The sequence below is a fragment of the Eutrigla gurnardus genome, assembly GCF_963514095.1.
Source record: "Eutrigla gurnardus genome assembly, chromosome: 9".
NCBI lineage: Eukaryota > Metazoa > Chordata > Actinopteri > Perciformes > Triglidae > Eutrigla > Eutrigla gurnardus.
This window is the reverse complement of record NC_139923.1, coordinates 14,700,204-14,772,292: the sequence shown is the minus strand read 5'-3', so window position 1 is coordinate 14,772,292 and position 72,089 is coordinate 14,700,204. Positions and strand designations below refer to the sequence as shown.

The 72,089-nt window shown below is 41.5% G+C and overlaps 3 protein-coding genes across 4 annotated transcripts; 2 read left to right on the top strand and 1 right to left on the bottom strand.

Moving 5' to 3' along the window:
* Nucleotides 1-18,847: 18,847 nt before the first annotated feature.
* avpr1aa (arginine vasopressin receptor 1Aa) lies at nt 18,848-21,989 on the top strand. Its single transcript, XM_084016851.1, has 2 exons — nt 18,848-19,892; nt 20,673-21,989. The coding sequence occupies exons 1-2, from the start codon at nt 18,950-18,952 to the stop codon at nt 20,951-20,953; spliced, it is 1,224 nt and encodes a 407-aa protein (XP_083872977.1). The 5' UTR covers nt 18,848-18,949; the 3' UTR covers nt 20,954-21,989.
* A 10,152-nt stretch (nt 21,990-32,141) lies between these two features.
* LOC311019126 (uncharacterized protein) lies at nt 32,142-34,531 on the bottom strand. The gene is made up of 3 exons (XM_084018356.1): nt 34,461-34,531; nt 32,919-33,100; nt 32,142-32,744 (listed from the first exon to the last, which is right to left on the bottom strand). The coding sequence occupies exons 1-3, from the start codon at nt 34,524-34,526 to the stop codon at nt 32,444-32,446; spliced, it is 549 nt and encodes a 182-aa protein (XP_083874482.1). The 5' UTR covers nt 34,527-34,531; the 3' UTR covers nt 32,142-32,443.
* Nucleotides 34,532-34,588: 57 nt separating this feature from the next.
* On the top strand, nt 34,589-71,397 carry ppm1h (protein phosphatase, Mg2+/Mn2+ dependent, 1H). 2 transcript variants are annotated; one of them, XM_084018352.1, is made up of 11 exons: nt 34,589-35,059; nt 45,478-45,643; nt 46,556-46,597; nt 47,890-48,246; nt 57,190-57,302; nt 57,948-58,032; nt 58,262-58,380; nt 63,106-63,169; nt 65,988-66,095; nt 69,334-69,485; nt 69,722-71,397. In XM_084018352.1, exons 1-11 carry the CDS (start codon nt 34,827-34,829, stop codon nt 69,867-69,869), a joined length of 1,587 nt encoding a protein of 528 aa, XP_083874478.1. In that variant the 5' UTR covers nt 34,589-34,826; the 3' UTR covers nt 69,870-71,397. The 2 variants fall into 2 exon arrangements, with proteins under 2 accessions (XP_083874478.1, XP_083874479.1); XM_084018353.1 differs by lacking the exon at nt 46,556-46,597 and having other exon boundaries at nt 34,592-35,059.
* Nucleotides 71,398-72,089: the final 692 nt, after the last annotated feature.

Here is a 72,089-nt window from a genome sequence, read left to right as displayed (position 1 = left end):
TGCAGATGGCACATAAATAACCATGTCTATTGGACTATGATCCAATGAGTAAATGCATTAAACCAATCACCTGTGTTATTTACACTGTGGGAGAGGCATCATAAATATAACGAGTTATATAATATTTTAATAAAAATCAGTCCTGGAGATTTAAGGTAGCCTGAAGTACAAGATTCTCTTATCTGTTGTTCTTTGACAACATTTTGTTGACCTTTCCCACTGATGCCACCTTATCAGAAACAAATACTTGCTTGAGATGTGACTGCGGCCATGTACCACAGAAGAAGAATCAATATTTGCTGTCCTTTACGACATTCACTGACGGGATTCAGGATATGAAAGACAGACATGACACGGTTGCCTGAGGGGTCTGTAGCAAGAGCACTTCTGGGAATATCATCCAGAACAAGATTGCATGTCAGCGGGGTGATACTTGGGTCACACTGTTCACATTTAATTCTCGCTGTGCCTGATGAGGTGGAAATCTCTTACTGCGGCAGTTCAATTAAAACAGACTTAGGATGGTATAAGCTTACATGTCTCTGGTAAAAAAATATATATACGGCATGATTATGATTATGTTGGTGTATATATATATATATATATATATATATATACATATATATACACACATAATCATATAATCATGCCGTGTGCACGCATGTCGAAAGTGAAGTGTTTCAGGATAATTGCTCACAGAGGTAGCGGTCATAACGAAAACAATCTGTTTAATGACTTTCATGCTGATTTAGCCCAATCATCTCTGCTGAATTCATCTCTAATGAAGCTCTATTTCTTCTCGACATTAGGGAAGACATTAGACATGTGCATGTCCAGCTGTGCTTGTTCCCGAAACAAAGTTTTTTCCTGAGCGACAACAACTTTTACTGTATTCTATTTGCAACGTACAGGAAATGCTTCTGTTCTTAATTGCAATGAGCACTTGATGTTGAAAATTGTATAGTTTTCAAAATTAGCTGTCACAACTGCCTCATACAAGTGAGGTGTCGTACGATGCTGTCACATAGGTAGGCAGGAGTTAAAAGTAGTGAATGGTATTTTGGCTTTTGCTGCATGCACATCTTCTCTCCTCTCATGCATGTATGGAATCTGATTTTTTTGTTTTATTATTTACACTTAAAGGCACGTTATACACTTTTAGCATGTGTTTCTAGTGCACCTGAGCGAAATGATGACTGTGGCAGCAGCAGACCCAACGTTGGACAACATATTCACGAGATGGCCCATCGCTTTCAGTTCTCGCGGAGCGGGAGGAGCGCTGCCTGCACTGCTCTGCGCACATGTTCTGCTGGCCATCACTGAATAACCCGGACCAGGAGAAGCACTGTGGATCTTTGGTGCCTGCTCTCTGAAATTATGTCCGAGTTTTTCCTCCTCGCCTTTCTAGCCCTGTTCTCAGGAGTCATCAATGCAGCTATTATATTCTACTGTTTTCAATCAGTTACCACATCACCTAAGCTTATTGAGCGTAATAAGTTACATTATATGCCAAATCCATATTTCCAGTTATTTTGGTGAGAGTAACTTAAAAGTAATGCAATAGTAGTGTAATGCCTTATATTTCAATACACTAATATTATAATGTAATAAATTACTTTGAAACGACAGTAACAAGTAATTTATACTATATATATATATATATATATATATATATATATATATATATAATAACGTTTTTTAAGTAACTAACACTGGCTAGGAAGGGCTGGGGCCAGCTGTTTAGCATGCTCATTTCAGAATATATCTCTGCAGCACAATACATAGACATAGTTGACATGAGGAAACAGGAGACAAGTGCCTCCAGCAGTTGTTATTGAATTTCATGAATTTTAATTCTGCATGCATTGTATTGAATCACTGAATAAATCATCATAATAATAATGCATTGAATAACTGAGCTGTAAGGAACATTTCCGTGGTGAATCAATAACTATATTATTGCCTGGGTGTTAAGAGGCCTCTAAGGGGAGTGTAATGATAATGTATGTGCATCCATGTGTAAAGGTTCTCAGTTCGGTTGTGTGCTTTGTAGGTTTAAATGTATCCATAGCATGCCTATCTGCATTACATAAATCTTCATTATCGTATAGAATGTGCACTGTGACACTTGAGTCAATAAGCTGAGGTTAAACCAACACCATATATCAAACCTCTGATACTGAGCAGAGGTTTAAGCAGATATAAGTCGTCTGGGCAAACAAAACGAAAGAGCAAATAAATCGCTATTCTGCTGACAACCTTCTGACATCGCCTGCAAATCCCTGAAAGAAAACCATAATATAAAGAGATTTAAGGCACAAACTCTGAATCTGACCCAGACCCTTCAGTTAATACTTGGCTGCAGGTCCGTGTAGTGACTGATGTATTCCATGCCGGCAGTGGCCTAATGCAGCCACTCACTTTGTAATGTTCAGTTAGTTGTGACTGTAATCTGAAAGAACGTGAGCCTTTCAGCACTCGACAACACGTGTCAGACACGTGAACCAGAACAGGACATGAATTTTGGTCAGCTCAGCTGGCATTAAAAAAAATATTTGGCTAATATGTGGAGATATAACACGTAAAAAATGACAAAACTCATCTGGTTGTATACTAGACAGAGTGTTTAGAGGGTGGTGGGACACTAAAGGAGATTATATAGTACGTAGAGATTAAAACAGCATGCATGATAACATGAGATGATAACATCACTTCTCTGGATTCTTGCATAAATTGAAGTGCTTCAAATCTATTTAATTTACCATTATTCCACTTAAGGATAACTCAAAGGTGTGTATGGATTATCCCGCCGTCTAATCACACCTCTGGCAGATTCCCTAATGCACAGTTTAGATTTAAATTTATAGATACTGAGATGAAGAGATCAAGCATTTGCCACTCCTAACAAGCTCACAGGCACTTGAAATGTTTCAGCACCTAATGGAAAAGCAGGAAGAACAGCATCTTTGAGGACAGATATGGTCAGATAAACAGATTTCTTGGAATAATTAGCCATTATTTAAAAAGTACTATGAACACCATAATGAAAAATGAATTAGATATCATTTCTCTTTGGCAGTCTTTTTGCACTGTGAGCTCTCCCACAACATCATGACCTTGCATGGTCCCACAGAACAACCTACCACTTGGCCTGAGATGCATCTCATCACTATAGAAGATCATCTTGATCAGTGATGAGATGTAATGTCTGTCTGCTTGAGATAGCTCCAAGGACTTGTCTGTGGTCACCAATCACCAATCTTCAGCTTGACTCAGAGAGCTAAAATGTACATTGTGTGTGTATTAATATTTAATGCATCACTTCTTGGATAATTTTGAGCTCTTGCCTTAGAAAGATATGAACTTGAGTTGTTTGCAAATTAATCTTTTATGTGATGCCAACATAATTACACCCCAAAACCAAAAAAGTAGTGCTATTTATCAATCAAGATTGTAGGTGTGTGTTGACTGGTTTTAGATGTCTGCCTTTCTCAAATATAATGGGACTATATGGCACACAGCTCGAGGTGCTCAAAGCAGCAATTGGCATTTTCTCATCAAAAAAAAAAAAAAATATTTAATAATTCACAGATTAATTTATCTTCAAGGGCGTGTTTGCTTAGTTGACAGGTGTATCTTCCTATAATTCTCAGCCATGGAGATCCTTGTCTTTGTTTTTTCACCTCAACTCCATCCAGTCACCTTTCTTTAAGTCTAAATTTGGATTATATGAAAGCAAACAAAGTTTCAAAATCTCACTTTGCGAAACATATGGTGTTGACACAGACACTGTGTTTATGTTTTTCCAGAGTCTGGTCTTCCTCTTAAAGGCAAAAGACAAACAGTCCACTGAGGAGGTTGCCTGTGTATTATCTTGAGTAACCAGGGCATGATATCTGGAAAGAGATGTTGCTGTTGAGTTTTTCAAATGTATTGTGTAAAAGCCAGTAAGGGACATTCCTGTGACACTTAAAAACTCATGTTCTAATTATAAAATGTGGTGAAGATCTGAGCCAGTGAATTGAAGCAACTAAGCTGTAACAGAGACACCAAAGACGTTCGGTCACTGGGTGTTTTTCACTTAGGTTCTGCTGAAATATGACTGTCTCGCATGTTGAACAGATGTACAAAGAGCAAATGGGGCAAGTTTCCTGTGTGGATTGTTTGTCTTTTGCCTTTAAGGGAAAGTCCAGATTGTAGAAAACATAAACACAGTGTCTGTGTCAACACCATATGTTTCTAAAAGTGAGATTTTGAAACTGTGCGCCACCGACTTTGATCGATACATGTTATCCAAATGTAGACTTCAAGAGAGGCGCCGAGATGGAGGCGAGACAAGAACGATGCAGATCTACATGGCTGAGAGTTATAGAATGATTCAACTGTCAACTGAGCAAACATTCATTTTTGAAATGGTTCAACCTTTTGGGAAATAGAATGTTTAATTTTATCTGAGAAGACTGATGTCGCCTTTATCTGAAAACAAAGCTGTCAGCAGCCTATTAGCTTTTCCTTCCATTTTCTTCTTAATAAAACACCCACAAATTCAGAATATGTGGAGAGACTTCTTCAAAAGAGAAGTTGCTGACTTTCCTATTACTGATTTCCTGTTTTATTGGTCCAACTATCATTTAAGGAACTGCTCTGGTGTTGGGTTTAACATTTAGCTGCTTTGTACTTTTTTCTTTTGAGTTTGAATGCACTTCTTCTAAATCTTCACAGATGACATGAGAAGCCAGTGGTATTCCATATTCCAGGTAGTTATCAGTGTAGTTTGACAATGAAGTGGTGGATATGAAATTTGAATGCATAGTCAAGTCAAATTAACTCAACTTTTGTAAATCACATTTAAAAACAACAGGAGGGACAAACAAACAAAAAACAAAGGAACTTTTGGTCGCACATATATTAGATCTAACTACTTATAGTAGCTATGTTTTCAGTTACACATGCATAAAAGAAAGTTGCCAGTTTATCAAATGCATGTCTTTGCTAAATGGAAGGTTAACCGTTCAAGATAATACATGTTCATTTACACTGCACATTTGCTCCTCTCAGGATTTATAGAAAAGGCCTTTTGTGAAATTAGTCGCAATGCTTTGTCATTTTTAAAAAGTGGGTCCCCCAGAAAAGAAGTACAGGAAACATTCTTCTAAACTACATTTACTCACATTTGCACAGTGGACAATTTGCAACAGTGGAACCACCCATGGAAGAAGGCCTTAGCAGAAATAATCAGGTATTTTAGGGACAACTGCAAGTGATTTTTAAAAGACCCCTCCTTTAGGCTTTCATGAGGTCTCAAGTTTCAATCAGTCCCCCTGGGTCCACATTTGTCTTTCATGCAGTAGACCATCTCCTTTCACGGGCCCTCAGTCAATGTTCACCTCTAAGCACTGTTCAGCTATAAGCACACTCTTTCTCCTACCATGACCTAGTGTTTTACTTGCTTCACACTAACCAAAACCATGATTTATTTGCACTAACAGCAATATTTTCCTGACCTCAACCATACCAAAATGCAAATATTATTTGCATTGGATGTTTAAACAACAACAAAAAACATTGTTATTAATCTGAGGCTTTGCAGACTTGCCCAATATGGCTGTTTTGGTTTGTTGATAAGTTTGGGTGCCATCTATGTGATGACCTCTCTGACCAAAGGGCCACAATCCTACCAATAGAAATGCTGGGGTACAACAGTCCAGCAAACATTTCTGAAAGTCTTGAACTCCATGTAGGACTCCAGCTTTTGACAACATCCTTCACTGTATCCACACCTGGATTGTTTCCGTATGCAAAACCTCATGTTTATATAAACACTCACATATGTACTGAAGGAATAAACACTCAGACATTCTGTACATAAAATCAGTCTAATATTTACTTCAGCTAGAATGGAAAGAATGCAGTAGACAGTACATTTCATTTCAGTGTTCAGGGGGGACAAGAAATACAAAAAAATTACAAAAGTAATTACAGTGAGGGACACAAAAAAAATCCCCCAAAAGTAATGCTGTAGGCTACTTGCATTGAATCCTGTGTCCTGACCCCTCCTGTGCCCCCTGGGAATTCTGGGTAAAAGGCCATGCTGAAGTGCTCTTGTGTGCCATTATCAGCAAGGTGGCCCCAAACTCAGACACGTCTATTTCTGTTTGCCCCTTAGATCTCTCAACAGGGTAGGATAAGTCACTAACACCTTTTGATTCTGTGTAACATGCACATTTAGCAGCAGTATGTCCAGTAGGACTTTATACAAACCATAACATCTGTTTTATGATGCCCAGGTCTAAAGGTAGGGAAAGCCATGCTCAATATTGGCTAACATGTATGTAAACACAGCAGGCGATATTGAATGGTTGAGGTCATGTCCATCCAGATTTATTTTATCTCCCGGCTTGAAAGCTTTGGTTACTGAGAAACCTCAAAAAGTGACAAACAGGAAAACTATCATCTATCCATTACTCCTGATTTGTTTTGCCCTGACCTGCCCATATTTTCATGGGTCTTAAGGCAGGAAGCTACTGCATGTCTAAAAAGACAGGCACCAGCTGAAAATTTGAGTTTGCAGCAGAATAATGGCAACATCTGTTATTCCTTTGGAGACTGGTACAAAGAAAGAGAGGATAGGAACTGGTATGCTTATTTAATTTTCAAAAACCTCACTAGTGTGTGTGTGTGTGTGTGTGTGTGTGTGTGTGTGTGTGTGTGTGTGTGTGTGTGTGTGTGTGTGTGTGTGTGTGTGTGTGTGTGTAGGTGTGTGTGTGTGTGTGTGTGTGTCTGCACTACAACCATGTTGGACGCATGGAAACATCTGTTTCCCTAAAGTGATGATGAGAATGTAGACAAAGACAGGAGTGTTTAGTGGTGCTCTATCCAAAATCAATTTTTGAGTATCCATAAAAGTTGGAAATGACTGATTGATTGATTTGTTTGTTGTGATAAAACTACTCAACAGTTGCCTCCTTGCCAAATTAACAAACAGGATCAGAATGAGGTCTGGATGCTCCCCCGGAGGGTTGGTGATATTGGGTCACAGTGTGTGGATTCAAAGAAACCGCAGTGAGAACATTGCTGTCTAACTCTCATGATAGATGATAAGTCGTGTCACTGCCTCCGAGTTTCCCATCAGCTCTGATTGCAGGACACGCATGTACTCCGAGGAGCTGCCACATGCACGCGCATCTGCACAGAAAAATACTCGCCATTAGAGTTTCCACGCAGACACTCAGTCTTCATGTGACTATGTGATTCATTTTACTGTTTACATTGGAAGTAACTTTCTCATCAGAAAATGCATGCATATCCTTTTTCAACGTCTCCCATCGACTGTTTGAAGCAGGATTTCTTTAACACAGATCGTAGCCATGAGCACAAAATGACACTATCAGGAACAACCTATAAGTGATCACATGTTGAGGGAAATAATTGTCTCCCATTTTGCTTCAAAGATCAAGGTTCTAGTTATTCCTCTTTGGATGATGTAATGATGTCTTTGTTGAATGAAAACCTTGCAACCTTCAAACAACCTTGAGTTTTTGACTGCAGCAGTGGTTTCCAAGTCTTTTCCAGGGGAAACGAATGGTAGTTTTATTAATGCAGAGAAACACGTGATTGTACCTAAAAACAGATGTTTGTAAAGATAAAAATACAGTTGAATTGACTGCACAGCTAAAGGAGACTTCTTATACATCTGCTGTATGGGTCAAGAACAATATCTCTGTGCACATATATATAAAATTAGGGCTCGAGCCCCTGCCCTTTGCTCTTTGCCCTTGTAGAGACAAAGTGCCCTTTTTCTGCATGGGTTTTTTATTTTTATGTATTTTTATGTATGTATGTTTTATGTATGTTTTTATGTATTCACCTGTGTGCTGCTAGCCTAATCCCATATTGAATTTGTTTACCACATCGGCCCCCTGTCTGTTTCTGACTTTTGACCTTGAGTAATTGTTTTATTTTACCAGCCTGGTGTCAGAGTTGCACTTTTGGAATTTCAAACCTTTTATCCTGAGCCTTGACTTTAAAGTACACATTGGTGTATTGATATACAAAGTCTAAAGTCGAATAGAGGAATAAACAAAAGACAAACCATTATTTGGTTTTGATGACAGCAGTGGAAAACTGTAAAAAAAAAATGTAATTTTGACTTGATGTTGCTAGATGAAAAGATGAAAAATGTCCTAAAGTTGGACATGAATGTCTCCACCAAATATAATTATATAATATTATATAAATATAAAATATAATGTTTGATTTTTGTTGTTGAGAAACTTCGCTCAAACCACAAATGTCAACATGTCTTGGATATAGAAACATCATCAAATCCACTGGGTTACAAATGCCTGTATAGCTGTTGAGGTATTTCAGTCTGCACCCAAGTGGTGGAATGACACAACGACTGACTGCTTACACTGCTATAGCATGGCTAAAAATATATTTTCTTAATGGAGTTTTGACTACAGTGTATTACGTAGGGCACTCAATTATGGCATTTTTTTTAATAGCAATGACTTCTGCTCTTTTCTGTCAACTTTATTGATTGAATCAATCATTGTTAAATCCTCCTGGTGAAAATGTAGTTTCAAGAAAAGGCAGACAAATTAATTACACAAAAATATCCTTTAATAATATTGTCTATTACAAAATACTATCATTATATTATTTAAGCTATAAAGCAAAACACAATGAAACGTGAAGATAAATCTGTTCATTTAAAGGACCAGGGATCTTGCAAGACGGAGAGAGCAGAGCAGCTGGTCATTACACAGGACAAGTGCACCTGCCCGCTGAGGAAATGGTCCTCGAACATCTCTATGACTCATTGGAAATGTAAGAGCCATTAGTTTCAGCCTGGCTACCTTTTTTTTAAACAAATGAACCATGACACCATTTTTTTCTGGACAAAATAAAACTCTGATGTTTTAGTATTCTGTGGATAAAGTGATTTCATATCAAAATCACAATATCACCATTCACAATGTCCGTGGGTCTGGTGGACCCGCACCGCATTATTGGCTGTTAAAATCAATACTGATAGCATATATGGTCAATATTTGCCATTTACCTTTGTTAGCTCACATATATAAATAAATGTGATCTAACAGAGATAAATATATAAAATCAAGATATGAGTGGAGTAAACTATGTTTATCTTGTTTTTCATCACTGATGCTTATTTCTTCCAATTTCATTTGAAATTGAACACATTTTTGTCTGAAGTCTACACAACACGAGCCCCATTAAACAGATTCAGTGTTCAGATGAACTGATTGCACAGACTTTCGTCTGAAATTGATCCTCACATTCTGAAATATCTTCCCAAGCTTCTCTCTCTTCTAAAATTATTTCAAAGGCCTTTTGTGCAGTTGGCACTCACTGAAAATATGTTCTGTTATGTTCTTCACAGAAAATGAGCCAAGGTCAGTGAGTCCCAAGTTGAAAAATATGAATTCTATCACTTTCCTTTTAGCCAACATTGAAAATGTGTTGCACAGACCTGAACACCACATAAGGGTTAAAGCTGCTCCCATTACAGAGTTAATTCCTGCTATGCTTAGATCAGAATCGCAGCATTAAGTAGGTTTTAATTCTATCTTTGTAAGTTTGGGTGTGGAAAAAATCATCTAACAATATTTATCTAACACCTATGAGGAAATTTGAGGTCCAGATTTTTTGCTGACGTACATTTTTTCCCTACACTGACTTCAGATACAAGCAGTAACTGGATGAAGTCCTGTCATAAGTACCAGCTTTGTAAGATTAATAATCCTTGAAATTGTGTAACAGAAGAGTTGATTAAAAATGTGTCTATGTTTGAGGGTTTAGTTTCTGTGTGATTCATAATTCTGCTCGTCTATTTATCTTTGTTGGTGATTGATGGTGGGTGTACGGAGCGTCTCCCCTTTAGACAGCTTAATGCTCTTTGGTTGTGGTTAGGGAAGGATTTTGATTTCAGTTAAATGATGTTCTATTATCCTCAAATTTAGTCTTTTATCCTTGGGAACTATTTAACACCACCAATTTAAACAAAACTAAGGATTATTTAACTGTATGCGCGAGGCACTTCACATCTCATTGTTTGCGACCGAAATCCCCATTTAAATGTCATGAGGGGTCACTAGGGCAGCCTAGAATGGGGCCGTAAATCTCAAAAGTTCAAAAGAAGTAGCAGTTTTATTATTCAGTCAACATGTAACTTCTTGGATCAAAATTGTTTAAGTCGAAGAACAAACTTAAAACGTCCCAGCTGAGTAAAATGTTTTTTAAAACACAACATTCTGACACATCCAAAAAGTGCTCTACCTCAATTATCACCTTTCCCTGTTAAATGTGTCTTTTCCACTCTTTGCCAGCCCCTTCTCCACAGCAGAAGGGTCTGACTACAGTATATCGCAGCTCCGGGATCGGGGGAAAAACGCTCTTGCTCGTTTTGTTTCTTTCAACCAATCACAATAGTCTTGGGCAGTGCTAAGCTTCGGAAGCCTGTCTATACGTTAGCTATGGAGGAGCTCACTGGACTAATTAAAAACACCATTACCAACATTACTTAACCAACATCAGCGAAGCTCGTGTGAAGTGGAACAGATCGGTACGTCGGTCAAGTCAATGTCACTGGCGCACGATGTAGCAAAACGACTCAGATGACGGCCGTGTCAGAAAACGGATCAACATCGGGCAAAAGTATAAGTTGCTAGCTCTGAGGTTTCTGCTCTTGTTTCCCGATGTGAAGGGAGTTTGAGAACGGAGACACAGAAAGAGGAAGGGGAGGAGTAAAGTCTGACTTCCTTCCTTTGGGTGTTGATCCCGAGCCTTCACTTCCTGTCATCTAGACTATTTCCACTAGAACATTCTTAGCTCTCAGGTACTTTCCTTAAAATTGATGTTTTTTCCCCGACTCCTACTCCTTCCAGCCACTCTGCGTCCTTCTGTGCAGCTCCTCAGTCCTACTTCAGTTAGGCTTAAGCCCCGACATCTGTGTGAGTGGTGAGGCATTCTGGGAGATGTAGTGTGGGCCACAGCGGCCATTTATTCATTCTCTTTCTTTCTTTTTTGAGGAATTTTGCACACTTCCATTACATGTCCCCTTGTGATGCCAGAACCGCTACCTGTTCCGTGATTATGAACCAAGACACAAAGAAATCCTTTCACCCAAAAAAATGTTTTTGGTATTTTATGGGTTCATAATGAAGCTGTGGCTTGTTTTTCTTACTGTCCCCAGCATGGTGAACTTACTTTTCAACAGTTCCTCACCAAGGGCACAGAATGAGAAAAAATGGACATGTAGTAAATGTGAACCTTTCATTGCTTTGACCATGTCTGGTACCTACATTATGCCCTGATTGTGCATCACATGCTGCCCATATTTTAATAATGGAATATATTTTCTGAAGGAACGGTGCCCATGATATCAAACCAGACATTCATCACAGTCATGCGAGGACCTGGATTGTAAAGACGCTCGACTCCCGCAATGCTGCATGCCACAAAGCATAGGCGCCGGGTGAAAGCACAGAATGTCCTCAGATGCATTGTGGCGGGATATATGGCCCTTCTAGTGTCAGCATTCCAAATGCTCGCCGTTGTCGAAATGAGCAACCCAATATGGCTTGCAAGTGTGTTACATCCAAGTCTGTGCAAGTGTCCCCATATAGTTCAAATAGGGAGTGGTGATCACTTCCATTTTTGGAAGTTAACTCTTGAAGGCTGAGAGAGATCAGAATCTGATGGCGGTTGGTACTTAAGGTATCCTTGCTGAACAGCTACTACTTCACTCAGATGGACCTAACACGTGTTTCTATTTTGTGGCTCTTACTTTATCTGCAATGATGTGTTGTGGTTTCTTTCTTTCGACAAATGCACTTATTGTAAGTCACTTTGGACAAAGGGTTAGGGTTAGGGTTATCTGTCATCTGTCATAGCATTAAGATTCTAACTAAGATGCCAAAACTTGACCAAAATGATGTAGATCGAGTTTTAAAAGAGCGCACACTGAATTAAAGCCAACAGCACATTTACAAAATACCCCAGTCTCAACCACAAATAAGAGATAAGCCACCTGAGATGAAGTACAGCATTGGCAGTGCTGCTGCTAACTTCACACTGCTCCTACATGTCTCACCTGCATGGAGGTCCTCACACACGACCTCCACTTGCCCTCGTTGTCCACTGGAATCAGCCTGATGATGCTCATCTGGCCAAACTCTTCAGCTAGTGCCAGCAGACTGTTCGCAGGTAGTCGAGCGGCACTGAATGTGTTATCATAAAACATTTGCATCTCTCTTTTCTGCTCCTCCTTTTTGCTTTTTCTGTCCTTTTTTTATTAATTTTATTTGTCTTTTCATTCTTTCTGTCTTGATTTAAGTTGATATTTCCTGCTTGAACTCTGACACTACATGGACGCACCCTTTTCTGGTAGGACAATTTATTTTTTCCCCCATTGCTGGTGTCGACGTTGCAGCTCACTAGGTCGAGCCGGCCCATCTGGAATTTCCCAGAATTGCCAGATTGCCAGTCCAATCCTGGCAGATAATTGGCTTCCCTCTTTGCATGATCTACCTCCTTTGTTTTTAAATGCTTCACTGTCCTTTGAAGTATTCCATTATTTAATTCAACCAAGAAAGATTTTGTGTGAATTCATTTTTTACAAAAGAAACCAAAAAACTGTTTCAAATTCAAACAGAGGCAACGAAAGTGTCTTCTCACTAAAGCAGCTGCATTAAAGTTTTACACAGATCGGTGTTGCATAACCACTATGTGCAGATTTTCTCAATTATAAACCTGTACATCATGTTTACTGAAGCACTGATTTATCTGCGGCCCCGTGGCCAAAGGAGAACATTCAACAACTTACATAACGAATGTCAGGTGACCTCTGTGGAGCTCCTGGTAAATGTCATAACTTCATCCATGATATAAGCAGACTGCAGTCACCCAGGGAGCAAACATGCTTTTATGAATACAATATAACACACATATAACACAGTATAGGTCATATACAGAGCAGGTTGACTGACAGGGAATTACCATGCATGTGGTGTTGATGATAGAAGCCAGACAGAACAAGGATGGCATGCATACAATGCAGTTTGTTAACAGCAGACATTCTTCTCCTGCATGAGATTACATGTCATAAACAATATATATGAGCCTGTGGGAAGTAATATTCCACTTTTGCTTAACAGAGTGCATATTGATCCTTGCTGACTGAGACTGGGAGATGTGTGACTAGTAAATTAAAAATTGAGATCTGAGGAGGTGTTGACAAGGCAGAAATTATAATACTGTTGTGGTGTCCTCTCTGAATGAACTTTAAAGGAGTCATAACCTGGTTTTATACGTATCCAGCCCCCCTTGGATCGCTTTGGATCAATTCGTAAAACTTATTAGAAAAAAAAAAAAAATTTTAATCAAACATTGAGCTTGTTCTGACCCTTTTTCGTACCGCGATTTTATCACGCGAGATTACGCGCGAGGTTTTGACTGGTCCGGATGTGCATTGTATAATATGTAATGAGGCGCGCGTTGATTCGCCGCAGGAAGGACAGAGCCGGGGGGGCTTGCCTGCATGCAGACTCCAAAACATAATGGCGGCGCTTCGGCGATTTCAGGTAGCGGACGGGGCGGGGTTGGGTGGTGAAAGAGGGGTGGGCTTATGCAAGTAGCCGCCACGGTGACGTCACCGAAGGCGCAGAATCAAAATCTCGTGCTTTAGGAATGCACACCCTTGTGTGCTATTCCTGTTCGGAAAAAGAGCAGAAGCGAAAAAACGGCGCCACTTTCAAACTCCAGCCTTTCAGGCAAGTTTCAACTGAGGTCAAACACAGATATGCATGTTTTAACAAGAGAAATTGCGATTTCCTGGTGATGACTCCTTTAATGAAGCAACATATTTCAATTAAAATCTGCAACAAAGATATTCACAAAGCTTTCTGATAACAAGTCATGCAAGAAAGACATAATGAAAGAAGGAACTTCTTAACAAGATTCTTTATCCCCAAGGAAAAAAACAAAACACTTACAGAGCTCTCACAGAAACCGAAGCCCGTGACTTGAAGGGAAACATCACGGAAAATGATTCAGACTGACCGTTCTTGCTACTGGAGACACAACATGCATTCCCATGATTCCAAGCCCCAGACAGACCGTCCACAGTTGAGGCAGATGAACGTAGCTGTCATGTTCTGAAACTGTTGAGACAATCTAAGCCTGGAGCTGTTATAACAGCACAGGACGTCTCCAGTGAACATCTTCAAAAACAGGAGATGAGGATTAATGTAGTTCAGCCCAGCGGGAAGGGAGACATCCGTTCTGTCCTTCATCCTCCAAGACAAGACTGTACCAGAGTGCAGACACATGACAGGACTCCCATGGAAGGAGGCTTGCTGGTCAACAGAAGCCCAAGGCATCAGAAAAGTTCCCTGGCTGTGGTTGATGGGAAAATTAACAAAGACTGACAGAAGGATTATTGAGGAAAACGTCATTATACCGCTAAGCCAGGTCAACAGGCCAGCCGGAAATTTTAGGAAGGCTGGCCCAAGTTTGCACCATTCAACACAAAGGCCATCGGAAATGAAAGAGAAGAGAATCGAAGAGTGACTGCAATGTGAACGCAATAAAGATAACTATCCTCACTATCAGCACATGGATCAGATGAACTTAATAGCTAACCCCCAAGCCAGCTGGCAATGGAAGCTGTAATAAGCAATTCACATTGTTATAGGTCACTTGGAAACTGAGGCGGCACTAAACGTGCAGAAGCAAAGAAGTGGTTGATTGCAAGCAGTGCAACAGGCTGGTTGGTAATGTCAAATTAAAATGATGGAAGTCCTTCCTGCTCAAATGTGTTTTAATATTGTAAATTCCCTTCATAGACATTCACTGTGCAGAATGATGTATGTGCAGAGTTTGACACTTTGACAGCTGAGGGTGGAAAGTTTTCTCACTTTTAATATGAGTGTAAAATTCACTTTTTAAGTGCTTTTGCATATACATTTTGGTATCTGAAGTGAGCATCAACTGGGAAATAAGATAACCCAGTCAGTATTTTGTGGACAGCCTAGATCAGAAAGCATAATTCCACATGCCATTCGGCTGTTGCTCCCCTTCTATGTCACATGAAGGCTCATTAGAATATACCACCCTCCATTGGTAACTGAAGTGGCTTGTGAACTATTTTTGTAAAGACACACCTGCATGTTTCTCATAAACCAATCCCAGCAGACTATATGATATTTGTTTGTTGTAAACAATAAAATTGGACCAATAATGTTATGTAAAAGCAAGAAAAGAAATGAAGTAAAAAATTAGAGGAGCATTTTCCTCTGAAGTGTAAGGCAGTAGAAATAGGAAGTAACTTAACAAGAAAAAATATTATATATAATTATATATATAATATGTAGGGTGTTTAAGTATAAGAGTAAATGCACATAGTTACATGTAACTAAGTAAATTTAGTCTTGAAAAGGCACAAGTTCCCAGGACTTGGTTTTTCTAAATGAATACAACTTGAGCATACTGAGTTTGGAAGGTTTTTCAACCCCAAAGTACAAGTAACTTATTCAAAATGAGTGTTAGCAACATGTTAATAAAAACTGAGTTAATACCTTTTATCAAAGCCAATGTTTAGATTTACAGTGTGGGCTTTTTCAGAGGGTGGGCTTAAAGAGACAGGCATCAAATGGAAAGTTTCAGGAAGAGTCAATACAGTTACATTCAGACTGAAAATATGAAAATAATTGTGTGTTTTTTAACATTAAAGCAACATAGTAAAACCCTGAAAATGGGCATGATTTGTCCCCTTTAAGACATTTTGGGACATCACACCTAGTTTAAAGCCAATCATAGTCCAACACAATAAATCCAATGCAATTTACACAAGTATGTGTGGAATTCTACAGTGCACATCGACTGATAATGGATTTTTTTTAAGTGAACCGAACTGAAATTTAAAATGATTTGGGGAAAGGAGCTTCAAACATGCATGGATCTTTAATGGGTAGATAAAAAAAGGGCCAGTGAATCCAAATGACAAGAAAAATAATTTCATCACATTCTTTCAGTGAGCCAGCGATGAAGTCTTGTATGTATTCTATTTTATGTATTTATGTATTGCAATGTATTTTGGATTTGGAAATCCACCTCTGAGATGTCTGCTATCAATGAGCTTGGCAGACAAAATCAACTAAAGTGAAACAACTTTTTAAAGAGCCGTACCACATGTTTCAAATCAAATCAAATCAAATCAGACTTTATTTATATGGCACTTTTCATACATATAGTAGCACAAAGTGCCTCACAAAAAATAAAAGCGAACAAAACAAAAACAAAACAAGATGTGAGCAACAAAGAACGCCACGAAACCAAAACCTCCCACCCCCACAAATATATAGACAGAGATACACAGAGACATACACACCCACACACATAAACATACACACACAAATACACACCCACACACATAAACATACACACACAAATACACACCCACACACAAACACTAACTGTTGCTGAGGAGACATGGCTGGGCATCGAGATCTGAGGTGAGGAAGAAGCTACCTTTGGGGGCCGTACACACCGAGAGGAATCATGGTCCATGCCTGCAGGGGGCGCCGCCACAGGGACCACCCCAGCCCAGGCAGACAGGAGGCTCCACACCACGGTGTAGAGCTCTCCAACCACCCGGGCCATGGCCGTCCACAGGACAGCACCCCCAACGTTGGACCAGAAACAACTCCCGGTGTGGTAGGCCCCCAGGAGGAAACACTGGAAAATCGAGGGGCTAAAACAGTAAAATAAGGTAAAAGGTAGAAGCTAAAATCTGAGGGAATAAAACAATAAAACAACAAAAACAGTAAAATTCATAAAGATGTATAAAATAAAGTAAAATAGACCCAATAAATAAAACAATAAAAATAAATAAAATATATAAAACAGTAAAGCAGGATAAGCTAAAATAGATAATATAAAATAGAATAATAATAAAAAATGTAAGAAGCATAAAAGGAATTAAACAAGTCAGTTAAAAGCTTGATTAAAAAGGTGGGTCTTGAGCCTCTTTTTAAAAACATCAACATTCTCTGCGGCCCTGAGGTTCTCCGGCAGGCTGTTCCACAATCGGGGGCCATGGTAACTGAATGCCGCCTCCCCGTGTGTTTTGGTTCTGACTAGTGGTATGGTTAAAAGGCCAGCACCGGAGGACCTCAGGGTCCGCGAGGGTTGATAGGGTAAAATTTGTGCAGACAAATAAGAAGGCCCGAGACCATTAAGACATTTAAAAACTAGTAAAAGAACCTTAAAATCGATCCTGAAGCGCACAGGGAGCCAATGCAGCGATTTTAAAACTGGTGTAATGTGCTCCCGCCCTCTGGTCCTCGTCAGCACGCGTGCGGCTGAGTTCTGTAGTAGTTGTAAATTGTACATGTTCTTTTTGGGAAGACCAGAGAGCAGGGCATTACAATAATCTAAACGACATGAGATAAAAGCATGCATCAGCACCTCCGTACTGGCCTGAGAGAGAAACGGGCGGACTCTGGCTATATTCTTAAGATGGTAAAAACCTATCTTTGTTATGTTTTTGATGTGTGGAATAAAAGTGAGCTCAGAGTCAAAAATCACACCCAGATTCTTTATAGATTTTGAGGGTTTAAAATCCTGTAACTTTGGTAAAAGTTTCTCTCTCTGGCCTTCAGGACCAATGACTAAAACCTCTGTTTTTTCCTGGTTGAGCTGTAGGAAGTTTGCTGCCATCCATGACTTGATGTCTACAATGCAGTTAAAAAGGGCATCAATTGGCCCTGTGTCATCAGGAGACACAGCCATGTACAGTTGCGTATCGTCAGCATTTATGTTTAAATATACATACAGCAGAAATACTAAACGGCTCATTTGAACATTACTAATGATCGTAATCAGTGTTCTTGCCATTTGGGATCTGACTTTAAATGGGAAAAAAACTGACCTATCACACCCGGTGAGTCTTTGAGCAAGGCACATGGGATAAACAACTATAAACAGTTCATCATTGCACAAGGCCTTGCTCAACACGCAAACAACATTCCAGTGTGTTGAGATTATGCTAACTTCATTAAAAGGGATGCTTCAACTAGAAGGTAACCAGGCTACGGAATATGTCCTTTTAGTGAATAATGGACTGGAATAATGACAGGAAACTCGAATCTGTGTGCAGCTGTGTTGTGGGTTACTTTAATTGCTAACTTTAATGCATAAATACTTTTAAAACACGTGGTCCACGTTATGAGTGGGAGGACCTGAAGTAATGAGGTTGTGCACACCATGGGGAAGGCTATACACTACAAAAAATTGTTAACATCATAATGGACTTTAAAACATTCCCAAAAACAGGAAAAGGGGAAGATAAACAGTACATGTGTAGCCTATATTATTTGTTATGAGAATGTTCTTTTAACCCATTTTGATTTGATTTGAGCTTTCAAAGAGATTGTTTTATTCATTATTATAATATACACTGAGTGCCGAGAACAGGTGTGGTTCACAGGGACATTTTTTCAAAACGCACTACGATATAGGGGTAAAATACCTATGCCAGTGCAATTTCAAGAAAAAGTGTCTTCAAACGTATTTGCACTGGAAAAATGAAAATCAAATTATATTCCTCCATTTCAAATGTTCCTAATCCATGCCACGTCCCACAGGACGCACGTATCGTATTTGAGGGGGACCGTTCTGGGAGGTTATCACCACATCTGGCTAACCCTTTTCGGCGTTTTATTTTTTTGCAGTGCATCCGCTTCCACGCGCACGCGGTCTGAAATTTGACTCGGGTTTAAATAGCTCCGGCAGCAGCCACGAGTCAGAAAGCAAGAGGGCTCGTCTCTGTGACCAGCAGGTAGCTCCATATACGGCTCGGAGAGGCACCTCGCAGCCCCTCTGGCACTGCATCTGCTCGGGCGCGCAGAGGGGCAGTGCCATGCACACACCCGAATACGCGTCGCTCCTGAGCGGAGGGAACCAGTCTCTGACTTTCGGTCCCTCCAGTGACCTGAAGATGGAAGCGCCTGGAAACAACACCGTCCACAAGAACGGAACGGATCCGCGTAACGAGGAGGTGGCTCAGATCGAGATCATGGTGCTGAGCATCACCTTCGTGGTCGCTGTGGTCGGGAACGTGAGCGTCCTGCTGGCGATGTACAACACGAAGAAGAAGATGTCGCGGATGCACCTTTTCATCAAACACCTCAGCCTGGCCGACCTGGTGGTCGCCTTCTTCCAGGTGCTGCCGCAGCTCTGCTGGAAGATCACCTTCCGCTTCTACGGACCCGACTTTCTCTGCAGGTTAGTCAAGCACCTCCAGGTGATGGGGATGTTCGCTTCCACCTACATGATGGTGATGATGACCCTGGACCGCTACATCGCCATCTGCCACCCGCTGAAAACCCTCCAGCAGCCCACGCAGCGCTCCCGCATCATGATCGTCTCCACGTGGATGTGCAGCTTGGTGTTCAGCGTTCCGCAGTACTTCATCTTCTCCCTGAGCGAGATCAAGAACGGCACGAACGTCAGCGACTGCTGGGCGCACTTCGTGGAGCCGTGGGGCGCCAAGGCGTACATCACCTGGATCACGGTGGGCATCTTCCTCGTGCCCGTGGTCATTCTCATGATGTGCTACGGGTTCATCTGCCACAGCATATGGACAAATATCAGATTCAAGAAAAGGAAATCGACGACTGCCGCTGCGAGCCAAAACGGGCTGATTGGAAAGAATTCGGTCAGCAGTATTACGACCATATCAAGAGCCAAACTGAGGACCGTTAAAATGACGTTTGTGATCGTTTTGGCGTATATTGTTTGCTGGGCGCCGTTTTTCATAGTGCAGATATGGTCTGTTTGGGATGAAAACTTCCAATATGCTGGTGAGTGTTGGAGAAATACAACTTCTCATTCTTACTTGAATTAAGACACTTGTAGATTTGGGAATAATGTAATATATATTGCACGAAACATAAAAGACACGAGAAAACGCGTGGCCGTTTGCCAAAATATAAAGAACTCACCGTGCGCAAAAGGCACAGCTTTTACGCACGGATTTATTTGGCACAAAAAAATAAAAAAAAAAAGGTGCGCAAATCGAGTAAAAAGTAATGAACACTACAAAAGTAAAAAAGTTCAAACTTATTTATTGTTTTCAAGCTATTTTATGTGCAGGCAATTACAGATTTCAGTTCAGAATTAGAACTTCTGCAGAAACGGTTTTGTTAAAAGTTAATTAGGGGAGCCTAAAGTTGTCATATTTATTTTTAATCTTTACTTTGTTTTCAAAAAATCAGCCTCCTCATCTCGCCACCATCCCAAAAAAACAAGTTGAGTCTTATATTCTGCTATGGTTTATTTATAAAGTTACACTTGTTTGGTTCTTTTGCTTAATTAACTTTTCACAACACGTCAACAGCCACAGACAGATTCGTCCACTCATATCAATAGAATGATCCCAGAAGTCTTTGAATACATTTGATTTGCAACAGAACCCCCCAACTTTTCTGAACATTTGCATTTGGCAGATTTCCTCCACTTAAAGAAAAGAAAAGGTTTTACATTTCAACACCAGAACTGACCTAGACAGGCATGTCAGCGCCAGATGTTTTTCAGATTAATCATCACTTTCCATCCCTCTTTTCTCTCTCTCCGTTCTCTAGATTCTGAGAACACAGCAGTGACCCTGTCTGCGCTCCTTGCCAGTCTCAACAGCTGCTGTAACCCATGGATCTACATGATCTTCAGCGGTCACCTCCTCCAGGATTTCGTGCACTGCTTCTCTTTCTGCCACAGAGTGAACACTGACTTCAAGAAGGAGGACTCAGACAGCAGTCTCCGCAGGACAACGCTGCTGACTAAGATGACCAATCGGAGCCCCACGTGCAGTTCTGGGAACTGGAGGGAGCTGGACAGTTCTCCCAAAGCCTCCATCCAGGAGTAAACAGGCAGGCGGGCAACTCCGGTTACTGTAGTGGAATCCAGGTACACATGCAGTTGGGCTGAAATGTCCCCCAAACTCCAAAACTATAAAGCAAATCAAGATTCTGGAAGAACTATGGTGTTGGATAAAATATCATCATGTTGATGGTTGTATATCACCTCAACTGTTTGTAAAAGCACTACATGCTGACAATTATGTTTTTACATGGATTGTTGTAATACTTTTTTACATCTCCAAGCACTATAGTCACGAGTCCTGTCGCGTTTTGTTTTCGATACTTTTAAAGGAAAACACTTTGCCAGGAATGCTAATGCCTTTATTGGTGGTTATATTTCCCTCCATTCTGGCTGAACGCTGTTTCCTGTTAAAATAAAATTCACAATAAAGCCAGGAGGTGTGTGGTGGTGAAAAAGGACTCCCCCAGACCGCATGTCTCTAAGTAACCGAGGCAGTCACCTCATTCTTTTTGTTCAGCTGCAAAATAACAAAACCTAGAAAAAGAACGCGCTGCAGCTATTAATCAGGCTGTTGCATGGATCCACGCCGTTTCATGTTCCAGCTGAAACCTGCACACACGCAGAGGAGGAGATGGTGTTTTGTGATCGAGAGTGAGGCCACAGTTGGAGGAGGCTACCTAACCACCCGCAGACCCCTCCCGCCACTTTCACAAAATGTTGGGAGAAGCTCACACATTCCACACGCTCCACGTCAACACATTTCCTGATTTTTTTTTTCTTTTCTTCTGACATCCTGCACCACTGGGGGGTGGGGGGTGGGGGCACACCAGACAAAAACAATCTCCTGCACATTAATGCGATGTACAGCACCGCATTGATTCTCAGACCACCACGGGAACACGCTATCGAGGCATGTATTTGTACATAAAAGGCACTTAAATATCTGTAAATAGAAATGTTGTAAATGTAATGTCACCATGATCAAAGTGAATTATATTTGTCTGTAATGACTTGCGTACAGTGAAAATAATTTAAATATCCTGTAAATATATGTTGAAATATACGTATTGAGGCATTAAACCCTACACTGGCTCTGTCTCCTATTTTCACCACCTTCGTGCAGTTGCTACACGGAACCAAATAGTGCTGTTTCTGCTGAAAATTGAGAAATTTTGAACTTGTATATCTCTAGCCAATCTAAGCAATGATAACCAGCCAAGCGCTGGGATTCTGCCATTATTATTATGACCTCTCACTTGAAAAAATGTTAAAAAAAAGTTGCAAATGGGAGGCTTTTGTGTCAACAAGCTGTCCTCCTTGCAGTGCTTATAATATATGAACAGATAACCTTATAGCTTGTAAAGCTTTGGAACATACAAACTGAGGAAGACACATCTCAGAAAGTAAATTGAATAAAATCTTTAGTAAGCTCACATTTTTTTTTTATACTCTGGGTGATCTTACATCTATTAGACTCCTTAGAGTAACATCATTTAATTTGACGTTACGACAATATTATTCTCGAATTAAGTTCTCACGTTATTTTGTTTCTTGCTAAAAAAAGTGTGTTACACCACATTAAATCATAACTGTAGTGTAATAATGCAGCGGTATTACTTCACCCAGCTATCTTTATTGCATCATTAGATCATTTGAACATTGTTTGTAACGTTTTATAGCAATACCAACATGTCACACTGCTCTGAAGAGCTGGTGATATCGACCAGTTTCCCTTATAGTAACTAAACCCTTCCAGGCCCCTTGATCCTCTATGGTTCAGTTTATCTCTGACCATCTGACCTCATAACATGAGGGTCTGGGACGGCGTATCACAGAGACGTATTGGAGGGGAGGTCTCATAGGAAATCATGTGAGCCCTTCAGATATGGTGGACAAAGTTAAGCCCTGCCATGAAGGATGGAGGTGCTCAATGAAAAGGAGAATAAAACAAACATCACGCTATCCCAGGTGGTAATAATTAGGATTATGCAGCTATGCTCTCTATGTCAGTAGCTCTGTTGGACGTATCTCAAATTCCCAGTCTTGCGCTCGCTCTGTCTCTCATTATACATATATGATCTAGGCTAAGGTCATCAGTCAGAGTCTAGACTGAGCAAACAATTAAGGAGGCAGTGATTGACTTTCTCTAGAGAGTTTGGGAAGCTAGAAAACAGACATGTTAATATAAATGGGTCATAAAACAAGTAGCCTTGCCATAAAAAAGGCTCTTTTTGCAGCAACACTGCATTTTCTGTACGTGAAAATACATACAAGCCTTTCATTCGATACTTTTCTGTGTCTTAGATGTAACAAAGTGTTCGGTCATCTTTCTTTTGCTCTTGTTTCTTGGATGGGGGAAAAAAATCAATCCCATTATCTATATAGCCTGTCTTTCATACAATATTTACGGGGCTGCTAGTGAGATGAATGCAGAAAGACAAATAAATAGGTCCAACAGGGGTTTGTGAAGCGCAAACAAAGACCTTCGTATCCGTTATGTGTTTGATTTATTAAAACCTCAGGAAAAAACACTGGTGGAGGGGAGTGAGCGGTCGAAGAAGCAGAAGAAGCTGCACGTGCATATGAAGATCATTGTTCTCTAAAGTAACCTCTCATGCATCACTTTATACTTGAGATTAGCATATCTTGGCGGAGCCCTCCACCTTCCAAGTGGTTTAAAAGGAGCTGAAGAATGGCATGGCTCAAAGGAAACACACGTGCCCACATTCTTGGATGCAAGACTGCTTAATGGTGTTCTTTCCCGTCTATTCTTTAAACCAGAACAACATTTTGATTGTGCATTGTGTGGGACTAAAGCCAAAAAGATCTGCGCTTCCTTTTTCAGCAAGTAAACAGTTTCCCTCACAGGAAATAAGTCATGTTTTTCTGTCAGTCTGGACAATTGTGTCCACAGCTTGCTTCCTCCTGCTAACACCATTGACTTTCCTCAACCCAATGCAGACACTCGTGACAGTTATTGGCCAGCCAGCAGAAACCAAACAAAAAGGAAGTGTCAGCAAAGTGGCTATTCAAATAGAGATTTCTTGGTCTGTGGTGATCCAGATCTGTTTATCGTTAGTGGATTAGACATCTTTAACACGGGAAGTTTTTTCAGCACTCTGATTGGGAGTTAGACAAGACTCTCTGCCTCCTGTACATGCAGCCACTCTCTTCCTGCTCCTTTGTTCTGCTTCCATCGCCCTTGAAGATCCTATTTAGTATTGTGTTGTTTAACCACTCCACAACGTGTACGGAGCTCTAATGGAATTCCCTCGATTGTCATTTTCCAAGACTTGTCACCTGCTGGCAGTGAGAAGTGAAATGCAGAATAGAAAGAAATCAGATGACAGATAGAAAGTTACCCACAGTTAAGTTACGTTAAGTTAGTTTTAGGATGAACTCTGCTGTAGCTTGTCCTAGTTTTCTCTTCTAGTCATCAGAGAGATGCAATATGTAATAATTGTTCAAATATGGAAATAACGGTGTTCACTTTTTAACAACCCTTCCTCAAAACTATTTAAAGTGATGACGTGATGAAAGTAGTCATGTAAAGAATGAAAAAAGTGCTAGGGAGACACACTTCCTTTCACCTTTTACATTTACATTGAGGGCATTTAGCAGACGTTTTTGTACAACAAAGCGACTTACAATTAGAAAAAAGTACATTTGTCAGGAGAAAGTGAAACAACCTTTGACAGTTGACAGCCAACACAGAGAGGTGAAGTCCCGCCCCCTCTGGTGGACCACAATGGGACCTTGTTCCAGAAATACAGTAGTCAATGTTGAGAAACAAATCATATTTTTGATCCTGTATTAATAGTGTCAATATACTGTATGCTTGCAGTATTTTTAAAATAAAAGCCAGTCTTCACAGGAAGTTAGGTTTAGGAAACTAAACCATCTAATTAAGTTTAGGACAAGAGAGTGGTTGATGTTAACTAGACCAACGTCACTCCTCGAGAGACTCACGTGACTTACTTTATTTTGCATGTGACACGGACAGCAGTCTCCTGGACTAAAGTCCTGTGTTTGTTTGACACATCCATCACCAGTCCGACCTTCCCTCAGCAGATTCTCACCCACTAAATACTATGGCACATGCCTTCACGGTCCACTAGTTGAAAGCCTGCATACAGTCGCTAAATGCATGGATCTCTGATGCCGAGGGGGACCGACCGAGTGACTGTATTTAACGAGTTGTGACAGCAGCTTCAGATGTCACAGTAATTATAACCAAACACCACAAGCTGTTTTGAAGTCTTCACACTTTCTACCCATCAGTTTTAAAGCTTCACACAGCTGTTGGCATATGCAGTCTTTTAGTCTCAGTTGTTGGAAAGGTCACATCGAGACCTTATTAATCAATCATGTGCTTTGATGTACCACTGGATCACAGCATGACATTTTTGGTCTGTGATCATCCAAATGCAGAAGTCAGAGGCGGGGAGGTGAGATGAGAGGCTGCTGGACATGTTGGTCCTTCCAGCCTCTGTGTGACATTTACCCGTGTATCGGGAACGTGCACAGCACTAAACGTCATATAAAACATACCTAACATGCCTTCCTGAAAAATGCTCAACAATGTTCCGATGCTGAAATTGTTATTGTTAATATGTATACCTGTATTGCTACGCATGTAGTGTGTGCATGTTTATATAGACATAATGATTTGAGATACAAGTGACACACACACACACCGCTAAAAGATGAATCGCATGTGATGCCTTCACAGCCGCATGGTTGCCTAGGAACCAAAAGCAGGTTCAATTGTCTCGTTGGACAATGATTAATGAAATGTCAGTGCAAGGGTTTTCGCTGCTCATGTCCACCGGTCAGGGCCCTCTCTAATTACGAAAGCCTTATTTGTAATGTCGCCAGACAAGAGAGATGAGGTGTTGCTCTTAATTTTCATGGCAGGTTCGTGCTGCATGTTGCAGCGTTTGATGGAGGCGAACCGTTGCCTTTTAAAAAATGTTATTGGGAATTCTCATCTATAGGCTTTTAGGCAGTGAACAGGGAGATGTGGCTGAATGTCAAGTCCAAAGCTATAGCATAACCGATGTTGTGTTCAAGGTGAACTCAGTCATTTCAAACAGATAGGCTTGTGATAAATCACACATATACACATTTTAAATACTTAATTAATGAGAATACATTTACTTGGAGTCAACAGGTTATCTCATTCTTTTTATACCCGCTCATCAGTAAAACAAACAGAATGTACTCTAGCCTTACATATTAGATTCAATGCTAGAAGTAGGCTACAATTATCAAAACAATACCAACATTCAGACTCCCTCATGTGGTGCACAAGTTGACTGCAGCTATAAATGTTCAATAAAAGATTTTGGATGAAATTCAGCTAATTCTAACCAACATCGCTATTCTAACCACAACTATAAACTAAATATCTTCAGGTAGTACACTTTTTGCATCTCAGATACAAAATAGGCCTTATAGGCTAGTTTATTAAATGACATTATTTTGTCGGACTGAGTTAGCAGAATGTGGTTAATGAAGCATCTATTAGTTCTATTATTAGTTGCGGAAGCTAATTGAAATTCAAGAGATTCAGACCGAATGAATATTCTGTTTCTGTTCTATGATTACAAGGTGATTTAGAGGCATTAATGCCTCTAAATCACGCTCCACCAGCGCTCCATTTACAGCGAACGATACATCGTGCAATTACAGCTCAGCAGGCATTGATCTGTGTTGGAGACTGTTGCCATAGTGACCTAATGATGGTGCCAGCCAATGAGGAATAACAAGACATGGACATGATTGAAATGGAACGGGTCGGGTACACTTACAAATAATGAATAATGCATAGTAATAATTCATTACAATTTATGTTTAATGTCAAATTTATGTATGCATTCTTCTCTACATGGGATTTTCCTTGTTTTGCATTCTACACATGAACTTAAACCCAATGAGAATCAGATGATAACCTTTGTACGATTAAAGATACATGTCCGAACCACTGCCCTGACAGATGTGTTGTATTTACCCCCTAACCGTTATGTGACTGTTATTACAACAATCCATGAAACACAGTCTGATGCTAAACTATATGTTATTATGAGCTTTCACTGAAAGCAATTCCATGAAACACTCAACTGATTTCCCATAGGTGTAATTTTCTCTCACTTGTTGCGTTCTTATGATGACTCACCGTCTTTGTTATCATAATGAAAGATACAAAAACACATTATATTTCACATTGGTATTATTGGGGTTTTGTGGCTAACAGCTGCTCATCACAGCCTTAATACGTGCACTGTTCCTCTCCCTCTGTAATAAAAATATAAGCATATATGATTGAAGAAAATGCTGTCCAAGAACAACACATACATGTGAATAACCTCGGCAACAACATATGTATCCTGTTTTTCCGTTTGCAGACACTAACTTTTCGGAAGAATGGTGCTGTTTACGACAGAGTGAGGAAGAGACAAAAGGTCAAAGAATCATTACAACCCCCAGCTCAACCTTCTGATGGGACAGATGGAAAAGGAATCTGGACCCATCAACACCCATAAATCACACAGTCACAGTTCAACAACAGCACCAGCCCACATCATGTGTTGCGTTGGATGTGCTGAAAGTATCCGAAGGCAGGAATGTGCATTCTTTTTGATACATACATTTACTTAGGGGAACACAAACACATAGGGTTTTCTTTGAAAGGTTCTCAGTACGCTGGTGACATCTGCTGGTCAGAAATTAAAACAACACGCTACCCCCTCCTCAAAATGATTTATAAAATCGCTGTTAAACTCATATATTTAGGAATCTTTGTTTTTGCAGTTTATTACACGGTATCAGCTTTCCAAACCGTCACGCAATGTCCAATATCAATACCACGTGATTTAGAATGGAAGGAGAAGCAATTAGTATCTCCTACTGCATTCAGGTGTGTCACGTTATGCATGAGATTTGTGACCAAAAGCACATTAAACTCATTATTTCCTGGTAAACAGAACAAATGTAATGACACAGTTATATCTGCAATTTCATTGCTGTTACCATTTGTATATTGGTGACTTGCTAGCCCATGTTGGTAACGGTAATGTGAAAATTAAAGGAGGGAGGGTGAAGAAAAGTGTTATATGATGATGGTGTTATATGATAGATCTATTAAAGAAAAAGAACACGACAAAATATATAAATATATAGGGCATTAACATGTCAGCATCCACCTAACACCAAACACATTATTAAACATCAAATATTATACAAGCATTATTAAGCTATAAAAATGTGATGCATACACATTCATACACACCGTTCCATTGAGAGTGATCACCATCACAGTGTTGTAGCTAGTTGTACTTGTCTTTTTGAATGAGACTCTGCAGTCACATCAGGGATCATCGTGGCAGACAGAAGGGCTGCAGAAAGGCCTCACACACCTCACTGACAGGAACGTTTGTACTACTAATTCAGGTTATGACTTGTAATGGAGTATTTTTAGACAATAAGGTATCTACTTCTTTGTAAGTCCTAGTTAAGGATATAAATACTCTCAGACCACTGGAAGCACCTTTAAAAAAAAAGATATTTAGGTACAATAATGCTAACCTTAACCAACAATGAAGTAATCCTTCATTATAAAGCATCATACCTTTTACAAACTGCTTGGCCTGCATGTGACCTCACCTCTCACACCACCTGACAGTCGGCCAGTGAACGGTCACATTGAGCAGATGTACCGTTACATTTTCCAGAGTTTCTGGAGCTCTGCTCTCCTGCAGCTGGAGACATACCAGGACCTTCTTCTCTGCTAAAGCTGTTGATTTGGCTCATTTTCTCTGGTTTTGATTTGAGAGATCAGGTCAGAGACTTGTCTTTTGTTCAAAAAAAGTTTTTGTGTTGAAGGTTTTAATTAGTGGACTTGTGTTTATTGTTTTGGAACAGCTCATCTCTGAAGCTTTAAATAAACTTGTCTCAGTGAATGAGGATTTATTCTGATATATTATGTGTACTGTCCTTTCCTGGGAGTGGGAAGGATGGGGAATCACACTACACTCATGTTATGTAGGTTTCCCTAGCATACCATAACAAGTTCTGACGTAAAGATGTTTTGAAATATCTGACTCACGCAGATAAACAGATGCCGACCTTTGTGATCCTCCACATTCGCACTTGGGTTCACCACCTACAGATTATCCTCTGTGTCCATCTGTGAGTCAGTCGTCATTTGGACTAGCAGATTGAATACACACACACGCACGCACGCACACACGCGTGCACACACACACACACACACGCACACGCACACGCACACGCACACGCACACACACACACACACACACACACACACACACACACACACACACACACACACACACACACACACACACACACAGAGGCTGATACAACAAAGACATTGTCCAAGCCATCTAGTCATCTTTGTCATAATCCTGTGAAGAAAAACAGAGTTGGAGGGAGATTATGTGCATGGAGTAGACAAAAAAATAGAATTATGTAATCCGGCAAGGGGAAAGTGCTCAAATTTCCGGATGACATACTGCAATTCACGAAAAAAAAAGGAACTATCAGGATTCAGTATCAGAGCTTCATGTATACTGACTGATCCACGTCAAAATCTAAAGCCAGAAATAGTTTTAAGTTGAAACAAGATTGCTGACAGAAATCTGCACAACACATGTGTTCTGAGGAATAATCAAACATATTGCCCTTCCATTTTCTTCCAAATTCTGGAATTCAGATTTGTGAAGTCACCGACTGAATGCGGCCTTCTACTACTCACAGAACATTGCCATGGTTACACTATTATCCTACAGGACAATTGTGACAAATATATATTTATGCTGTCATCTCTTCAGAAGCAGCCTGCAAGCTTTAGAACTGATATAAAGAACATTGTTCTCTAATCACTTCAAGGCCTTGCACACAATGTATGTTCCTGACTGATCATTTTGTCCAACTCACTCCACCAGATTAGTGGGAGTTGGGAGAGTGCCTCATCTCCTGCTCACAGACTGGCTTGTTGTGTGTAATCAGGTCAGTGGAGCTCTTGGCTGGCAAACTCATGAATTATTGATTGGATACAGTCTGCCAAAATACAAACTTCACTTTCATTGGAGTTCATTCATTTTCACTGGAGACATAAAAAATGAAACTGCGGTGGTGAATGTAGTTAGTAGCTTGTTTTGTAGTCAACCCTTAGAAAAGTGCACATGTGAATGGATCACAGGCTAAATGTATTTCAAATGTTTATCTGGGGCCCATTTCACATGTTGGAATCATTTTTTTTCATTTCATTTCACTTCTGATAGATTCACATGTAAATTTAAATTTGGTTTATAAATAGCTTGTTTGCAATTACCAAACTGCATAAGCATATATGGTGTTCAGACATTTCACATGTGAAGTATTATTCAATGATGGAGTGCTGCAGGAGTCCTAAAGCCCTGAAATCTGTTCGTAGCTTTGTGCTTCTAGTTCCCTTCTAGTCTTGAAGTCAATGGGTATTTTGGATGGGTTTTTCGTAAGATTCCTGAAATAAGGTCTGTGGTTCTATGAAATAAATATCTCAGTAAATACCGCATGCATGGGTTTTGAAGCTTTTACGTGTCTTAAAACACAGGGGTTGCTAACAAGTGGCTAAAGGAGACTACAAAAAACGCAGACTAGTCCGTCTTTGCATGCAGCCTTGAGTGTGTACTCATACAGCTGTGATGTGGTTTATTTATATTATATAACTCTAGCTATTTCAACCCATTACTTTGCCCCTTGACAAATCATAAAACCCAATAGTAAAATCCCATTAGCTTTTTGTCAAGGGAACTGGTGCAATGCTTACTTGTGGTGTTGAGCTGGAATAATACATCAGCAATGCTTTGCCCTGAGGCAATCAAATGGGTTAATCTGTCATCCTCGACACGAGACTTAAGCCAATGAGTAATTCTCATAGCTGGAGAATTATTAGAAGTCACATGGGCAGAGATTATGAATAAAAGTACATGCAACGCCTATAGAAACATGCTCATAAGGGATATGAGTGTTTCAATCAGCTATGCTTGTGATTATGATACTGTGTGAACTTCTATTTAGACCAGACTCAGTTTTTCAGTGAACCTTTGTACTAAATGGATTTGAATATATTCCTAGATAAGTGCCAATTTGTGTCTTTCTATCAGTAAAGTTGAATAAAGGCATGATTTTAAACTTCACCTTTCAATACTGCAGGTCCATGAGAAGCCTGTGAGTCTGTTCTGTGGGTTGGCTAGTAAATGGACTGCGGTATTGTATAACAGGTCATTTTGTGAGGCTTACTTCTCCCAAACGCAGCTCTAAGTGTGTTTGTAAGTCCATGATCTCCAGACGCAAATCCTGGTGGGCGGGCTGAACACCCAGCCAATCAGATTTAATGTAATTCATGAGCCAGAACAAACTGGGGGGAAAAAGGGGATTGAAACAAAGAACACCAAAGTAACGACAGAAAGTGATATTCCACAAATCTGGCAAGATGCGTTATGTGGTTAAGTCTCTGGCTTGAACTGAATTATAGTGGTCAATGCAACCTTTCTGTTTATCTAGGGGAAAAGCTGAATGAATAACAGAACAGTTTGAAACGACGGTTAACTCAGTGTGAGGAAATGAGGCCTCCATGGTCAGTATCATGTCTCAATTTTCTTCTGAATGTCTTCTTTGTGTGTTCCTGTGACTGTAGGAGTGTAGCCAATAACATGGAAACATGACTTTCTCTTAAGGTGACAGATTCACTCAAGATGATGACAGATTGTTTGGCTTGGACTGAGGAAGGTTTGTAGTGCACTACAGGGGGCAGACACAACACACTTGAAGTGATATACACTAATGGGCACTCCTTGGTCTGACTCTGGCCCTCAATGTTGATTATATGATAACCACACAGCAGCAACTTGCAATTTTGTAGATCAAATACTACATTTGTCTGTACTATATGTGAATATAGTTTTGTGGATTGAATAATGTTGAATAATTATGAATAATGTAATGTTGCTACTTGACAAATCCTTTCACCAAAGTTCTCAAGCAACAAAAAAGAGTTTATTTTAAATATTTCTTCTATAATATTATTTGCATAAAAAAAGTAATGGTTTCCCTGACTAGATCTGTGCATGTTCCAACTCCAGCATGATTTCATAACTGTCACAACATTAATGCTCAAACCTGGTGACAAACACAAGTGACAAATATTTCCACACCAAACAAGATCAGTGTTGCATCTGTGTTCTTCACTTGTTAGATTCATACAAACTCACAATGCCTTTTCCAAAAGATGGTGAGGGCCTCCAGGAGGTGATATTGTGAATTCTACAACACTGAAGGCATGATCTGCAATAGGATATCAAAACTGGAGAGTATTTCTTAATTGAAAGAATAACAAAGAACAGCGCTGAAGGCTTTTCTGGATGGAAAAGATGTTTTTGCACTTCTCCCTCACATCGGTAACGCTTTAGTTGACAGATGGTTCATCCAAACACCTGCCAAGTATTTTTTGAAAGTGCCTATACTTTCAAACAGTTTCCAACGACAGCTTCTCAGATGGTTCTGAGTAAACCATCTGGCGGTTCAGGTTACCAATCTCACTCCTCATGCCTGAACGTAAAGAAAAGACAGACAGACGCTGACTCTGGATGTGCCTTCGCAATTTATCACCCAGGAAGACGGGGTTGTGACCGAAAAACACCTCGTTCAACACTCCAAAGTCAGTGAAAGGCAGGCCAGGAGGGTGTGTGTCAGTTATGGTGTCATAAGAGTGGAACCAAATGCAGGACACGAAAGAGAGGTTAGTGAAGGGATGCTGTGTGATCAGCCTGGATGAGGGTGAGTGATGTGGACAGGCTGAGATTGCACAAGGGGAGCAGACAGGGGAGCAAAGAAGCAGGCAGGCAGGGAACGCCAGAGCATAGGAAACAGACACAAATTAGTTCAGGTTACAAGAATTCAAGGAAAGCTTAACTTTAAAAGCTTGGCCTGAGCATACATACCACACTTGTTGAAATAATGATCTGGCGCTGGATGTGTGAACAGCATGGGTTGAAACGCTGCAAGGCTGATGAACTGATGAGAGGCAGGTGAGAAGACTGGAAGAGATGATGGTATGTGTAGGACTGGGAGTCAAGAGCCAGACCCACAGGCTGACAGGGAGGTCCTGGAAACACAAGAAACACTGGAGATCATGAGGGCACAGCCACAGCTGGAATAAACAGTATATGGGCATGACTGCACTCATAGATATATTATTTTTTAAGAGTATTTGAACTTAGATTCAGATAGATTTCCTCTCATGGTGATCTTTGATTCATGCACCTACAATTTCAAAATAATTAGAAGATGACAACCTCTCTCATTCGGGGAACCTACAAGTGTTGTTCTTGGCACCCACAATCTCATGATGATTGGAAAAATAAGATACATTGAAAAGAGATACAAATACCCAGCTTATGAAACGTTAATGATATCATGCTCCTCAAAGTCAAGACATCATCATTTGTTCGGGTCAATTTTCTTACTTGTATTTTCAACTCCATGTTCTAACAGTTATTTGCTAAATTGAAGTTCATTTATATGAAGTTTTGCTTTAGCATGACATTTATTATGATGTGGAGGCATAATTTCCATACAGCCTCATTGGAAGACATCGATTGTATTCAAGTGGATAACAATACTACTACTACTACTACTAATAATAATAATAATAATAATAATAATAATAATAATAATAATAATAATAATAATAATAATTGATTAACTCCTCTGAGGTGTGCAATTCCGAATGTGGGAATGAAGTGGACAACCCAAACACTGCTCTTCTGAATAACTTATAACTCATCTATAATGTCAGAAAGTGGTAGTGTATTAACACAGTCAAATTCCTCATTTGGCTCGGCGATATCAATATAAATAAAGCTGCAAAAAACAACTTTACTGACCTTATACACATACCAACACACCTGCAGGGGTGCACTGACACAGAACTATTGTAGATGTGCTATTGTATTTTGTATTTAGTGTCAAAAAACACTAAATACAAAATGAAAACAAAATATTGGGGAATTAAATTAAAGAAGAAGATTGTATAAATGTATGTATAATATGATGTAAGAAAGAGAGCGAGAGAGAGAGAGAGAACTACAACATAGGTATAGCATCGCTGAATTTTGAGAATTGCCTACGAACCTGATTTTGATGAATTGTTTCCTCTCTAGAAAATGACTTCTGTTTGGGGGCTCAGGGGAGCCAGCCGCAAAAATATGGCTAAATATAATGATTTTTGTATCTCATGGACCTATTATAATTATTTGTGAGGGATAGAAATAATTACATTTTGTATTTATTTTCATTGGAGTAGGCTAGTATAACAGTTGAGAAGCCTAATTATTAATTCAATTAACCCCAATAAGTAACATCATTCTGGAGGGGATATATACCAATACTTACTTTTTGGCTATATACTATTACCAGATAAATAATAACAGCATTATTTATTTCCTGGATAAATAACTGTGAGAATTCGAGCATCTTCTGACCTTCACGAAACGAGCAGGGAAGCGTGCACCGTCTGCGCTGCACCTTGCCCAGGAGGTAATCGCCATTCCGGGATTACACACCTTTGACCTCCAGCACTGTCAACACTAAACTGCTCACTGAGAGGCGAGCGCGACCGAATCCACCAGCAGCAACCGGTTTGTCACATGACCAGCGTGCGGAGCCGCCTGCCTCCCGTGTGTCTTGTATTTCCGCGTTTACCGAGGGAGCGCGGGGCTGAATGACTCTCCGCGGCCGCCCTGTGTCTACCTTTCACGCCGCGAAACTGCGTCGCCGTGCGGGGGGATCTGTCGCGCGGGGGTGAACTCGCGCAATCGCGTCGCCCGGAGCCACGCCGCAGCAGGACCATGCTCACGCGGGTGAAATCGGCGGTGGCCAATTTTATGGGAGGTATGATGGCTGGCGGCTCCAACGGTGACCATCCCGGCGGCTCGGATCTGCCGCTGAAATACCCGTACAGCAGACCGGAGTTCCTGGGACTGTCGCCGGACGAGATCGAGTGTTCGGCGGATCACGTTGCGAGACCGATCCTCATTCTGAAGGAGACCAAGCGGCTGCCGTGGTCCACCGGCTACGCAGAGTGAGTAACCTGTATGCGTCCATTTTTGCTTGCACTGCACACAGCATCCTTCGGAAGCGAGTGCGTCCTTCCAGGGCCGATGAGATCACACAGCAAGGCGTAAACATGAGCACCAGCCGCTTTTCTTATCATCATCATCACTCATGTTATTCTTTGGATTCATATGTAGCCCAAATAAATATGGACCCAGGTGCAGTCTTTCCCCTATGAATAACAAATACTACTACTATAGGACATAAACATCTACAAAACAGATTACACGGTTACAATCTAGGGCATAATGTTTTTTTTTTATTGTGACGTCGTAGTAGAGTGGAAAAACACCATAAACGTAGTATTGGTGCAGACTCACAGTAAGGCAGGAGATCATAGTGGGGTTTTTTTTTAACATGATGAGAATAATAAACGGCGCCCTCAAAGCTAGGTTTTATTTTGAAAATCAAGAACGTGTTTTACAGGTATATGTTGTGTACATGTATGAGGCTGGTCAAGAAGCTCTCACAAACGGGTGACCTGTTTGTTGTTGTTGGCTCCCCAGTATAAAGTCTGCAGTATATCAGTAAAGCAAGTAAACTTGACCATGTCCTTTGTACATTATAGGGGACCCGCAGATTTACTTGTAGAAATCAGGGTTTAAGTATTTTTGCTTATGCATTCTTGTCCTTGTCAGACACTAAAACTTGACTTGACAACTGAGACAAGAATCACAAGTTGACATAGGATAATCTCTTGTAATCTCACTTTGGGTGTTGACAATTCATTTAGCTCCCTGTATCTTCCTGCCGAGGCTGAAATAAGCCAGCTGTGTTGTACTTGTATTGAAAAGAACGTATAACAAACAGCAGTTATAGTATAGCAGCTTGATTCACGACAGGCCAAGTTGTTACTTTGCTTCTACAAACTGTGTAATTGGTATGAAAGTATGGAAATGGAAATCTTTTTGAAACAGCGAGAAACAGGAGCGGGAGCATGAATGGCTTCATTTGCATGCTGGTGAGAGCGGCGTGCTGCGCACCTCATCAGGCAACAACAAGACTATAAACAGAACCTTCACTTCCTTTATGTTTGCTTTTGACAGGACACGACTCAAAAGTAGGATAGACTCTCATCATCGTCTTACGCCCGAGAGCACAGAGTCACTTGTGCTTATGAAGTATCCGGCTGGTGAGGCTGCCTCATAGAGGTCACAGTTCAGTCCTTGAGGCGGTCCTGTCAGTGCCCTGAATGAATCTATAAATTCACAAAGAGTTTGTTGTTTGTTGTTTTTCCCCTTGACATTAAGTGTTGTCTTCATGCTGCTGATAGGCCGTTATGATGGAGCTTAATTGTTTAATCGATGATGTTAGACATTCAGTAAGAGCGCCGCAGGCAGGAAACTCCCCATATCTCTTTGCATCTAATGTTTCCTCGTCAGCCGTCCTGCTGTGAACCCAACGATGTGCAAGTGCTGAAGTCAGCCAGGGCATCGACACAACGTACCATGTCAGTTTCACTCCCTCAGGAAAGTGTCTTTGTTTACCGGAAATAAACCAACGTATAACCAGCAAAGAGAAGAGATTCTATTTTCAGTATTGATTAATCTGGCGGCTATTTTTTTCTGTTCACAGATGAGTCATTTGAAATCAATGCTGTCTTCTCCCAAACCACAAAATCACACTCTCACAGACATTTCGAGGGAAACGTATACTTTCGGCTTAAATGACCATAAAAACACAGCAAAAGTATGTTTAGGAAATACAATTACACAGACAACAGTCTCCTGGGTGATCCACCTCCCTGACCTCCTCCCGACATGGATTGTTGTGGACTCATTTGACACAGAATTGTGATATGTGAAGTATGGAGTCACCATACTTAAATAAGATGTATAACTCCGGATCCGTTGAAATGCCTACTTCATGACTAGATGTCATGCTGTTGCCAGGAGTGTGTGTTGCCGTAGCGCCATCCAGGACTGAGCCACACTGAGGATTTGTCAACAGCTGGCTGACCTTAGGGCTTTGTTGTTGTGAAATCTCACTGCCAGTGGAGAAAACATGAACCCAAATGAGATGATGTGACGTGAGCATTGACAGGGTCAGATAGGGATGGGTCTGTGATAAAACGCCAGCATGGATACTTGCAGGGCATTTGAAGACTTTGTGGCTACAGTACCAGGTATTTCAACATCCTTACTGTTTTTTCCCACATTGTAGATTATGTCAAAGGATTCTGTAGCAACATTAGGAATGGGATGTAAAATTTAGTGGCCCCTTGCTTCAAACTATGATGCTCTCGCACCAGCTTTGGACGTGGGCAGGGACGCCATGTCAGTTTCTACTTCGTACATGCGTAGTGTCTTTTCAAAATAAACTTCCTTCTTCAGAGGAAGTTAGGTCTAGGCAATAAAACTACTCAGGTTCAGGAAAAGACCACGGTTGACTTTTACTTGACTGACTCATGTGAGTAGTGAGTGAAAAACGAGTCATGTGACTACTGGCTGACTTGACTAATGATGCGTATGAGTCACATGACTAACCACTCACAGGCCAATTCATATGACAAAGTCAACGTTGACTTTTGTGGGACACAGAGTGTTGTCTCCTGGATGAAAGTTTGTTTGCATGCCTCTCTGACTGTGTAACGATGACGCAGGTGGGTTTACGTTGGAGTTAGTTGAAAGCCCCGGTGTATCGGTCGGGGTGAGTTGGGAGTGTAACTGGGTTGGTTGCTCCCTGTGTGGACAGGAAGTGCAGTTCTAGCTTCTAGGACCGGGATGCACTGTGAGTGGGTACACTGTCAGATCCAGTGAGCACAATCATTTGAATGGATCAGTGATTATTGCTCACTGCCCTCTGTCCTCCAGTTTACTGCTGCCTTCCTCTCCAGTTGTGTTCCACCCATCATGTGAGCATCAGCACCGGCCACTAATGACTCTCCCCTGTGCACACTATTAGGGTGCAGTTCACAGTGCTGCTGTGGTTTTTCCATGTTTCCAAAAGTAAGGAGGGAACTGCTCCTGAGTTGAGTTAAGTCAGGCGTGCCCTCTGCAGGACAGGACAGGAAGTCTTGTCAGTTTTGAAGGGTCGACCTCGCGGTCCTTCACAAAATCAAAAATATTATATAACACACAGTTGGTTTTAATACTGGTGGTCAGCAGTTTGTAAAGTTACTATCTTACATTTTCACTTTCAGATCATTGTTCAAATTAATAACATATGCAGCACCTCATTTATAGCCATAACCACTTTCAAGCATTTACAATTTCCTCACACCTTACTTCTGAAAAAGTCATTGATTGATCACAGAAATAACAGAGAGGTAAATAGATGACAATAATCATTAGTTACATCCTTTTTACATGACTAATAACTACTTGGTATAGCTATTATCATAACTTTTGCTCTGCAGAATTTCTTCATGTCTCCATTGACAGCATTTGTTTTGGACTACTTTGTTTGAGCCACTTCATCAAAAGGAGAGTTCCAGTTTTCATGATATTGTACCAAAAACACTGTCCAAATGAGCTTCACCTGACCGAGGGCCGATCTAATCCTGCCACCTCAACAGCAGTCCGATCACTATTGAATCAATATGTGTCTGTAAACTAATCTGGAGTACCGCCGCTGCAGACTGTATGTTGTGTCTGCAGGTCAGCAAACCTGAATGGATGAGAGGGCGTGTCAGTGCTTTGGGTTGTGTGTATGAGGCTGTAGGTTGACACACTCAGCGTTAGGAAAGTGGCCCCTCCAAGGTGTTAAACAGTATAAAGCGGGTATTGTTGAACATACTGCTTTTCAAAGACGTTAAACACAATAACAATTTCCATAAATATGCATTTTTATTGCATTTTATCCATTTGGTTTTTCTCCAGTGTTTTCTCTTGTCTGATATTTTTCACTAAAGAGACAAAGTAAGTGGATTTTATCACTCAGCTGTGGAGAGGAACTTGGAAGCACATGAGCATAGCTTCTTTTCTTTTCATTTTTTTTTTCAATACAAAGCTTTCCAGTGCTCAATCACATGATACAACACATGCTCCCGTGCTGTTTCTGCTTCATCAACACACCACATCGCTCTGAGGCAGAAACTACGTAATGCTGGTTAATTTCAGTGCCAGCTCCCCTTCATGTGTGAGTCACTATTTAATGAGAAGTTCCGCACGGCCACAATCACATCCTGGGATCATCGTTATTATTAAATGTTCTCTTTGCGGATACTGAAACGCTGCAGAGGAGCGTGCAACAACACATTAGAAACATAGGGGAAAAAAAGAATACAAGGAATAACTCATGTGACTAGCGACTGACAAGAGGCTAAACGACGGGCATCTGATGATACCAATGTAAAGCAAAGAATGATTATCGAAACATGGGTACAATCTGCAATGAGAAGTTATGCAAAACAATTTAAATGACAGATGATACAGTATGTAAAAGTGAATATAAAGGTATGGGATATGAAGATAAGCAAATATACAACAAATACCCCGAATGTGAGCACATTTTCATGATGATGCATATAGATTTAACATACAATCTCATTTTAAAGAAAACTTAATTTATGGAACATTTAACAGGATTTGATTCAACACTAAAGATACATTGCTGAATGGAAATTTCTTACAGTTACATGTAAACTACAGCTCTGACAGAATAATTAAGGTCATTCCATTGGTTCACATGGGAAGAATTGAGGTAATCCAATATGACAGCCTTGCACTCGGACACAGTTCACGCCTCGGGGGTCTGGATGGCTTTTGACTCATATCAGAGATGAAAGGCACGACTGCTGGTAATCTTGTGATCTTCCAGGGTCAAATGAGCGTCGCTCCTTGCAGTGCATTGGTCTCAGACATGCATGATGGTGCGTGAAGTTAGGAAGGGTTAAAGGCACACATCACATAAAGACTAGGGGTCCACTCGCTCTATTTCTGGGCCTTTCAACCACATCTCACAGTCTTCATCGGTGGCTGGAGTGTGGCAAAGTCCTACAGGTTACATACTTTGGTCACATGTTGACGGAAGCAATTCCATGACAAGTTGTCCATCTTGTTCTTTACATGTCAATTTGCTTTTTGAGGAGAAAAAACCTTGCCAACTTGAAGCCATATTCAGTTTCACACAGATGTAATTGTGCAGTAGCTTGTTCACATGCTGATTTTTATATTTATCTGTTTGCTTTCATTTAACATGCTGGTAACCTCTATTAAATATTTGATCTATTTGATAGTAACAGGCAAAAATGGCTCAGCTTTCATCAGTTTCTGTGATTGCTGGCTAGTATTTAAGTAGCGCCAATGGTTGGCATGTAAATATGTAAACCTGTGAAAACCGTTGCTTTTTCTTACCCTAGAAAGTAATATCTGGTGTTTTTATATTGCATTGGGTGGGAGATGTGAGCAAATCTTTAATGAGATTTGGCGTGGCTGTGGCTCAGAGGTAGAGCGAGTCGTCCTTCAATCAGAAGATTGGCTGTTTGAATCCCAGCTCCTCGAGTCTGCAAGCCGTAGTGTCCTTGGGCAAGATAATGAACCCCCATTGCCATCGGTGTGTGAATGTGTATGAATGAGTTAGATCCTGATGTGCAGGCGGCTCTTCTGCCTTCAGTGTATGAATGTGTGTGAACAAGTAAAAGTGACTGAATGTAGTGTAAAGCGCCTTGTGTAGCTAGTTAGCTAGAAAAGCACTATATAAATGCAGGTCCATTTACCACAAACATTATACATGCACCATTTTCTTCTTAAAGCAACACTTAAAGGAGTCATCACCTGGTTTTATACGTATCCAGCCCCCCTTGGATCGCTTTGGATCAATTCGTAAAACTTATTAGAAAAAAAAAAATTTTTTTTAATCAAACTTTGAGCTTGTTCTGACCCTTTTTCGTACCGCGATTTTATCACGCGAGATTACGCGCGAGGTTTTGACTGGTCCGGATGTGCATTGTATAATATGTAATGAGGCGCGCGTTGATTCGCCGCATGAAGGACAGAGCCGGGGGGGCTTGCCTGCATGCAGACTCCAAAACATAATGGCGGCGCTTCGGCGATTTCAGGTAGCGGACGGGGCGGGGTTGGGTGGTGAAAGAGGGGTGGGCTTATGCAAGTAGCCGCCACGGTGACGTCACCGAAGGCGCAGAATCAAAATCTCGTGCTTTAGGAATGCACACCCTTGTGTGCTATTCCTGTTCGGAAAAAGAGCAGAAGCGAAAAAACGGCGCCACTTTCAAACTCCAGCCTTTCAGGCAAGTTTCAACTGAGGTCAAACACAGATATGCATGTTTTAACAAGAGAAATTGCGATTTCCAGGTGATGACTCCTTTAAGAACTTTTCCTCTTCGGTGCCCCTACAGGTTGGAAGGGAATTGTCCATTACTGCCGTCGTAATAATTTAGCCTACCGCAGCCTACCGTCGCACGCACATTAGTTGTTTGTATGCAGAACCGGCTCTGGAAACGATGAACGAGTTGAACGATGTCCAGTGACAAGGTAGAGTAGCTAACGCCTTAGCTAAGATTAGCTAACATGAGCCATAGCGATAGTTACATATATATTAGCACAATAGCTAACGCCTTAGCTAACATGAGCCAATAAAATAATCGACAATGTATTGTACACAGATGTACACTGTTGGAAAAAAAAGATTACCGGTATTATTAAGTCCAGCAGCAACAAAGCCAAGTCACCATCCATCTTGCATTTTGTAGCCTCCTTCAGCTCTCGCCAACGAGCCGGTCCGATATTCAATCTCGTTCGAGCTCTTTCTTTGTCATGCTCCCGTTTTCTTTTCTTCACCTCATCAGACATTATACTCCTCCTTTTCTTTGCAGGCTCTGCCATGATGCCAATTTAAAAACTACCTAGCTGCAAGGTATCTTCCACGCACCTGCTGGGTGTTCTCCCACTGATCTCTACGCAGAGCCTCCACCTACCGGCTTTTGTAACGCTTGCCGTAAAGCAGGTCAAATTCGTAGTCTCATTAGAACTACAAAATCGCTACCCGACGAGGCAAAGTTACATAGTGCGGTTACAGCCAATAGAGGGCTGCAGAGCGAATGCTGAAGTGCCATTCACTCGGTTTTTTGAGGTGATTAACCACTGAAACTATTTTGGAAACATTATTTTAAGGCACTAAATACTCTTTAGTGTTGCTTCAAGGGCCTCTTTAAAGTCCTCCTCACAGTTATTCACTTAAGAGCTCTCATGAAGGCGCTTTGTGAATACCTTTTATCTGTCTAAAGTGTAATGGGGAATTATTAGAAAACATAATTAAATAAAAAAATAAAACAGAATTTTCTTAGAACGCTTTGTTTTTCTAGGAAGCTTTATGAATAAAGCCACAGATATTTCCCATTGGCTAGGTGCCCCCATCATCACCAGTGTAAAAACATGAAAACAAGCTTTCACTGCCTGTTAAAACAGCCAAAAGACATAAATGAACCTTTTATGTGTTTGAGATCAGAGGGTGTGACTCACTGCAACTAAACGGATCCAGTCATCCTCGGGTCATATGGTGTCCACCTTCTGTGTGAGGTCTGGTTTACTGATCCATTCAATCCCATAAGGATTACAAGGAACATTATCAAAATGGTGTTGTATGAATCAAAATGTGTGCATATATGACAAATATATGACAAACATATCTGCAAATTCCTGAGCTTTTACTGCATTTGATTTGTTTTCTCTATCAGTGGTGATGCTTGTAAATGGCTGCAACTAAAGATTATTTACATTTACACCAGTCGAATAATGTATTGATTGTATTGTTTTTTTTTGGTTTTGTAAATAGCTTTATTATTTTTTTCTGCAAAAAGGTGAAAAATGTAAATATTAAAATATTATTTAACATTTTGTTTCAACAGACAAATTGATTAATTGCCTAAGGTTTTCAGGACTGTTCTGAAGTGAGCATCTTTCCTACTTAATAAGTAGGGGTGGGTTCAAAATAATAGTTGATAGTGAAAATTAAGACAAATGAAGCGTTTCCTTTAAAACAGTCTTATTGTCACACTGCAGGGAGTGTGCTATTATTAGTTTACGGGACAGGGAAGTGGTGAATGGCCCATTGTTTAAGACTCCAATTAAAATCACTCCTACTGAGTGAAGGTCTGCCCAGTCAATATCCTGTCTTTTCTACAACCGACAATGTTTTCTTAGCTGGAGACGGGGAATCTGGGCTCTGCATGTGCACCGCCTGTTCATGGCCAAGATGGCCAAGAAGAGACATGATGATATTGTAAATTTTCAAGTATATCTGCGTTATTGTGGCAGTGAAAAATGCTAGAATTCCACAAACACGCTTTCTGCAGAAATAAATATTTACATTTCACATTTTGCATGCCCCTTGCCTATCAGCTGGCTTATTATAGCATAGCTTCAGCCAGCTCTAACAAGGGTCCCACAACTACCAGGCTCTGCTCCAAAGACTCAGGCAAATATTTCAGTTTTCCTTCAAGTTCAGGGTAGTTTTGTAGATTTCAAGCTCCCGGTTAAATGTTGTGCCTGGGACACAAGTAGATACTCGTTACCCTGAGAGATATCAGATTAGTGACATCTCATCACTTATCTGATCAGGACATTATCCTTCAAATGCATATTGTCGACCCTACTGTCTGAATTCACTTTTTGTTTTTCCAAAAAGAGATTATATTTAATCAGTGAGTGCAGTTAGTGACCGTGTGGGCTCAGAGGTAGCTCTGAGAGTTTGATGGAGTAGCGGCAGGGGGCGGGGCTTAGTAAAGGGTGAATTTCCTAAGTATCCTTATGCACACAGTTTTAATAGGGAGACTGTACTTAACATCTCCTGCATTGTGGCTAAAATGATAATGCCTGAAGTATTGTGAAGCTGCATCTGTTTGTCCACGGCTATAGCAGCTCGGAGCAGCAGTGCACCGTGTGCCAGGCGTTGAATAACGCAGTTCCCTCTCATGTGTGGGTATATCCAGTTGAAATATATATTTAAAGGAGTCATCACCCGGAAATCGCAATTTCTCTTGTTAAAACATGCATATCTGTGTTTGACCTCAGTTGAAACTTGCCTGAAAGGCTGGAGTTTGAAAGTGGCGCCGTTTTTTCGCTTCTGCTCTTTTTCCGAACAGGAATAGCACACAAGGGTGTGCATTCCTAAAGCACGAGATTTTGATTCTGCGCCTTCGGTGACGTCACCGTGGCGGCTACTTGCATAAGCCCACCCCTCTTTCACCACCCAACCCCGCCCCGTCCGCTACCTGAAATCGCCGAAGCGCCGCCATTATGTTTTGGAGTCTGCATGCAGGCAAGCCCCCCCGGCTCTGTCCTTCCTGCGGCGAATCAACGCGCGCCTCATTACATATTATACAATGCACATCCGGACCAGTCAAAACCTCGCGCGTAATCTCGCGTGATAAAATCGCGGTACGAAAAAGGGTCAGAACAAGCTCAATGTTTGATTAAATTTTTTTTTTTTTTTTCTAATAAGTTTTACGAATTGATCCAAAGCGATCCAAGGGGGGCTGGATACGTATAAAACCAGGTGATGACTCCTTTAAACAGTGTACATTTGCTGACTTTATGTCAAGCAGTGTCTCGCTTTGATCATAGCAAAAAAATAATAATAATAAAAAAAAATGTGGTCCTGAAGGGAAACATGCACACAGAAATTGAGTTTGGAAGAGTTTTATTGTCCAAAGATTGTCACAGCTTGGAGGAGCTTGATAAGGAGGACATTGAAGTCCTTGAATTCTGTTGTCCTAGTGTAAGTAGTGATAAAGCACTTTTTGAAAAGTTGCATTCAAGACACAGCTGTTACCGCCCTTTTGGTTTCTGACAGAAGGGAGTGCTTGGAATGATGTGAGTGGAGTTGACAACTGATTGATTGAACTATTAAAGGAATACCTCACCGGTGGAAACATGAATCTGGATTGAAAGTGGGTCATATATGTAGTCGAAATGTAAAATACATTTCAAATTTGGTGCCTTCTTGACCGAGAAAAAACAAATTGTGACTTTTTGACGCATGTAGATGGAAGACAACTCCCACAATGCACAGCTCCGCAGGCCACGCCCACTGATCTGTCCCCCCAGTCCCAGACGGCGGCCACCGCAATGTTTTTCTTCTTTCCTTCAATAATGACTATTTTAACTTTAAATTGTTTTGGCCCCAACAGAAGAATGAAATTCAAACTTCCGTTTGGTAAGAGTAATAGTCATGTATAGTAGATTCTGAATCTCTTTCACACAAATATTTGCACAGTTGGTATATATAGCGTAAGGTATTGTAATGCAGACAGTGCTCTGTATGAGGCTTTTTAATGTCATACCATCAATTTATTTAATATCTTTTATTGTTATATAATTAATTTAAAATGGTTTTTATTATCTCCTGGCTCTCTCTTAAGTGTACTTAGAGTAATGTATGGCTTACATTCCTTGTCTCATGTCCTGCTATCCTGTCTCTGTCTAGGGTGATCAATGCAGGAAAGAGCACATTAAATGAGGACCAGGCCTGCTGTGAGGTGCTGCTGGTCAAAAGGAGACCCACAGGAAGCTCCACACCGAACCGGACCCCCACGAGCCGCAGGAGGTCTTCCCTGCCCAACGGAGAGGGTTTGGGCCTCCGGGAGTGCCCGGTGAGTCAAACTAATGGGTCCGGTTCCATCAGCAAATATCCGGCTTTTTACCATCTCCGACGTCCAGGTTTTATGACCACAGGAAGTGATAAATAATAAACGTATGAACAAATAACAAACTGAAGTGATAAACGTATGTGTGCTCCCAACGTCATGATTTCTGGGTGGGGTGTGTGCACTTTGCAACTCGCATTACTGCAGTTTCAGAAGCGTGTCGGAGATCTACGATGGCTTTCAGGGAACGTAAAAGCGACTCTCACTAGAACCAGTGTTTGGTTTGTCCTATAGTGTAGCTAGTGTAGAACAGACTTGATAACCGGCTTCCTATGTAGATATGAAGGGCTCAGTCTGAGTGGAAATAATGTAAAGTAAACATTTTTTATTGTTATTCTTTAATGTATTTATTTGTAAGAATAATAGCTGATCACAGACAGCAACTTCTACGTTTAAGCTTTCGCTGACTCCAGCTAATGTTCAGAGTGGATGCAGTCCTTGGAGGTCCCTAGGGGGCCTGCTGTGGCGACCCACTGTCCCCCTTTGCGGTCCCATCAGCAGTTTATTGGGGCGTACTGCACAGCGTCCTTTACACACCACAGCCTTGGCCTTCAGCAGTTGCCGCTAATGTGGCCAGGTGAATGGAACACACAGGCTGTAAAGTTAACCACATGTCCTTCAGCCAGTATGCAATATGCTAGGAATACTGAAATGTTTGCTTTGCGGTGGCTCTGAATCCTGTTTTGCTACCAGGCTGAAAAAACGATGAAACCACTCAACACTGGTGACCATCTCATTATGTTGATTTCACTGTTGTTTCATCAGTAATCGTTGATATAAATCACCTTTTTCATTACATTTCCAAAGACAACAGATATCTATATAATGTAATACTGCTGCTCAAAATTTCCCCCACAGCCCACTTTGCTCAGGTCCACCCAGAGCCTACAGCAAACTCATGCAAGTACCCCATGACTCACTACTGCAGTTATACTAGGCTGATAAGAGTAGTGTAGAGCCTTTGTAGTGCTCTTTGCTTGCTTCATAGGCTGGTATTGTAGAATCTGCTCGCACTATATTTAGAAAAACCAGAGCTTTAGTGTGTTTGCAGAAATATGTGCGGGCAGTGATCTTCGCTCAGTGACCAGAAAAATGCAGTATGAACCCTGCAGCTGAAATCAGCCCTCCATTTTCCCTTTTACATAACTGTTACAGCATGATGACACGTGCTGCTCCATGTCCATAATCTCATCATATGTGACTTAATTACTAAGCATCGAGTTAAATGTGGATCATAGCAAACATAGGAAAACATAGGAAACAGCATTGCCATTGGCTCCTCGATCACATAGTTGAAGGAGGCAAAGGATGTGCAATGAATGGATTAAACTGGATCAAAAGACACATTATCTAACCATTATGTGGGAGGTGGCACTTTGTAGATGAACACAGTATGCAGCGTTGGAAGACACAGTAAATCATGGTGGGTCTATTAAAACCTGCATATTGAGCCATTGATCCCAGCATACATTATGATCATAGCACGCGAGGCTGGGAACCCTGAGATGAAGGGTGCTTTTAGATCAAAAGATGTCATTGATGGGAGACTGAAAGTGTTCCTTTTGAACACCTACAGTATGAGATGAGTTGAAATGCATTGTTAGTACAATAGAGCTTGCTCTCAGGAACATGAAGTACTGATATCCGGGCTAAAGCTGGTCAAATGCGGTTTTGAGCGAGGGTTTCTATTCTTCCCGTCACTGAATTAGTATAGATCAGTGGTTCCCGACATTTGTGGCTTGTGAACCTTTACAGAGTATCTATTCCACAAAAGTTACTTAGAGCTTTTCTTATTTCCTTTTTCCTATAATGGAATTTACATCATGTTGAGATTAGTGGGTTCCTCCAGGTAAGGACCCACAGCAGTCATTTTGAATGGTGAGTCATTACATTCGTGGACTAAACAAACTGGATACAGCTGTTGTCAAAGCATCCATTGAGATTGAAATATTTGATGGAACCAGTAATGTGTTTATTTTCTATGGAATTGTGGTGGCTATAAAAAGTTAATCCATGGCTGAATGCTGCATAGAATATAAATAGACTTTTCAGTCACGAGTTGGTTGATGAATGGTGATGTAATATCTGAGGAAACTCTTCTGTTTAGATGCTACATCCTGCAGATGCAAATGTTGACACAGTTGATTAATGGTCATTGTTTTGACATGCGTTTGACTCTTATTTGTATCCAGGACAGCTCTGAAGAACTAACCTTCCACTACTGGGCATTGTTTGATGGCCACGCTGGCTCTGGGGCGGCTGTCATGGCTTCCCGCCTTCTACATCACCACATCGCCCTGCACCTTCAGGAGGTGATGGAGATCGTCTGCGCTCCGAACTTTCTGCCGCCCACATGCCTCGGGGAGGAGCCTATCAATCACCACCTCACCCCGACATCCCAACGCGCCCTGACCAGGGCCGCCTCACTCCGCGGCGCCGCGGGGGCTCCGGGCTCACCCAGCACCCCGCCCACGCGCTTCTTTACAGAAAAGAAAGTTTCACACGAGAGCCTGGTGGTCGGCGCCATCGAGAATGCTTTCAAAGACATGGTAAGAAGCATGTGCAATGAGAATACCATACAATCAAATTACAGAACACAGAACACACGTTCATTTGGGGCTTCTAATCCTCTGCAGAGAAAGGGGACAATTTCACCCTCCGACAATCTTAACGATACTGTGCCCCAATATTTCCGATTGTCTTTGTTCACTTTCATGAAAAGTGAGCTGGAAAGATACGTTCAGCTCTGTATCAAACCATCCAATATATTATTTTGTGGACTGCTGGACATCCCTTTGTCAGATCGCCCAGATTTGTTGCTTCCATCCGTAGTTTTATGTGTATTTTGACAAATAGGCTTGTCATGTCCTTTTCAAAGAACACAAAAGCAGCTGCACTGCTTGGAAGCCACGAGTCGCTGGCAAAAAGAAATGTCATAACAGAACTTGGTAAAAAATAAATGCACAATGTCGATTTTTTATACAGCATTTCTCAACCCTTAAACCCACTAATATGACACCTAAAAACAAAATCTCTATTTTGAGTATTGCACACTTGAAAGCTAGCTGCACAGAGCTTCCTGCTCCTTTCTTCACAAAGAGCTGTGGATGTGGTCAGCTTGAATTATGTCACTTACAATATATTACAAAAAAAAATTAAAACACCCATGAAATGCAAACACAATTATCATCACTTTGCCCATTGTGTACGCATTTCACCAAACAATGACTTGTCTGTTCATAAAGCCATAAAGCCGACATCAAAAGTAAGAGTTGAGGTGTTTTGGGGAGGCTAAGTAATTACTCAACGGACTCTTTTCCAGAGAGATGAGAAGGTGTCTTACCGTGTTGCTTTTCCAAATGCATAATGTATGACTGTTCCTTTCAAACTGGAATATGTGGTGCCAGCCAGTCAGTCAGCAAACAGCCTCAGAGCCAGGAGTGATGTACTTTCCCTTCTAACTGCTGCAGGTCATACACACACACACACACACACACACACACACACACACACACACACACACAGCCATCTGGCCAAGAGATCGACACCAGAGCCAATCAAAACAGTGCGTCACTGGCCTCAGTTTCAACAAGAGGGTTTCAATCAACACTCTTATGTTTGTCCTTTGCTGGGTTGCAAAGGAGTATTGATATTATGCACACTTGCATTGAGAGAGTCACTCTTCTTGACACATTCAAAATATTAAAATAATGAAAAGGAATAAATAAGAGGTCTATTTTTGGACCAAATGTAATCTATGTCCTGCATCTGGTCGAAGTAACATGTTGTAACAGGCAGAATGAGTTATCTTCCTGTAATGCACTAAACAAATTATTTTGCAAATGTGTGATGTGAGTGAGATCACTTGGGGAGGTTAAAATAGAGCTTGATAGAGGGTAGCGTGTAGTACTTCCCCCTCCTTACCACTAGATGGCAGTGTGCAATTACATATTCTTCCCCAACTACATGGCCATAAAAAGGGAAATAGTGTATGGGGGCACTATTGGTCTGCGTAGGAGTAATTAATGATTGTATATGGGTCGGTTAATGAATTAAAAGGTCTATTGAGAATTTATATAATGATGAGGGGATTTTGCTTCACAGAGTCATGAGGATTTTGTATTATTAAAGATGTTCCGCCTCTCATCCAATAGGCTTCTTTAGTTCAAAATGACTTTTTGTCGAGTATCTCGTGGATACATGGATGACACATGGGTCCAAATCAAAACCTAGCATTCACAGACAATCAAGTTCCCCCAGGGAGGAATTCGGAATACACCGGCCATTTTGGATTGTGCGATGCACATTCAAGATGACAGAAGCCTCAACATAGATATTTACAGGAAACCCACATATGTCGATCAATACCTTCTTTTTGACTCACACCACCCACTGGAACACAAGTTGGGGTTGGGGGTGCTCAGGCACCGGGCCCAACATCTACCGACAAGTACCGGAGAAAGGAGGAAAAAACACACCAGGGAAGCTCGGATACTACTACTATCTGGGCTTTCATCCAAATATACACAACACGGACAGAGAAGAAAACAACAACAAAACCACATTCTCATTCCATACACTGTGTTGGTGTCTCTGAGAAACTCGTGAGGATAATCAACAAACTCTACATCCCTGTGCACTTCAAGCCCAGCAACACCCTCAGGCAAGAGCTTCCCCAGCCCAAGGACAAAATACCCAAGCTTGACAATGTGTTGTATGCAGTACAATGCATTGAGGAATGCACAGACGTGTATCGGGGAAACAAAACAACCGCTGCACAAGCGAATGTTACAACACAGAAGAGCCAGTTCCTCAGGTCAGGACTCAACAGTCCATCTGCTTCTTAAGGGTCACTCCTTTGACGATACCAATGTGAAGAATCTGGTCAAGGAAGACAGTGGTAACCTGGAATCTCCCAACAGAAGAGGTGGTCACCCACATAACATAGTCCTCAGATAAGTCACTAGGCAAATCAACCACAATCCACATATGGACTCATGTGACCCAAATGACGCCCATGATGACGGGATGAATCGAGTTCTCTCCCCATCCAACACCCACCCGCTCCTGTGTGAATAGTTCACTTGATGATTTTACTTGAGGGCTGGGTGTGTCTAGGAGTCACATGCCTCTCACGGTTGTAACGACCTTACAAGAAGTGAAATACCTGAACTCCCAACTAGTCAGTTAGAACTGAAGAAGCCTTCTTCAAAAACCTAAAGCGAGTGTAGTTGCCTGCGAGGAAGCTTTCAACGATGAGCATGACCTGGATGACTAAGGATCTTCGTATGTTAATATAGCATGGCAGTAATCTGCAGAAGTCCATTTCTTTAGCAGGATTCAGGATATAGATTCATATCGACATCATGGTCCACTTTTGAGTAATTCATACTATTTCCTTTGCTGCTTCTTGTCTTCCCTCTCCTTTTCCTTATCAGGAACACATCTGCCCACCACTGCCAGCTATCAGCACACATCTATTTCTCATGCTTCACATCTCTCCCCTCACATGCCTCTCTGGCTCTTCATCTCACCCTGAATCTGCACTCTCTACCCTCTGTGTCTTTTCTCTTAAAGGGGAATTGCACTGAAATCCACCATTTCATCGCAGTTGATGTCCCAGCGTACCTCAATCCTCGTAGCTACCAAACTCTAATAGTGGCCGAAAGATGTTTAATTCGGCTACATGCTGCATTCAAGCATAAACACCACACGTCCAGCTCATTGCTGAGTGTTTCGCTAATTGTAATTAGAGCCCATAGGCGAGGAAACATTCTGTAACCACCTGGAAAAACTACTTTCCTCCACAGCTGTCATTTATTTAAATGTTTGTTTTTTATTTCTAAATTACAAACTAGTTCACATGTTGTTGTCTGCCTGGACCGAAAGAAAAACCTGTCACTTCTACTTTTGCTGAGTAGCTACACAAAAGTCAAGATGTTGGCAAAATGCCTCCCGTCTTATTTTTTTTTAATGAAGCTCATTCTTTAAGAAAATGGGAAATGTCAAGAGGACCTCGGGAAGGTTTGGTATCACTCTAAATCTTTGTCTCAGAGTTCACCGAGTTTCTGTATCTTATCAGCGGGAACCGCCTTTAATTCTCCTCTGACACGACTCACTGCATTCCTGTGGAAGTGGCCGGTGTGTGCGGCGCGGCTGCTTAAGCCTGATAAACACTCAGGGATGTGTAAACATCAAAAACAAAGTTTAGCTCCGAGACAAAAGCTTGTAAGCCCGATTTTTTGGTGTGCCCGCTAGAGAAAAAGAGGAGATGAGATCACTGGCCTCATGTGATCTTTTGTGTAAAGCATGTATTTGTAGCCTCTCTACTTGGTATTGTGTGTATATATATATATATATTTGTGTGTGTGTGTGGGCAGGTTGAGCTATACTTGTGCAGACTGCCACTTGACATCTTACCAGCATGGTGGTATTTTAGGGCTCGCTTTACGATGTGGGTTATCGGCATTAGTTCAACATTTTGGGAAATTTGCTTCTTGGCGTATACCACATGATATATCTTGTTTTTTAAACGGCGGTGCATGCATATGCGGCAGCTGGTAGCTTCCATTCACGAGATTTATGACAAAAGTACAATCAACATTGGAAATTACAAGTAAGAAATACAAGGATTGGAAGTGCAGCGGATCTTTATACCACCACACCATTGATGGTGTGACCGCCACAGGAAGAGAGGGAAGAGAGCCGGAATAAGAGCTAAGCAGCTGTTATTCCACTTCCCAGGCTGCTCCTAATGCTGATTGCTGGAGACTATGATGGATGAATTAAGAATCTATCTGTAACTAATCTGTAGAGTCTCTCTTATTGTATTTACTTTTTTAAAGACTCTCATTGTTCAGCCCCTCTTCAAAAGTTTTTTAAAGTTTGTTTAATATAACCCTGGAGTTGAGTGTTTCAATGTTGATTTATATTATATTCCTGATTTATATTCTCCTCAATAATCAGCAGCATTGAAGGTCTTAGGTCCTTCATCAATAGTGTACAATGTTGCTCTCTGTGTGCGGAGACCTGAGGGCTGCGTTTATACCACCAGTGTCTCTTAAGGTAAGTGGATGAGTCTGGTTTGTATCGCCTATACAGCCAGTGGATAGTGTTCAATAGAATTTGTGGATGGAAATAGCAGCCCTTCGGCATCTGCTTGTGAGAAGACAGAGGTTTCAGCTGCAATATTTGCAAGGGAATTAATCTCTTGGAAGGGTGTCGTGTTGGTTATGTGAGAGAGCTTTGCAACCATAGTGTCGCTTTCAACGTGAGGTTTTTGCTATGAATTGCTCATCATGCTCTGTTTGATGTTGACTTAAGTCTAATGTTTACATATCCTTTATCTCTATTGTTGCACATTCTATGCTTTTGTAAGCATTGTGTATTTTTTGTATTGTGTGCATTCAGTGTGCTGCTTTGTGCTGCTCAACCGTATCTATTGACTGTCTTCAACATGTAGTCCATCATTACATTTCTAAAGGTTCAAGCTAATTAAAAGATTTTCCTTGAACCCGGTCTCTGACTGAAACGTTGACCTGAACTCCAGCAGCATGTCCACATCTCCACCAGAGGAAACAATAAAACCTGGCCATGCTTACACAAATATTCTTGGCAGGAACAAAGCCCTCCCCCACTCCCATTTCAGAAAATCAGACCATATTTTCCTGCAGCCTGCTTACACCAAGCTAATTAAAACAGGCCAAACCATCAGGAAAAAAAAAGTTTAATTGTGGAAAGATGAAGCCACAGCTGCTCTACGGGACTGTTTTGAATGTACAGACTGGCTGCCACTTGTTCAGGGATGCTGCCACACAGGAGAATAATCTTGAGGAATATGAACTGTGACATCATTGAAGACAATACAATCACCCCCAAACGAAAAGCCTGGGGAACGGCGAGGTGAGGGCCCTCTCCAGAGCTGCCTTGCGGTCAGGCCAAAAGGAAGCACACAGCATCGCCAGAGCAAGACTGGAAGTAAGTCATTAAGGAGGCAAGGCGGAGGCGACAAGAAAGACCAGTGAGAGACCTCAACACCAACAACACTTAAGATATGTGGCAGGTGATCCAGAATGTCACAGCAGGAGCACCCCAATGATGTGTGAGGCATGTTGCCAGATGAGCTTCATTTTATGCTTACCCTGACCTCCTCGGCAAAGATTCAGCTGTCAAGTCTCTGTCAAGTCTCTGTCAGTCTGTGGCGCTCACAACTGTTCTGATGAAGTATAGAAACGAGTTAGCATATCAAAAACAAAATCCAGCTCAGCCTGGACCCTCACCCGTTTGCACACCGAGCCAACAGATCCACAGAGGATCTCCAATGCCCTCCAGCTCTTACAAATCTGGAAAACAACACCTACATCAGAACGTTGTTTGTTGATTTTCAGCTCAGCATTCAGCACAATCACATCACCCAATCATGGAACTGCTTGGTGAACACTCTGGGTCCCTCACTCTGAATCTGGTTATTAGACTCCCTCACGAATGGACCCCAAACACATCTTGGAAGCCACACCTCGTCTACTCTTGTGTTGAACAGGGTGTGTGTGTATGTTGCAAAATGGGACTACAAGCCGCATTTCAGCATTTTCCAGTTTCCACTTCATCAGTGCCTTTAATTGTTGTTTAAATTGTATTTGTGTGTCCATTGCATTGCACATTTTCATCCATCTCCTGTTTTTCTATTTCTTTGCACTTTTCAGTTTTTTGTGTTTTTCTATTTCTCTTGCACTTTTTAGAATTTATTTGATTTATTGTATATATTTTTTTATTTTGTACTATTGCACCATGGGTCGGAGAGAAACGTTTTTTCGATTCTTCTGTATGTTTGGCACATATTGCAGAATTGACAATAAAGCTGACTTTGACTTTGATTTTCATTTTATTGCTTTGTACAATGACAATAAATGGACCTTGTAACAAAAACTCAAGTGCGAAATCATCGCCTTTTGCCAGCAGAGGTTGCGGGAAGTCGGTGCTCCTGGCCAAGAAATAAAACGTACTTGTCATAACGGTGCATGTAGGTACATACATGACATTTGACCTCTGCATTTAACCAATCCTAAGCTGTTAAGTGCCTGCAGAGCAACTTGGGATTCAGTTTTTTTAAATCTATTATCCCTTCCAGTTGTAGGAAAACAAAACACAAATGAGATTCCTTTAAATAATAAATAACCTGAAACCTTGAAATATTAAATTGCCTCTATTAAAATTAGCGAAATATTACCCAACTTTAATCATCTCATGTTACGCCCCCGGTTCTAAGTGTTAGGGAGTACTTTGCTTTTACACCAGCATGAGGTGTGTTGTGATTGAGCATTACCCTTCAGGAAATGATGGAAAATCAATATAATGTTTTGAGAACCTTTAAATTCACAATTTTCTGTGTTTTTTTGTGTGTGTTATGAACTGATCATCCATTCTTTTCTATATTCACTAATATTATCTATCCCACTTCTTAGAAGCAGGTTACAGAAGAATTTACCCTAATGTCCTTCCTAGCCTCAAACACCACTGATATGCCACAGATTTTGCTCAACAGTTAAAATGATTCTTTCAGTTTTCCATCTTTTTTGATGTTTGTGCTGTATTTCTGCTCTTTGTTCTCAGTTTTCTTTCCCTTTTTTAAGCTTTAGATTCTAATTCTGCAAACTTACTAACATATAACTCCACCAACTCCACTATTATTTAATTCACATGTTGAAAGAAATAGCTCATTCTTTACCAAGGAACATGCACTCACATCTACTGTGAGCATTGTGTCCATTTTGTAGAAATATCTGTTCTTTATCGGGTCGAAAACATCACTTTATGAGTATCTAAAATGTGATTTAGTGCATGTCTCCTTGGGATTTAATTGTTGTTGGTATGACTGGATTTTACTTACTGGCTGATTAGTCATTTACAATAATTTTTTGTGACAATGCCTTATGTGATGTAGGGCTGATGTGAATTTGGGTCATTCCCCATTTGTCAGTCTCGTGGCGTTTTGTTTTTCTCCTTTTTTGAAGGAAACGATAAAGAGTTAAATTTGAAGAAGTGCAGAAACCATTTTGTCTCTGCCTCTCTGCCTGCTGGTTATTTAGCTCACTTGTTACGAGATTCTTCTTGGCGGAAGTGGGAGGAGAAAGGTGTAGATGTTTATGCAGACATTTTCATTATTGAAGACTTTGCCTGCAGCAAGAGGCATTGCATACAGCAAGGGAAGATATGTATGGCTCGCTATAGATTCATAATTCATTTAGGGTGAAAGACACATTTGTACACACACACACACACACACACACACACACACACACACACACACACACACACACACACACACACACACACACACACACACACACACACAGATGCATACTGATGCATACTGATGTATTCATCCACTGTACTCCTTCATGCCCTCTCTCTCTTGAGAAATGTGTACAGCAGCAACAGTGGCATGTATTTGTTCTGTACTAGACAGCACGATGGAGGGCATTCATACACACACACACACACACACACACACACACACACACACACACACACACTGTCTGGCACAAATCATGCACACAAACGTACGAAGTCGGATCCAGTCACACAAGGCATCGCTTTTTTTGCACACACACGCAGAGCTGTCTACAAACACACACACACACACACACATATTTATGCACACATGCATGCATGCACAACAATCCACGGCTGTCTCCCGTCAGAATAACACAAACACACACACGCTCACAGAGTTGTAATCCGATTGGAGGTCATCCGCAGCCGAGCAGAAGGCGACATGCTTTAGTCGGGGTAACATCCCTCACGGGAGAACATGTCAGGGACGGCCTCGCTGCAAGCGCGTTCACCAACATGTTTCATCCCACTCAATCTGTTGATTGTGACAGAGGGGATGCAAAGGAGGCACCAGAGGAGTCATCCGTTTTTCACAGGAAAAACGTCCTGCTGCCGTCTTGCTATCAGAGGCCCCTCAGGAGCAGTTAAATGCAGCCACGGAGAGCATTAAAGGGTTAAACCAAGTGTGAGCAGCTTGGATCACATTTACGTTAGCATTTTGATTAATTTGCTGACAGGTTAATTCATTATATAATTAAGGAATTAATAGCATGGGGTTTTTTTGTAATCTTTTTTGTTTAATTAGCAACAAATTAATCTGGGCTAATTAACTGGTGTAATAACCAGTGGCGGCTCCAAACTTTCTCTCCTGTCCTTTTGGTTTCCATTCCGTTTTATTGCTCCTTGACTTATGGTGCTATTGATAAATGAATTAATTACGGCTCTGTAATTAATAGCAGCATCATGGTTGGTTGTAAGTACCAGGTTAATATTTGACTCAGTATCGGCTTCGTGCTTAAATCCTTTGTGCCATTGCCTGATAGGAAAACGTTTTTGAAGGCTGCGATGATTAGAAACACAATTATGTGCAGAGGATGGGTTTGGATTATGTGCTGTCAGTATTCATTTCTGTGTGTGTGTGTGTGTGTGTTTGTATTTAGGATGTGCAAATAGAGAAGGAGAAGGCGGTCTACAATGTCTCAGGTGGCTGCACCGCTCTGGTGGTCATCTATTTGCTTGGGAAGCTCTACGTTGGGAACGCTGGAGATAGCAGGTGAGATACAATTTTTTTTCATCTCTTTTTTTCTCTCTCTCTTTTTTTCTGTCTTTATTCAACAGGGGCGGTATGTATTAATTAACATTTCTGTAAATATGCAATAGCCAAAAGGCAGGTTTCCATCTGTAGGGCCTGGCCAGATGTTGCTCCCTTAAATAAAACAAAGCAAGGAGGGGTGAGGGGACAAGAAACACAGGGTAACCTGTGGTAACCAGGGTGCAAGACATTGTGATAATTCATTGATGAGATCTCCATATAAAAATGTGTATGTGACAAATAAGAAGCAGCATTAAGCAAATACAAATGCATGCAGGCAGGACTTCACACAAGCATAGTAAAAAAACAAAGTATTGAAAGAGCTACATCAGAAGCACACCACGATGGACACTGAAGCAAACACAGCAAGTTGCAAAACGCCAACAAAATTCAGCCATCCTGACACAAGGGGGCAGCAGCAGGGGGAATCGGTGTTAGCGTTGGCAGATTTGATTACCCATGAGCCACTGTTCTCACGTGAACAAAATGATCGCACCTTTGCAATCACACATGTTTATTTGTGTATTTTCTTCGTCGCTCACCTGCCCCTCACAGCGTCCCGGCTTCAAGAAACAGATGTGTGTTTTGTCTGCTCCTCTCCCTCAGAGCTATCATTATCCGGGCCGGTGAAGTCATCCCCGTGTCGGCAGAGTTCACACCGGAGTCAGAGAGACAGCGACTGCAGTTCCTGGTAAGAAGGATCCTTTTTCAGTTCCTTTCTAGCAGAGCACAGCTGTCAGATATTAGCCGAGTTGACCTCCCCTCCCGTTGAGATACCGGCTATGCTTAGCTCTGTCTCTCTCACATCGCCTGCTCTCTTTGCCAGCTTAATAGAGTATGGAATTGTTTTTCCTATCCCCTGGGTATGTCAATCTTTTTCTTCTTCTGTTTTTTTTCTCTCTCTTCTTTTCATATCAAAGGCCTACATGCAGCCCCACTTATTAGGGAACGAGTTTACACATCTGGAATTCCCGAGGAGAGTGCAGAGAAAAGAGGTGGGGAAGAGGATGCTGTACCGTGATTTCACCATGTCAGGATGGTGGGTTGATTTATTCATTGATTTTTGAGTGATTTACACATTGGATTAATCTTTATAATCTTTTCTTTCTTTTCTAAATGTATCCTGGCCTCATATAACTTATGCCTTGCCAAAACATTACTTTGTGACATTATCACTTTTATCACAACGTTATTACTTTTGACATTATCTACATTTGAGTGATGTCCTTGTAAGCCTTAGGCAAATGGCTAGTAATAGCAATTTCCATCCTATTGAGTGTGCAGCAGTGTAAAAAAAAAAAGAGCCATTCAAAGCTTCACTATCAGGATGCCATGCAGTGGCCTTGACATTTGTGCTTCTTCGTGTGAGAGGATGGTAAGAAGGAATGTGTGGGCACAGCGAGGACGGCTCTTTATCTTACTGTGGAGAGAGAGGTAAAAATGTCAAAGAGGCTGTGGAAAGGAAGAAAAGAGAGAGTACATACGGGCTGAGTTACAAATGGAAATGTGAAAGGGACGGGAACGATAGAGACAAGAGGAAAGAAGGAGACCAAAGAACTGAAGAGGAAAACAACTGAACTTTTCAGCTACAACTGACAGAAATGATCTGTGCCCAAATTCTACATGAACTGTGGAAAAATGCCATCCTCTTTTATGTGTCAAAGGAATCTGTGTTTCATAATCAGCACACACACAGTAGGTCAAACACACCTCACTCATGTTTCAGCTTTTACCACTATAAGAACTACTGCATTATGAGTGAAAGCCCTAGTCTCGTATTCTTCTTGAATAATGAATTGCAATGGATTAGAAATATACAGTAGCATTGAATAGAAAAACTCAAGTAAGCCTACAAGTGCTGGTTTTAAGTATCCTACCAGCACTAGCTCGAAAAGTTGCTAAATCTAGCGAGAAAAGCCACCAAGTCAGCCCTTCCCCTCAGGCCTTCCTCCAAAGCCACGCCCCCAAAATGATCGTTATGAACATAAACATATCCTAATGAACATGAACAACCAACATGGCAGCTGTTCAACATGATCTCACAGAAAATATGTGAAATGAACACAACCTTGTAACAGCACATTAAGTGATGGTGGCAGGTAATGTGTGAAATGACATGCTATCGCCATGGAAACAATTTAACGTTGTTTAACGGTTTAGGAAAATCATCATGTTTGGGCTTAAAGTAAGTACGTTAAACTAACTACCAGTCATGCACATAACCTTCACAGTACTTCACTGTGGGACACAAACACAGGTTTCCTGGTTGAAAGTCCTGTGTTTGTTTGTGTCAGCAAATATAACAAGAAGGATTTTTTATAACACATGATGCAACCTTACATACGTACCACCACTGCTTTTTGCCTTGGTTATTATTATGTTATCTAAAAATGAAGTTTTCTCTTCTTGAAGTATTAATGATGTCCCTCTGTTGGACATGTGTATGCATATGAGTGCTAGGTGCAGGCGACGGATGAACAGAATGTTTTTCTGACAACACCTCTGTGCAGTTGTGTTATGTGGCGCCCCTTGGTTCAGCAGATGTAGGTCAGTCAGCAACTGCCTTCCTTATTGGGCCCAGAACTCTCAGCCTGTCTTCCTGCTCACTGTCTCAGCAGCGCAGACAGCCTGTGATGTATTTTTAATCAGGTTCTACCCATAACCCAGTTCTGCTCATTTCACCCGGACTGAGTCTGGGTCTTAAATTAGGCACCCTGTCAGCAGGCATGGCTGATTGCTCTGATGTGCGTGGGTTAGACATAACTGTGTCATCTTGTATAGGTGCAGTTGAGATGCTGTATAGGTGCAGGTGCTTTTTTTCTTCTTTTTTTATGTCTCTGTAGCTTTCGGTCTGTACATGTACACTCTCCTGCCAGTGTGTGCAGCCAGTGTGCCCACATGCTGCGTCTGTGTGGGTGTACACCAGCATCCAATTCCCTCAAAGGCATCCATGATCAAGGCCACGCTCTAATGAAGGAATACAGGCCTGCAGCCCACCTCGCTCTGTCTTCCTCCCTCGCTTTCTCTACCTCCCCCTCTCTTGGACAGTTGGATGCTTTGGCATCTGTAAAGTGGTCGGTTTTTCGAGAGGGTGGACGTTTTTTTTTGTTTGTTTGCGAACGCGTATGCTTGAGTGACGGATGTCGATTGGTTGGCTGTGTTCGACGTGATCCACACACGACGGGCACAGGTGGAGGGAAGGTGGGGAAGGGGTTGGTTGGCGAGAGAGGACAGAGTGGGGGGCGAACAAATGAGAAGGAGAGAGAAATGTAAGCTGCAAAGATGGAGATAAAGGAGGAGAGGAAAAGGCTTGGAAATACAGTTGGTTAAAATGAAAAGAATCACAAAAAAAAGGGGGGAAAAAATCGGCCACATAGGAGGTTATAAATGACAATGAATGGCCCTCAAGCTGTCTCTCTTTAGTGCACACGCCCACTAGGGGTGTCTGTTCTCCCCCTGATCCTATAGACGATGCATGTGAGGGGAGGGACACTAACCAACACCTTCATCACTGTCGTACATTTTCTCCCCCCCCCCCCTCCTTCCCTTCTTTTCCCATTATGCCTTCGTACCGATGTGACTGATGCTATTTGGAGAGTCGTTGGATCACTGTCATTAACTCTGGCCTCGCTTTGTTCCTGAAAGCACCACCCAATTTACGGAAAGCCCATCAAGGTTGGCCAAAAAGTTTATTTGAACCTGGCTGTCAATTGGGCCAATTTGTCTGACTCATCCGGTGCTGACACAGACCCACCACAATGTCATCTCAAAGTCTGTCGACAGCTGTGTGTGTGTGTGTGTGTGTGTGTGTGTGTACGATAGTGTAGACGCAGATCAGGATGCTGAGCACACACTGCTAAAGTTTCTCCGTCACCCCTCTTTGCACCGGCTGGAGATGACGTCATCACCCTCCTGCCTGTCTGTCGTCACCTGCAGAGAGGATGATACCCCCCCACCCCAACCCCCACCCATCACTCTCTCCTCCTACCCTTCCCCCACTCGGTCGGTCACACTCCGCAACGTACCGGGCGACAACACGGCACACAGGAGTTTTTGACGGCGCCCAGCGTTGCGGTCAAACAGTGCTCTCCTCGCTGTTTTTTTTTTGGACTCTGTGTCCCAGAGCGGGGACGCAGGTACAACAGGATTAATGTGTACCTCTCTCTTTCCGTCACACGCTCGTTATCTCAAGTCTGACGGGATGGATTGGCTGTAAACACAAGTCCCCAGAGGGAGACTGTCCCCGGCAGCAGGCTCTGGGGGTTTCGTCTGGGACGTCTTTGAAATAATGACATAAAGAGTGTGTCTAGTACTATTTTTTTTAGGAGACTAACACAGGTAATGAAAGAAGTTTGGAGTGATATGGCAGGAGAAATTAACTTTTTTTTTTCTTTAAATAGAGAGGGTTAGACCTGCTCCAGTTTAACGAGAGCCTCTTTTAATGCTCAGTTTGAGTTCTACATCATCAAACTGCTGTTTTAGAGGTTTTTCCACACCATGAATATTGCAAACATTAGTGAGGAAACTCTTCTATGGACGTTACACAGCTCACCGCTCTGAAGACTCTCGGGCTGTAAACTGGATTTCTGTGTTTGTGGGCTGCGTTTCGCTGTGATAGTCTTCGCTTTGCACACTGTTAAAAAAAGTGCTGAGTGCAGCAGTATAGCGCTCGCCTAAGGTGGAAACATATGGTCTCTCTGAGTGGAACCAGCAGTAATCTAAAAACCATCCTGGTCCCTGCTAATCTGCTTCACAGCAGCTGAAATGCATTGGATAAGGTGTATGGGGCACGCCTGGGTCACATGCTATGTGCAAATAACACGTACAGTTTGTTTTAAGCAGCGTTTCAGATTCTTCTTAACATCAAACGTTCCAAACCATGACAGTTATGAACGTTCATGTTTTCATTTCCTTCAGATTAAAATGAAGTGAACCTGTATTTCTAAACGTTATTTGATCCAGGCGAGGATGCCAGATTCTTCTAGTACGAGTTGTGAATGGAAAACTTGGTCCTGGCAGTTGTTCTGGAAATTGGCTCACATGTGTGATGTTTCTGGTGCGTTGTCGTAACACAGCTGTTCCTCTGAAGTAGAACTGCACACTGGCTACGAGTGAGTGTGTAGGGGATTCTTCACTGCAAGTCTCTGAGCTACACCTATAGAGGTGTAAGTGTATCTTGATTAAGATACATACAGTATGATCCGGTCTTTTTCCTGGTGCTGCTGCAGCTCTGTCTGGTCCCAATCTGAAGACGGTAAATTTTTCATTAGTTGGAGACGTTTAAAAACTGCTCTGAGAGCGGGGGAATGCAAATGTGGATACTCCTGCATCATTTAGCTGCTGTACATCCAGACCTCCAGATACATCATACATGTACACACACACACACACACACACACACACACACACACACACACACACACACACACACACACACTGCAGCAGACAGTCTTAGAAAACCAAGAGTGTCTCATACATCCATAGACGGCTCTCTCTTTGTCACTAGGGACTTTTACAATATCGGTTTGAAAGAAAGAAACGGAAAGAAATATGCGAAGCCTCTGTGTCTTTCTCTGTGTGATGTCTGGGTGGATTTTTTCCCCTCACTGTCTCTCTTTTCCCTCCTAGCACACTCTTTATCTCCATGCCAGTGGGCTTGGCAGCGGGGCCTGCGGGGGGCGTGGGGCGATGTATCTCTAGGGCGCGGGTAAGCTGCTTGCCATAAACCAAAAACCCATTAAAGTGTCCTCACTCCTCTGCACAGGGCGTATAAAACCATCGAGGACGATGACCTAAAGTTTCCCCTGATCTACGGCGAAGGAAAGAAGGTAAGAAGTGCTCCGCGGCCACTCGCTGACAGAGTTATTCCCACAGCCTTGTGCGCCTCGCCTGTAATCAAACCTCACCAGGGCACCATTAGTTAGACCCCCCCCCCCCCCCCCCCTACTCTCCCTTGTCACTGTGTGGAGGAGTCTGCCAGTGGAAGGCATTCCCGGCCTCTTTTTCCACAACGATTCACATCCTGCACCGACCCGTAGCAGAGAGAATATCTCTGCTCTGATGGTGCTTTAATGTCCCTCGGCAGGTAAAACCAATCCCTAACACAGCTAGGAGTCACAATCACCTGTTGGATGTGACGAAATGAAGACGACATCCTGTTAATTGGAATGGAACGTTGCTAAAGCACAGACTCGCGGGAGAACCCTGCCGTTGTTTTGACACGTAACACAAAAGTAAAGGTCAAGCTCGGTACAACGCTCATGACATTTCCCTCCGTGATGCTGCGGTGTGCAGCATCTTGTCCTTGTTGCATTGAAAAGGTCAGAGAGGGGAACACGACGGATCTGAATATGTCCTCACTGTGGCCTTCTCCGGTTTAATACAGACAGACAGTGGATTTATGTTTGACTGATGACGGGGACAGATGTCCCCCCACAGTGCTCGCCGCCTGCAACCACGTTCAGGTTCACGCCTGCACAGTTGGCCGTGCCCACGTTGCGTCCTCTCCCTTTGAAGTGAGACACGGAGATGGATGGCTAGATAGAGTGAGGGGGTTTTTGTGCGAGGGAGAGGAACGCCAGAGCACTTCAAAGCCTGGCAGCCTGCTGGGCCCCAACGCTCAACAATTAATCCCAGGATGTTTCCCCTTCTCTGCCGGAGGAGCTTTGCTGCCGTCACTTTGAAACGCTCTCCCTTCTGTCTGTCTCCTGCTCTCTCCCTCTCTGTGCTGCATACTGATCCGGGGCCCTACCAGACCCGACTCGGCTTCATACTTGGCCTTATGTGCCGCCCTCTCTCACAAGCTGTACAGTAGATTCAATTAGCCCTGTTCCCCAGCCCTGTGCCAGCAGCCATTTTTAGAGGTGGTGGCAACTGGTGCAGACAGTAGGAATCGAAAACGGAGTTTCACACTGCTTACAAATGAGCTTGATGGCGTCTGGGGCCTGGGGAACGATCATTAGACACTCACTGGAGATACTGACGATGGGCTTCTGTTTATTTGCGTAAATGCTGCTCATCCATCCAGATAAAGATTTCCACTGGGAGCAGCCTCTATCCGTCAGTGTAATGTCACTGGGGTTGTGTCATACAGCTTATTCTTAACAATGACCAGGGATGAAGCTCACAGACAGGTTACTTGATTCCAGGAGGAGTATATATGTGCTCTTAATCACAAAAATGCTTGGTTTACACACGCATATACACATATATTCTGAAACCTGAAACATATCGGACAGATTTCCACAATTGCATTTTCTAGACTTAATGCATAACTCCAGTTTATTAAAACTTGGGTCTAACATTTGTAGCGTTGGCTATGATATTGTGATTATAACATTGCTATTGCCAAATTAATTGCTTAGATGTTGGAGCGCAATAACATCACCAAAAAGAAGTCAGTCGGACGAGTTCAACATATTTAAAGAGGACATATGGAAAACATGGAAAATATTGAGTGCCTCCCAGTGACGTTTTAGGCCTATTTAAGGTGGCAGGAGCTACCCCAAATTTTTTCCAAGCCCCCCCCCCCAAATAATCTGTCTTTTTTTATTTTTTTTTATTTATTTTCAGAGTAGTCTCATACTGATGAAAGGGTATACATAGAGTTTTAGGGTTATAGCATCATAGTCTGTAGAAAGAATATAATATGTTTTTATAATAATATAATATAAACCTATTTATCTTTTTGTTTTAGTTTTAGTTTTACAGACACTGTATCCTCATTTTGCTGGAATAAATACAGAATAACTACATATAAAATTCTGTTAGTTATATTTCATATTTATGTTGTCAGATTCCACTGTGACTTTAAAAAACAGTCTTGGTTTATTCTACTGTAGGCCTATACTCTATGACAGAAAATAACACTCTGAACCAATCTAGAGTACAGTAATTGGTGTAATTAAATGACATTCTTTAGACCTGCAGCTTATCTAATGGAGAGAGGAATTAGATACGGTATCACTTTAAGACACATTTAGGGAATCAGGGCCTGTTCTAAGACTGCAGCTTTGATGTGTCTTGAAGTTAATATGACAGTAACTCTTGTTCAACAGGAGAGAATGGAAGAAGACGATGTATGTTGCTAGCTCGACTTCTTCACTGGTTGTTGTGCCGTTCTAATACAGTACTAAAAAGATGCAAGCGCAAAGATTTTGTATGCTCCTCCTGGGGGCTAAGCCCCACCTGTCTATAAATCCTAGTGATGTCCCTGGTGCCTACCAACTCCCAAATTGTGAAATAAGCAACCCTGCAACCCAGTCAGTTTTTCGTGGGCTGCCTGGATCAGAAAACATGTGATTCAACAAGCCATACAGATTATACTTGACAGAATATACAGCTACGGTTGGTCAGTGCCCCCATACTAAACTGCCATACTAAAAGTAAACGTTGACATTTTTGCACGTGAGTCATTAGTTTTGTTTGTTATGAGTGTTCGTCACATGACTTGTCTGTCACTCGGTGGTGACATGAGTTGTTAGTTAGTCAACAGCACTCTTTACCTAAACCTAAGAGATGCGTAAACCTAACATCCTGGGAAGATGGACATTTATTTTGAAAAGACACCGTGCGGGTAATGAGTTGGTTATTGCTTTGTTTGACTCAAACTGAGGTTACCATTTCCATGCCTCTGATCTTTTGCAGGCTCGCGTGTTGGCGACTATCGGGGTCACCAGAGGCTTCGGGGACCACAATCTCAAAGTGCACGACTCTAACATCTACATTAAGCCCTTCCTGTCCTGTTGCCCAGAGGTAGGATCCATTTTGAATGTTGCCCTTTTTCACAGTGTGTTCAGACAAAGCAAGATGACACACTCACATCATTTGTACATACCTGGCATAAAGAGTTTTACAATTGAATGTTTGATAAGATCAGGTAAATAAAAAGGAATTCCCAATCAGTCACTTGAATTAGTGGTTTCCTACATGTCCACTATATTAAATAAATCTGTCTATCTCTCTAGATACCTTTTTGAATGTCCAAAAAGTAAAGTTTTGAAGTTTTTCTTCTGCCACCGACCTCATTTCACACATTTGAGCATATGAAAAATGCAAAAATACAAAGTTGAATAATGTAAATTCCTTTCATATCATCTATAGCAGTGTACTAAATGTGTAGTGAATCTTCCCTTTTATTTCACCTCATTACTGTGGCCTCCTGATCACACCAGTATCCAGAGGTAACGATGTAAAATGCCATTAGCGGTCCTAACTGTGAACTACGTGACCAACGTGCACATTAGCATTCCCCACCAGCCGCCGCTCTCAAACAACTCCTTTCCTTTCCAGTGTCTTCTGCACATGATTGCAGTAGTCAGTCACAAAGCCCATACATTCTCTTGATCTTTAATTCATTGCCCTCTGAGTTCAGTCACAGTTCAGCCTCCTTTTAAATGTGGTGGTTCTTTTTAGATTATTATTATTATTTTTTGCAGATGCTTGTAAACACTATTTCAGATGGCATAAGTATAAGTAAGACATGTAAAACTTCTGGTCTCGCTGGATGTTAAATGCAGGAAAAAAAACTAGACAATTAAGAATAATAAATGTGTGGAAAAGCATTCTGCAGGGATTTGAAACAACCCTTCTTAGTTAGAATGGCTGGTTGTCTTCTAAAGAATAAGGCTGTCCTTGACAATCAGGGTCATCAGATCATGAGATCAAATGTGGGCATTGTCCTCTAGAGATAATGTATTGGTTTTGGAGGCAATTTTCGGAACCGCCTCAGTCCTTTTCTCTCTCGCGAAGCTTGACTTTAATCACAAGGTTTTCCACAACATGAAGGCTCATGATCCACGCGGAGGTCATTCTGATTCCTTTACAACTGCTTTCAAAGGCGCTGTGGTCATGTTGTGCTCTTTTTGGCTGTAGCCTCTGCTGTAAGTTGGTGTGTCTGCTGTCAATAGGCCCATGGCAATCATTCACGGTAGCAAAGGAATTACTTGAAGAACCAAACCAAGTCAGTGTTGGGTTTTTTTTCAAGGCCAAGGCAAGTGCATTATTTTGTTTGCGATCTCAGAGAGGGCTTTTGCTCAGGCATTTGAGAAATCATGTCACACAAGAGTTGCCACAGTAACATATTTCTTTGGATCTTTGAAAAACTGAGAGAATCAATAACTTCCAGAAAATATATAGAGGGGGAAAAAAAATCATTTTACCTGAAATTAGTATCCTAAACTCCACTAGTCAGAAGTGAAGAATCCTCTAGGATGGGAGGCCAAACGTCTTCAAAAACCTAAAGCAAGTCCAGTTTCCTACACATTACCTGCTAAAACATAAGCATGTTAACATCATGTGACAATGTTACGTCAACTATCTCTAGGTTATCACAAGAAAGTTTAGCCAATCTTTGCTAAGATGCCGTTACCGCACGGCAAGATAAGCCTGCTGGTTAAGACAAAGGATCAAGAATGAACCGGGCTGTGCATTGGTGCTATCCTTTCACCAGTTAAACTCAACCACAGCAGCACATGGCACAGGGCCAAGAGCAGGGGAAGGATAGATAGTTCTTGTAGAGGATTGTTGAATGAGATTTAGGTGTGGGTGATCCAGGCACTGGCAGAGGAGCGTGACACACACAGAGAAACATCCAGCTATTATCGATCACTGCTAATCCTGTTCAGGATCGCGTGGCAGAGAGAAATTGCGATCTTCCAAGAGGCCAGAAGAAAAATCCGTGGACGAAATACAGTAACACTGATGGATAGTGCTGTTGAAATTTGAGTCATGCAAGGTGGCGGGTAATTGTTAGTCCGTCCACTCCTTTGGTCCAGACTGAAACTACAACTATCTGAGCATTCAAGCTCCCCAGATTTATTCCATGGTATGTCGTGGTATTTATTCCAATGTTTTATCTGTTCAAGGCTTTGGTTTATAACCTATTACATATGAAACTGGCATTCCCATCATCAACAGTTGCACTTGATGATTAGTGCTAATTTGCGAATGTTAGCATGCTACGGTAACATGTGAAATTAAGATGGTGAACATTAGCTGCTAAACATAAACATGTTAGCTTTGGCTCATTCGACTCTTTGTTAAGTCTCGCCCCTTGAACCCAGGCTAGCACTGGACCTGCAGGTTCCTGCAGGTTCCTGCAGCTATCAGGCAATGCTCTAGATTCTCCTGCAATACTTTCACTTTTCTTTCATTTTCAGGGTGGTTTTGGGGATTTTGAGTAGAGGTACTCTTTACCTGGAAAGGTTGGAAGGAGATATACATTTTTAAAACCTATGGAGCCATTAGGAGAGTCCATTAGCACACCATTAACTTACATTAGCACTTCTATACTACGCAAGCTACTGAAGGTATAGGCCTACTTAATGTGCACACATGCTGCTTTTGCTTTTTTATGATTGTAACAGTGGATGAAGACCTATCTGGCCTGTCATTATTAGTGTTCTTTAATTTCATTGTCTGTGGTGGTTCACTTTAACATTGAGATCTAGATTTTAGCTTCTATCTTATCTTTTTTAGTCCGTTTTCGCTGCAGAATCAGTTTGACATCCTGGATATATCCTTCAAATGCATTTAGTAGACCCTTCTATTTGAAATCAATAATTCAATTTTCAAAAGTAATACATGCAGGGAGCGCGGTGTGGGCTCCATGGTAGGTCTGAGTGCTTTTGGAGTCGCAGCAATTCAGGAGGTCACAGTTTGATTTGAAGTCTGACAGCATTACTCATTACATTCTGGTTAGTTTCACAAATCTGGACAAATGAAACCAAAACTACCTGAATGTAATGAGGGATGAATGAGGGTTGCGTTTAACACCAAAGTAGCTAGGCTATTTATCTGGTGTGACAACAAGGTTAACACTACAGATAACCATGTGTGAACCCTTCCATGTCAGATTAGGGGTTTTCCTCCCTTTCTGCCAACAGTGTAAATGCAGCAATGGCCTCTTACGTGACATCTTCATAGGAAATTCCTGATTCCCAGAATCCATGCATCTCTCAGCCCCCGCCTCTTTCTGCCCATTCACCTCCAGGTCAAAGTTTACCCTTTGGCGGACTGCGAGCATGGAGCTGATGATGTTCTGGTTCTGGGAACCGACGGTCTGTGGGACGTCCTCTCTAACCAGGAAGTAGCTGAAGCAGTCACCTGTTTCCTGGCAAACTGCGACCCCGACGACCAGCACAGGCACGTTGGCTTATCATACAGCTGCAGTCGCCAGTCGAGGATGAACTCTCTCTCACCCCGATCTTATTTGTAGAGGGGGGGCGTTGTTATCTTGTTGTAATTATGCAAATTTCCAAACATTTAGATAAGCAATTTGTCTGATGTCAAGCAAAGGCTTGCGAAGCGCTGCTAATTCTCTTCTCCGGTGAGTTCCGTTCCTAAAGTTCACCATAATGTTTCCTCTTTTGTGATGACAGGTACACAATGGCAGCTCAAGACCTCGTAATGAGAGCACGAGGAGTGCTGAAGGATCGAGGCTGGAGGATATCCAACGACAGATTGGGCTCTGGAGACGACATCTCCGTCTACATCATTCCCCTCATGTACGGCAACAAGCAGAACTAGCCAAGCTTTGAAACTACAACTACCACCAAAATGTAACCCGGCCTTGACTTCTGCAGTTCCCCTCATCTCTTGTGCTCGTTTGGTCTAGTGTGGACTTCCTCCTCTGCCCAGAGAGATGTCTCTGGGCAGAAATTGGAATTTTTGTCCAGGCTGTTTTCCCATTGCTCATCCTCAATCAGGATGATGTCTTTTTGTCTGGTCCTTTTTATAGAAAAGAAACCTGAGCTGTTGAAGAGTTGAACTACTGATTTTTCCCCTCGAGGAAACCATCATGAACCTTGTTGTGGGGCGATGCCTAAGGTTAGCAAAGTGAACTTAGACTCTCGTGGATGAGCTTGTGATGCGCATCTCAAGGATGAGATGGCGATGCGCATCTCAGGATCTCCGTTATTAACTAATGCACAATATTTATAAATGTGAAGATGTAAGTACGCCAAGGCGTAAGACATTTGATAAGTGTGTTTGGTGAAACACCTGTACAGTGTAAAAACAAACTAACCTAAAGACCGATGTCGTGCATTTCTGAATCATCCCTCCTCTGTTCCATGTAGAGCTTTTAAATGAGCCACTTTCAGTCATCTGCAATTGTTAGTCCGTCCAAAGGAAAAAAGAAACATTTGCACACCTTGTATTGCAATTTTGTCCTCACTATTCAAGAGAACCGATTCCATTTGAAAATAAAGAAACACATTTATGAAGAATACACTTTTGAACAACTACGTGACCCTGTTCCCGTCATAGTATTAAATCTAACCTAGCTTTTATCATTCATTAAGATTTAAGGAGGACAACAAAGACGTCTTTCTGTTGCACTCATTCCCAATCAGCCATCTACCTCATCATTTTCTTCCTTTTGTATTACGCCCAACGCCTGTTGCCATTGTCCTCTTGAGTGGCTGTTTGCGTGCCACATCATCGGCGCTCTGTGCCATTATTCAGTTACATTGTCAGGATTTGCTCCTGTAAATCCTTCTGTACCTGCCAGATTTGTAAACATGTTTTCAGAAAAGCACTGACGGAAAAAAAGCCACTGTGTGATGGGTATAGTGTACGAAATATATATGTCTGTGTGCATATACAAACCCTTTGTCATGCACTCACGATTACCATTTCTCAGTTGATTATATTGTCTCTAAAGGTAAAGTCATCCTAACGAATATCAGGGGCCTCTAACAACATTAAGAACTGCTCTGACAACAGACAATAAATAAGCAACACTCACCTTATGTGACCACAATCAATGTTGTTACCCGATTCCGTGCTTTTCCACATTTTAGTTTAGTTTAGTTGTATTTCACAGCTTCTGCTAATTGTGCAGACATATTGTATCGTCATATGAGTGGCTGAAGCTGGTGAAACATGGAACAGAGTGACTTAATTGAAATGTAAATAATGTTTTCTGTGGATACTTCCCTCCTTGATTTTACTGTAAGTGATGTACATCTTGCTTAAAGACGTAATTTGTACTGTTTTGGAAACCAACAGTGCAAAAATGGTTTCATGCTCTATTAAAGAAAATGACCTTTTTTTCTGCATTATTCTGCTCTTATTTATTAAAAGGTTAGTGTACTCACAGTATTGTAGCAGACAGAAAAAGTAGATACAATCAATTGATCATGGTGTAATAGACAGTAATACAAAGATTACTTAACATTCTGTGTCCTTGCCCAAAATCTTTCATATAGATACCATTTTTCTTAATCCTCTAATCAATGTAAGTGTTGAATGAAATTCCGTAGGATTTCTGAATTTAAGGCCTGATTGGGAGAAAACTCCCTTAGACTTACATAAGTGTATAGAATTAGACCATCACCACTCTGACAAACTGTGTTAAGGGAGCGCCAACGCAATAGGATGAAGGGTATCAGTTCTAAAAAATAGCCTGACAGAAGATTTAATGGGGGAGGCTCCTGCAAGGGATGTAATTTAACACTGAAGCACACATGTGAAGTGATGAAAGACAACTTGATACTTTGACAAAAATAGCTTCTCTATACGGAATTCATCAGAGCATATCCTCCCAACTGGCTCTCAACATGGCAACAGCTGAGCTGGCGGCTCACAGCTAACGGTGCAAACAAAGCTAACAGTGCAAACAAAGCTAACAGTGCAGACAGAGCTAACACTGTTTACCTAAAGGGGGTGAGGCATCATAGCATCTTCAACCGCTTATCCGGTGTTGGGTCACGGGGGCAACAGCTTCAGCAGGGGACCCCAAAA

Bases quoted from the DNA above. Each gene is read 5' to 3' on its own strand.
- ppm1h (XM_084018352.1), top strand. From the start codon at position 34,827: ATGCTCACGCGGGTGAAATCGGCGGTGGCCAATTTTATGGGAGGTATG. The intron at 35,060-45,477 runs GTGAGTAACCTG...GTCTCTGTCTAG, and splicing joins TGGTCCACCGGCTACGCAGA to GGTGATCAATGCAGGAAAGA. The intron at 58,033-58,261 runs GTAAGAAGGATC...TTCATATCAAAG, and splicing joins GACAGCGACTGCAGTTCCTG to GCCTACATGCAGCCCCACTT.
- LOC311019126 (XM_084018356.1), bottom strand. From the start codon at position 34,526: ATGGCGATTACCTCCTGGGCAAGGTGCAGCGCAGACGGTGCACGCTTC. The intron at 33,101-34,460 runs GTCAGAAGATGC...CATGATCTCCAG, and splicing joins TCCCTGCTCGTTTCGTGAAG to TGTTTCTTGTGTTTCCAGGA. The intron at 32,745-32,918 runs GTATGTATGCTC...ACCCTCATCCAG, and splicing joins TCATTATTTCAACAAGTGTG to GCTGATCACACAGCATCCCT.
- avpr1aa (XM_084016851.1), top strand. From the start codon at position 18,950: ATGCACACACCCGAATACGCGTCGCTCCTGAGCGGAGGGAACCAGTCT. The intron at 19,893-20,672 runs GTGAGTGTTGGA...TCCGTTCTCTAG, and splicing joins TGAAAACTTCCAATATGCTG to ATTCTGAGAACACAGCAGTG.